Here is a 64,974-nt window from a genome sequence, read left to right as displayed (position 1 = left end):
CTCTAGGTGCTCGTCTAGCAGATGGCCATAATTAACACACGTTGTCAGTCAGTAAATGAGGAGTTGAAGGCGTGACACACTGGTCTACATATAGACGTTTTACCTCGTCAAAATTGTGTAGTAAATTTTGCTCAAAAAATTAAACTTTTTAGGCACTTTACAATTTTTGAATAAAAAACCATATCTAAATATTGCTGATATATGTTTTAGCCCTTAGATGTTCATTATTTTATTTGTGGCACCTTGAATGGGTTATTCGTCCCAGTGTAAGTGGTTGAATAAAATAGTTCAGTATCTACCAGACGAAACGAAAGTTCTTCATGTAGACATGTGAAACTTTTGGTACAAAATACACACATGACAATAATAATTATTGTCTTGATTATGCTCTGGAGCATGTTTTACTTATCCAAAGTTTGCCATTTAGCCAAATTGCCAGACATTTGTCTTGTCTCGTTCTTGTTCTTATTCTTGGCCTTGTCTTTGTCTCGTCGCTCTTGTAGTTGATATATTTATCTCCATCATTCGACTCCACCAGTCGTTTTACCTTTACCTTTATGGTCTTTTGGGGTTCTGCTTCTTCGCTCAGCTCATGAGCTCATAAAGCATTGCTTAAAGGCTTTTCATTTAACTTAATTAACTTATAACAATTTTTGGTGGTTTATTAGCTTAATTTATAACCTCAAGTATATAAATTTTCCTCGCTTGGCATTTTTAATTAAAGTTCAAGAGGACAACATCAATTTCTCATCTAAATTTTCTTTGATTTATACACTCACTCATAAGTACATATACATATGAGGGGTCCCAATGTAAATCTCAAGGCTCAATCAATTTAGCTATAAGCTTACATATCTTTGGCCATTCGTTTCTAATGCAACTAATTTATTTAAAATGCTCTCATTCATGTCATGCCGAATTCTTGTCCATTCATCAAAAGTCAAAATGGAGGAAAATTTTCGGACAAAGACATGGGTACGGTCCTTTGCACAAATCCTTTGTGTTCAAGCAAACTGACCCCAAACAAGGATTTCAGATTTCGGATTTCTCTTTCTTCGTTCATGCAATTAATATTGAAAAGCTCCAAGGATAAGGGCAAACGACATGCAATCTGAATGATATACGAATGAGTCCGATGAAAGGAAGCGTGTGACAAATGTGCGTAGCTCTTCAAAAAGATTTACAAAAAAAGATCTAAATGAAGTGTGTAATTAATTGAACTTTCGGTCAAACAACCAACAGAGCAAGCAGTCACCAAGACAGACAGAGTTGATGGATTAAATGTTACAGAATATAGATATACTTTGCTCAGAAGAGGTCAAATGCTTTTGAAATTTGAAGTCAATTTTGCTTGAAGAGCAACCAAAGGCGAAATTATTTCCCTTACTTTACAATTATAACTGATTAATACTACTAATATACAATAGTCCAAAAAAGGGTGTTCTTTTTAAAGATATAGAACTTTCGATAGGGATAACTCTGAAACTGTCATTCTAGGCAGCTGTCTTTGACTTTTTTGTTCAGCGTATTTTAACAAATCACCAAGAACAACCTTTACAAATAGTGTAAATATACTTTCAAAATTCGCGTTTTGTTCACCAAACTTATAAAACTTGTTTATTAACTTTTTTCCTTGGTATTGAATTTGATTCCTGGAAATTTAAAATCCACCACCAGTGCAGGTCTTACCAACTTAAAGACATGGAGCACCAATCATCATCACCCCTCACACACACACACACACACACACATACATAGACACCTACCACCCTCAACTCACTAAGAGGACAACAAAGCATAAATCTACTTCACCCAGCAAGCATCTGAACTTTGAGTAACTTAACAACCAAACACGAATGGAAAAAACCAGCAGGCAACATTTTTGGGATAAGATTTATGAAACAGTCAAGTATTTTCTATTTAAGTTAATAACAATCATAATATGTAATGTAACTGGAACTATGAAAATTGATGCACCAACAGAGAGTGTAAGCGAGAGAGAGAGAGAGAGAGAGAGAGAGAAAGAGACCGACTTTCTCTTGATGATAGATGATGTGCATATAAGCACAAATAAACACCAAAAACAAGCTATTGTCTACAATATGTGTTCTTTTTTTTTCTATTCCCCATTCTGCTTTTGATGCCATTTTCCTTCTATCTCATAAATACACATGTAGAGGATATTAGATGTGTATGTGTGTGTGTGTGTATGAAAAGTCTTTGCATATTTGAGCAGACTTCTTGCTGTTATTTTGTATTTCTTGCATTTCGGTGACATTCACTTAAAAATTCCATTACTGTAAGCTCAAATTACAAATACAAGACATAAGAAATGCTTATAGCATCCTGTATGGGGGTGGAAAAAAATCTTATTTCAGGCAGCATTAAACACAAAAATTGCATTTGACAATTGTATAGATAGATATATTGAGACATATACATATCAGCGGGTTGTCTTACCATAAACTTTTCTTCATTAAACACTCAAAAGTACTCGACCAGCTGTCATGAAAACATTTCTATAACCCGAAGGCATACTTATTGACTCTCGCACCATGGTCAAAGCAAAAGATCCTGGCTAACAATAAAGGGTGAAGAAAGTATTCTTTTTCAACACATTTATGTTTTTTCGAGTATATTTTTTTAATTTTTAGACAGGACCGAATTCATCATGTCACGCAGGACTAGGGAAAACACAATAAAAGAACATGGGTTAAAAATTTCGTTCCATTTATTAATTTAATTTATTTACATTAATTAATATATAATTTTTTTTTTTTTTTATAATCGTTGCCTTACTTAAAAAGGTTTAATGTATTTTGACCACAAATCATTGACATACTGTACCATATTAACGTTTGGTTGCAGTTTTTTAATATTTGGTAAATGGGCGTGGGTGATAATCAAGCGTCTTATTTCACCCATCAAGTGGGCATCATTCTTGAAAAGAAACTTACAAGAGGGTATAGTGTTTTTCAAAGAAATTATTTTCCATTTTTGTTGGTCATCTAGGTTATCTTTGTACGACTGCATATCTTTCGCCCCATCCAACGTGGTAGTCACATTTTCTTTTTTAGTAAATTGTGTGTTATTTCCACGCCATTGGTTATCAATTTTCATTTCAATAGTTTTTAAAATTTCATATTGCGAAACGGCAGAATTTCTTTTTTTAATTAACTTTACAGAAACATCGAATCTTCCACCAAGAACAAAGTGATTTGTGACATACCAACCAAAATTATTTAATACTTCGATTATTTCCATTGCACGCTCCACATTGGTTAGATTATTCTTGTTGGCAGCCTCATAGAGTTTATCGCGGAAGTCCGAATTTAGTTCGATTTGGTTTTCATCGATAAGCAATTCTGATTTTACATTCATAAGCGACACAACACCGTATCCCATTATTATATCATTAAGGTACTTTTCACTTTGCTTAGGTATGATAATTGAAGAAATTACAGCTAAGAAATTTTTAAACTCAAATGTATTGGATGCATTGGTGCTGGCTATTTTCCGCTGAGTCAAGTAAATCATGTTTGCAGGAAATAATTGCTTGGGTTGAAAATTTTTGTCGAGTGTAATGGGCGATAAGGCACCCAACTTAAAGAAGCTGGTTTGTTTGTCGTAAATAAGGCCTTTCATAAATCTCTTTGTCAGATTCTGCAGCGAAATTGAGTATTTGCCTACATATAAAACATATTGAACTTGAGTTGAGTTTCCATTTCTCGATGCATCAATTACTTCACACAAAGGAGTGTCCAAAGAAACATTAGAAAAAGGTTCGCCTTCCTCATTTTGACTTGTTACTTTCACCCAAGCGGCTTGCGAGCTAAATGCCGAATATTGTTGTGTTCCTTGAAGATCGGCCAAAAATTGACGAACAGTTTTCGTTTCCAAATCTGCGACACTACGATAATCCGCCATTTTCAAGCCATAACTTAAATCGTAAATGTAAAGTATAAATTTTTCTAAATTTATAAGTGAACAATTTCGCAGAGGCTCAGCAGTCACGTTATCTAAAAAAAACAATGTATTACAATAGTAAATGTAAAAGTCGCCCGATTGTAAGTTTATAAAAGTACCCACTTTTCAAAAAGGTTGAAAGCCCCAGCACAAGAAGAATATAGGAATTTAAACACTTCATTTTGTTGTTGAATTTAAAAACACATACGACAAGCTCGCCGGACTGAAATATACTAAAATGCTTGAATCGACTGCTGATCTACTCAAATCATTTCTCACATTCCCTATAGCAAAGTGAGAGACGAATTCTCGTTAGGCGTGATTTCTGAGAATTTTGTCTTTATCTGTTTGTTTGCTATATACATACATGTAGACTCAATCGCTTCTTAACCTCTGATTATCGCACAGTGAACAATCTTAAAAAAACTGAGTAAATCGAATTTACATCAAATGCAAGGGAACAATGAATTCCAATTCAAATATTACTTTGTTTAGTTAAGTGACCAGCCGTGATTGGTTCACACCTGTAAATAAAAATATTTTATGTACCTAATTATATTTATGTTGGTTTTTAAATACATATAAACATATGTAGGTTTTTTTGAGGTAAAATTGCCATTCATAAGTTCGAACAGGAAGGGAGTTTTCTTGGTTGTTTTTTTATCTCTCTTTTGACCCTTATTGCAAAAAGTTGAAGTTACTTTCCGATACGAGAGTTGGTTAAAAAGTTGTTGGCCCCAAAAGTTAATCGTTGGCGTAAGATTAAGCATAGAATTACTGTGGACACGACCTCAATTACAATTTTAGAACGTTTCATTTTTACAAAATGGAGGCAGTTCAAAAATGAAAATTAGTTTAAAGATTTAAAAAAAAAATATATAAATATATATAAAATATATATATAATATAATTAAATAAATAATTAAGAAACGTATAGTTAATTAATGACACCGTAGAATAAGAAAATTTAAATTAAAAATGGATAACCATGACGTTATCCAAAAATATTTCTAAATACATTTAAAATGTTAAGACAACAAATAACATTCACATTTTCTGATTCTTAAAAATTTGTTTCTAATTTCAAAAATAGTGACAACATTGAAACACTGAAAATTTTTCACATATTTTTTGACGCATTGAGGATGAAAATTACATATTTCTCCCGGAAATCTAGACCACTGTGCATTACTAAAAAAGAGATTTAAATGTAAATAATTAATTTATTGCAATTTTTTATTTTGCTCAGATCAGATGTAATTGGAAAAGCTTGAAATGAAATTTACATACGCGTTAATAATCTATTTTTTCTTAAATTCCATTGCTAAATTCCTTGGCAGTATTCAGGCGGCAGTATTGATTTGCTTCGAAATAAATGGCAAAAGTGCAAATTACACCTTTGATTCGGATTACGTTTCATATAAAGAAGCCCGATCAACATTAAACCTTTCATCCAGTGACTCTTTTTTCGACGAAGGAATAGTTATTGATCACAAAAAGGAACGCCGAAAACTTGTTGACACCGAGGAATGTAATAAAGTGTTTGGCGAAAATCAAAATGCCACAATCGCCATTCAGATAAGTGACGTCCAGGAAATTACCATCTCTCTAAGGAACGATGCCAAGCTGGATGTGGTGCGTGCTGAATTGATGAAATCGTTGCCTGAATATTATGGAAACAAAAAATGTGCGGACTTATATTTTATCGACAAAGAAGGTTCCGAAGTGTCAAGAGTTCACGAAGTGAAAACGCAGTTTCGGAATATTTTGTCACCCAATGCGAAGAATATTGTAAATAACAGATTCATTCAAAATCGAACAAATGTGGAACTTGAATGGCTCTTAGAAAGTTGGCCAGTTCAAGTTAATATGCGTGCGTCTCTAAGTGATTTGCGTTATTGGATCACCAATATAGGTCATTGTCCGAACTTGAAGGGCCCATTAAATCTTCCCGATAAACCATTATTCAACACTAAGAACAAAGCAGACAGGACCAATTGGCTTGCCAGAGATAAATATGCAGAGCTCCAAAATGTACCAATATCGAAAGACATGGGGACCTATCTGACGGCTTTGACTGCACCGTACCGGAAAGAGGAAGAGCTGACAATCGAGTCATATGTGTATACTACAGAGTTCTTGAGCAAAAGAATGTACTATGTTGACGTTTTGGAAATAAATAAAACTTCGTTCGCTGGAACGAAAACTGAAAAATTTTCTGATGATGGCTTGAAAATCACAGTACGACTTGCGAATGCAACTTCCTTCAGTCAAAAGCTTTTGCTATTGAAAGATGTTCGATCGACAAATAGATTAGCCATAGCTTGGGATAGTGTTGTCATTTCAACAAATAACACTCAAGCAAAAATTGAATTGGAATACTTAAATCATCGAGCTGATTATTTGTATCATTGTCAATTGTTTGAGCACCGTGTAAAATACAAGCCTTACCTCCTAATGGAATTTAATCAAGAAAATAAAAGTAAATGTATTTTCGACACTGTGGGAAGTCTAACAAGCGCTAGTAAATTGATCTTTAATAAGGAGACTCTAATCGAAAACGGCGAGGATCTTACAGAATATCGATATGAAATAAGTGTAGCTATGACTCCATTTTCTAATGGATCATATACATGTTGGACTGAGCGTGGTCGTCGTCGCAGGAGCGCTAAGCCGAGCAATATTGATATACATCATGACCAAGTAACAATGGCTAACATTGGAAAAGGAAAATACATCGGCGACATATCGGAAGGTCGTACATGTAGTTGGAAAAGAACTACGTTTTCTAACGATAATAAGAAATCTTTTAAATTTCATGTATTCATTTTCAAGTCACAACAAATAGCCGAAAAAATAATCGCAAATATTCCAGCTATGTAAGAAAATGATTTACTTAAGAAAGCACATGATTAAAAAATTAATTATTATTATAACTAGCCAGCTCGAGGTCAAGATTTTGGAGAATAAATATAAACCAGAGGGCCGGGGCTAACTTCGACCGCGTCAAAGTTTGTATACCCTTGCAATTTTTTTGGTAACTCTTTCCTTACCTAAAGCCATCAAAGTGGAAAAACGTTCAAGCTAAAAAGGCTAACATTTGCGAAAGAACGGCCTACAATCTTAGTATAGGAAATAACGAAGATATTGATCAAAGTCACTGTTTTCGACCGATCGTTCCTATGGGAACTACATGATATAGTCACACGATCTTGATCAAATTGGGCACAGACAGGTGTAATCATCTAACCAATACTAAATTTCATGACAATAGCTCAGAAAATAACGAAGTTATTGAGAATAGTCACTGTTCGTGACTTTGCAGTTTGTATGGGAGCTATATGATATAGTAGTCCGATCCGGCTGAATCCGAGATATACAACCACTGCAGTATATACAAGCCTACATGCTCTGTAGCTCCAACGGTCTAGGAGAAGTTTGCGTTGATCCAGACGGACAAACGGACGGACGTTTATGGCTTTTTGAAATCGTCTCGTCGTGCTGATCAAGAATATATATACACATATATATATATATCGCAAGGATTGATACAAAAATTGGTGGAAAGTATACCCAGGTGCTTAAAAGTGTGATTACAGCCAAAGGCCTTTGGACCACAAATTAAAAAAAATTCCTTAATCTATAAGTTTTGTTATACGAGCAAAAGTGGATACATGCTCATTTTTAAGTTTTTTATGGATAATTCGAGCTAAGGAGGGGATAATGAATAAAATTCTTTGTTTTTCGTTTTATATATTATTAGTGGATTTTTGTTAAAAATTTGGAATCGATTAATGCATTTTTGTGGGTTTACAAGTCACACAAAGTCACAGAATCAAAACTTGTATCCACATGTGCTCGCCACTGTAGGTAATTGTCCGAACTTGAAGGGCCCACTTAATCTTCCCGAATATGCAGAGCTCCAAAATGTACCAATATCGAAAGACATGGGGACCTATCTGACGGCTTTGACTGCACCGTACCGGAAAGAGAAGGAGCTGGCCATCGAGTCATATGTGTATACTACAGAGTTCTTGAGCAAAAGAATGTAAATAAAGTTGGATTAACTTGGGATAGCATTGTTATAACAACAAATAATACCGAAGCAGTTGTTGAAGTGGAATACTTAAATCATCAGGTTGACCATGTGTATCATTGTGAGATATTTGAACACCGTGCCAAATTCAAGCCTCACTCCTTGATGGACTTAATAGCTACCGATACAAACAAATGCACCTTTGATACTGTGCGAAGTCTGCGAAGCGCTAGTAACTTGATCTTTAACAAGGAAGCTCTAATCGAAAAAGGCGAAGATCTCACACAATATCGATATGAAATCAGTGTAACCATGACTCCCTATCGTAACGGCACATATTCATGTTTCATTAGGCGTGGTCGTCAGCGCAGGAGCGCGGGCAATGTTGATATAAATCATCAGGAAATAACAATGGGTAACATCGGAAAAGGAAAATACAGAGGCGACATAAGGGAAGGTGGTTTTTGTAGTAGGAGCAAAAATCGTTTTTCTAATGAAAACAGAAAAACATTTCGGTTTCAACAAGATGTTGCTTATCTCGAACTTATTGTGGTAAATTTAATACTGTATTATAATAATTTTGGCATATAGCTAAAAATATTTGAAAACAAATTTAAAGAATCAAAAAATAGTGAAATTAAATAATGAATTATTGTAATACTTAAAAATGTTATCATCACTTGGTAATTTACTTATTTTATTTTTAATAAATTTAATGCAACAACTTCAAAAAGAAATCATTTATCATTTTCAGAATAAATTTTTGGCCTTGACAAATTGCCTCAGGTAAATCGAAGTTCGAGTTTTTCATTTCACAAAAACGTTAATAAATTTCAATTAAGAAACGACTATTAAATTAACTATAAAAGTTTTCATCTTGCGACACTCTAAAGAACATCCGATTTGAGTCCATGATTCATAATTCAAATCAGAAATTATATATATGAATTTATCTGGCATTCACATTATCTGAAATAATTCAATAAAATAATATAAATAAAAGTCGTCGATAATCATGTTGCAAAAAGTACTCACTTTAAAAAACCTGGCCCTATACATAGATTGTTGATGGCCGCTTGACTAAAATATACTAAAATGTTTCAATCAAATGCTGATCCATTAAACCCATTTCCCATTTCCCTTATCGCTATTTGAGAGAGCGAAGAAAATTCTGAGAATTCTCTCTTAATCTGTTTGTTTCACAATTACGCGTTAACAACGTGAGGTTTAATCGCTTATGTACCCGAGAGCGTCAGACATAAATATAAAGCAATGTTACTTATTTTAGTCACTAAAAGTTTGTCTTGGTTTGGTTCAGATGCAATTGCAAAAATTCGCAATGAAATTTGAATTTTCGTTGATACCTATTTTTTTTTTAAATACCAATTTTGCTTTTGGCGGTGCTCAGGTGGAGTTATCGATTTGTTTTGAAATAAATGGCAAAAGTGCAAATTACACCTTTGATTCGGATTACGTTTCATATAAAGAAGCCCGATCAAAATTAAACCTTTCATCCAGTGACTCTTTTTTGGACGATGGAATAGTTATTCCTCGAAAAAATGAACGCAGAAAACTAGTAAACACCGAGGAATGTAATAAAGTGTTTGGCGAAAATCAAAATGCCACAATCGCCATTCAGATAAGAGACGACCAGGAAACCACCATCTCTCTAAGGAACGATGCCAAGCTGGATGTGGTGCGTGCTGAATTGATGAAATCGTTGCCTGAATATTATGGAAACAAAAAGTGTGCGGACTTATATTTTATCGACAAAGAAGGTTCCGAAGTGTCAAGAATTCACGAAGTGAAAACGCAGTTTCGGAATATTTTGTCACCGAATGCGAAGATTATTGTAAATAACAGATTCATTCAAAATCGAACGAATGTGGAAGTTGAATGGCTCTTAGAAAGTTGGCCAGTTCAAGTTAATATGCGTGCGTCTCTAAGTGATTTGCGTTATTGGATCACCAATATAGGTAATTGTCCGAACTTGAAGGGCCCATTAAATCTTCCCAATAATCCATTATTCAACACTAAGAACAAAGCAGACAGGACCAATTGGCTTGCCAGAGATGAAGATGCAGAGCTTGAAAAAACACCAAACTTCAAAAATATGGAAACGTATTCGACGGCTTTGACTGCACCGTACCGGAAAGAGAAGGAGCTGGCTATCGAGTCATACGTGTATAATACAGAGTCCTTGAGCAAAAGAATGTACTACGTTGACGTTTTGGAAGTGGAGAAAACTTCGTTCTCTGGATCGAAAACTGATAAGTTTTCTGATGATGGCTTAAAAATCACAGTACGACTTGCGAATGCAACTTCCTTCAGTCAAAAGCTTTTGCTATTGAAAGATGTTCGATCGACAAATAGATTAGCCATAGCTTGGGATAGCGTTGTCATTTCAACAAATAACACTCAAGCAGTTATACAAGTGGAATTTTTGGATCATCAGGATGGTTATATGTATTATTGCGAATTATTTGAACACCGTGAGAAATACAGGACTCACTCCTTGATAGTATTTATAGTTACTGGTAGAAACAAATGCACCTTTGACACTGTGGGAAGTCTGACAAGCGCTAGTAATTTGATTTTTAACAAGGAGACTCTAATCGAGAACGGCGAAGATCTCACAAAATATCGATATGAAATAGGTGTAAATATGACTCCCTATCGGGAAGGCACTTATACATGTTGGAATGAGCGTAGTCGTCATCGCAGGAGCCCTAAAACGGGCAATGTTGATATACATCATGACCAAATAACAATGGGTAACATTGGAAAAGGGAAATACTTAGGCGACATTTGGGAAGGTGGAGCTTGTACTACGATCAATAACGAATTTTCTGATGTTAACAAAAAAACATTTCATTTTAATGTATTTATTTTCAAGTCTCAAGAAATAGCCGAAAAAATAATCGGAAATATTCCAGCTATGTAAGAAAACATTTAACTACAGATTTTATTTGTTTAGTTAAATATGTAACAAAATGTGAATTACACAAAATAAAATACCAAAAAAAAATAATAATTTATGCCACTTAATTACACAATACTCAAACATTAAATAAAAGGATTTACGTTGTTGTTATTGATTTATCTTGTGTATCTTTTTACAATCAATATGGTTCATATGTATTTGGTAATTCTAAACTATAATGTTTAGTTCAAGACCTGGAATATTTAAAAAACTTTAAAACATCTTGTGGTCCCCCTCCAAATTTGACTCATTTTCTAAAAGCTTGAAGCAATGTCGACAATTGCCTAGAAACTTTGTAATCAAATTAAATTGTGTTGTGTGTATTTAGTCAACTAACAAACAAGTTCAACTTAATTTCAACCCAAATTGCAATCGAAAATGTTTTTTTTTACTCCCCTTTAGGCACTTTGTGGTATTTTCAAATCAAAAGTGCCAGCCAGACCAGATAGACTTTTGATATACTGCAACAAAAATAGAAAAATGAATAGAAAAGTTCTTCAAAGAGCTTGAGTCCTTGTAGTGTGCCTTGAGGCGGCTCTCACTTATTCTCATTAAATTTTTAATCACCAGAAGTAAGCCAAAGTTCACTTCGTATTTTAGCCATAACCAAAATCCCATAACTGTCAATACCAATTAGTTGAGGTGGCTCAGAAAGCACTTGCAATTGGTAAATACACTAAACAAAAAAAAATACTTAGGTTCTAGTATGAAAAAGAAAAGAGTAAGAACAAAAAAAGGAGAATATTTATATGCTGCTGAAAATACATTACTTTTAATTTACGAAAAGATAAAAGTATTCCAGGTAATAATTCAGGCAAAAAGAAAAATGTTCAATGTTAGTATAAATGTGATGGATTTTTTAAATGTGAAATTTTCAATTACGAAATATCCGGAAAACTAAGTCGATTTACATCTAAACACAATCGATAAGCGGCCTGAAAATCTTTTCCTGCATGGATTTTAACAACAACAACTAAAAACTATGGGTTAAGTCCTATGACTTGTACAGTTTTTACATTTCACCATATCAAAGAAAAAACTTTAGTTTTCCATGCGAACTTTTAAAGGTTCCACAAATTTTTCCAAGTGCATGAACTTATAAATATTTAGCATTTATGTGGTACAAATTTTGTGGGTCAAACTCAAGACAAGTCAATTATATGCCAAATTGTGTGCCTCAAAAATCAATTTAATAATAATTATGGTCCATGTGTCACCAGGGAGACTCAATCATTTGTGTAAGGTGCATGTTTAATTTTCTATACTCGAAATTGAAAATGTGTTTATCTGGGATAGAATAGATGTATCCTTGAAGAGTTTTGAACATAAATAAAGGATCAGGTAGTTTTATTTTAAACATCGACTCGTCTAAATTCTTTTCCAGCTAAAATAAACTGGGCTAGTTAGCATTTTGGCCATAAAATTAGGCAAAAAACCTAACATAAGTAATTGGATTTGTTTACAACAAAGGAAACCTCAGCCAAAAATGAAAAAAAGGAGAACAAAAACTTTTAATAAATCCGCAAATTACTTTATAAGCAACTCGTTTTTCTCTTGTTCTTGTTGTAGTTGTTGTGTCCCTGTGCCAGATGATGACAATGGGAGGCGCGATAAGGATTTGTGGGGACTATAAACCAAAGGACAAGATGTAAACTGGCCTGTTTGGCATTAAAGTTAATTCTGGCAGATGGCAGATGTCCAGACAGGAGTTCTGTTCAAGTCAGAGCATAAAAATTGCCGCTTTGGCAGTTTTTATTTAGCTTTTGTTAGTTAATTTGTACACCATTGTGTTTGCATGGTGTGTCCAGGACCTTGCCAATGTCCCTGTAAGCTTAACAACTACATGGCAACTAACTATGCGAATGTATATATGGATGTGTATAAAAAGCGTTCGCCTTTTGCACTTTTTAATGTAATTCAATTTCAATGAAATTTAATCGTCCATACAACAAACTCCAGTCACCATTCCTCTTTCTTTCAGCTCTATTTTCCATTCACTATCGTTCATCCTTGGTCCATGCTGCTCTTAACATTATTTGCGTCATTTTGTGGTGGTTAATTTTGCAGTGCAATGCCGCTTTTACTATTCAATTATGTTGCCGCTTGTCGCCTCATAGCAATTTTTTATACACTCTCTCCACAAACTCCTTGCAACCTTCGCCACAAACTCCACCCACATCGCTCCAGTGTGTTTCCTTCTCTTGTTTATGGTGGACAAGAGTCGGCATCCTGTTCCTGCTGTTGCCGCTGCCTTTTGTCCTCTTATGAGGCACATCAACGCGCTAATGTCATACTGGTTGTATGTATGTGAGTGTGTGTGTGTGTGTGTGTGTGTGTGTGGGTTGTAGTTGTTCTTCCCTTTTTTCATTGTTATGAAAAATTAAATAGGCATAAATCATGCTAATGGCGCATTCAAAATTTATTATGCTTTAAAGCATCGCAACAAAAACGAGACAAAACGAGCATTTATTTATGTATTTGCAATTATATGAGCTTGCATTTTGATCGGTTCAGGGTGGATTATTTAAATGACAACCAGTGAAACAAACTACACACGCAATATACGAATATATATCCATAGTAAAAAGAAGGGTGCCCAGTTAGGTCCCCTCAATTGAGACCAGAGTTTGGTGTTTGATGTTGACGAGCGGGTGGAATTTGATTTCAATTAGATGATTAAGGCAACTCATTTCATTAGAAGAAATGATGTCACACAATTGATGCTGTTTTTTTTGGGGTTGTGTAAACTTTTTTCTAAGATTGTTTGACATTCTGCCTTTTGTACGAATTCTTTTTGTACTCCATTAAATTAGCAGTCGTTGAGCTAAAAGGATTTTACTATCAAGTCAACTAACCTAAGATCTATTGTTCTTATCAAATATTTGATTTGAAAAGCTTTCATCATATTAAATCTTCTAATATATCGCTTAATATTCATGAATTTTTTCAAATGCTCATTAAAAACTAAATTTCGCAAAGAGTATACATCTGAACACTCACTAGTGGTTCTTAAAAATATATTGAGACCACCTTTGTAAGTTTTTTAGATCAACACAGAAAACCATCGAAGATTTATTTTCTTAGATTAAGCAGAAAAACAAAAAATACATTTTGAAGAATCCTTCATCTCAATATCTTGGATAACAGAGTTCTAGCAATGTGTTTAGACAAATGAGAATGACAATTAAGAACACAACGTTTTAAAATTAATAGAAAGCTTTTGTTCTAAAGAAAAATTGAAAAGAAATTGTTAGTAACTATACTCTCATTATTTGGAAACATATATTTCCCAGCAATCATTTTTGTTCCTAGTTTTTTCCCTTTGAATATGTTTTAAGTGGATACAAATGTCGGCACATTTATGTATCTACTTTACGCATAGTTCTCGGTTTTAAAATCTAAAATTTCATTTCGCAGCTCAGCTGGGAGCAAGGCGCTTAGTCCGCGTTGGTTATAATATTTAATCCGAAAAATTGGGGGCGCCCAAGGCGACCCACATAATGCAAATTGCTCTTATAATTTGCACAGCAGCGACGTCATTCATCAGCCTTACAACGCAAAAAAGGGAAGGCTGCAGAGGCAGTCGAGCTGGCAGGCGGTTAGTTTAGACAAATTTCCAGGGATTAGTAGCAGCAGCAGCGCCAGCAGGAGCAGCAACGTTGCCCGTTGCCAGTTGGCTGTTGCCGCTGATGTTGCAACATTCTGCAGCAGCTCAACGCTTTAGCGCTTCGTTCCATTTATTATGACTGCGTTTTATCTCGTTTTTCTCTAGGTTCTTTTTTTCTTCTCTTTTTTAGGTTATTTTCATTGCCAAATATATATTTCAAGTGGGTTCAACTGTGTCGAGCATTTTATTTGGTTTTAGGATTTTCTCTCAGCCATTTGCAGGAGTTTGTTGCAAATTTTTCATACGCACACCCAAAAGTTGACGCCTGCTGTGCACTAAAAAAAACTATCTCTATATATGTATGCTTTTTGTGCAGATACATTGCAGTTCTAGATACATACGTACATATATAAAGTTACAAACATTGGCACTGAATGCGAAAAAAAACCCCTCTAGAGTGAACTATGGCATATTTGTCGGGTATTTTTGTGATGTTTAGGATAATTGATTAATTTAAACAGACAGAAAAAGGAAAAATATTTAAAATTTGGGTTTTTACATTTTCTATAATCTATTAGATACAATCCTGTCTAAGATGGAAAATAATCAGAAAATCCAATAGAGTTTCTGATATTAGTAAGTACAGAATTTATGAGGGGCTTAGAAGTGAAAAATTAAATATCAAAAACAATTATAATGAATAAATTATTCAAAAATATTGGATTCTTAAATATATTGTATTGTTTTAAAACTTCTGCACCTTCTATATAGTAACATTGATAGTAAAATGAAATCAATTTTATCTATTACACAAATGTTTAGTAATACATGACTTTAGTTCATACACCAATAATTTTAAAGAAAGTAAGCTATGTTTATAAAAAAAATATTTATAAATAAGAAAATATTATTATAAATCGTTAAAGCCATAGGCAAGTTCTTAATGGAATTGATGATAAGAAAAATGTTTGCAATGGAAATTTGTTTTGTAATTTTGAACATATTTTATTTTAAGTCAATTAAATTAAATTACATTTAGTAGACTGAATAATTTTCTAATCTAAAACCTCAAACAGTCAATCGCTTAGATATTATCTATTAGATTAGAATACAAAATAAAACGAATTAATTGAATTGACACCCAAATCATTTAAGTGAAAACTGACCTCCAATTCGTAATATTGCCGATACATAGTTTTGGGCAAACTAAAATAACAAAACTAGATTGGTATCTTTAGTGGTCTAAAGTTTCATTTTGTCATAAACTATTATCTATTAGTTGCTCTTATTTGTTGATTACTTGTCATCGATGTTAAATATCTACATACATATATAGGCATTGATTCGTTCACTAATTCTTTTTCTGAAACCATATAGAACTGTGGATTAATCTAACAGTTTCTAATGCATCTCTATCATATTCTAGGTGCTCTATTTAGTCTACTAACTGCTGAAGTAAAATATTCAGTTCTTTTCGTTACCATTTCTCTTGCATGCTGCAGGATCTTTTTGTTTCTCACGTTGGTAGGTGGATGGTGCACCTAGCATTGTGTTGTTTACATGTTCATTCGCGGGATTTTTCACTTGAAATTGGAAAGTCGATGTCGACATTTGTATATTTTTTAGTCTGTGTGCATGTGGGTGTGTGTGTGTGTAGCATACAAAAGAGTTAAGTCCTCACCAAAGTTTCCTTTAGTCTGCGTGGGATGCTTTTACCTACCCACCCTTTAGCTATCCATTCATTTTTTGGGCTCTTGGCCAGTCTTCCTCCCATTCGCCATTGTTGCATTAAATGAAGTTTGCGATTTGAGTTTTTTTTTTCTTTTGCTCTGGTATTTTATCCTGCTTTGCGGTTGTCCTGTATTAAGCTTGTTATGGCTTTAATTTAGAGGCATCCTTTGCGAAATCGCATCAACGCAGCTGGAGATCGTTAAATAATTCATGTCAGACTAAAGGAAAATCGGAGGGGAATCAGACACACACCCAAACACATCTATATACAGATACATCTATACATATATAGACAAAACGAAATGAAACGAAAACGAATGAAAGTCAAATTAAGCAGTTGAAAACGTTTAGCCTGGATATTTGCGAGTGTGGGCGACGGAGAGGGGGGCTATGGCAAGATAGACGCAGCTGGGCGTCCAGGATGCCGGGACACACGCCTGATTTACGCTGCAATAATTTTCATCTCATTTTCATTACTTGCTTGGAGAGGCAAAAAGGTGAGAAACACAGAAAGTAGCAGCTTGAACCTGCTTGCCACTTGAGTTTGGCTATTTATCATTCCCCTGGAATGGAGTATGGAGTATAAGCCAACTTTGGGGTTCCTTTTTGGTTATATGTAGGCCTTACCTAGTCTGTAGTCCCGGGTTACTATCTGCTCCATGTTCACTTCTCTTCACCCTCTTATATACGCAGCTGTGAAGTTTCCATGGTGGATCCACATAACTTTTTTTGTTTTTTTGCTTTTCATCTTGAAATGCCCTCCCCCCAGAAAGTTGTGAACAAAAAGGATCAACAAGGCACTCAACACCCAACAAAAACAGCAGCAACAACAACCACATCATTGGGAGTAAAAATGCCTGTGACACTTCACAGTGGCAACAGATTTACATCAATTATTGAACTGGTTCAGAGGTAACAGGTGGATTGAAGGTACAAAATTAAGGGCGAGGCCAGCCAATATTAACCAATGACAACCACATTTTACTACATGTGTTTATTGGGCAGGAGTGGACTTGCATTGGAGGGATAGATAAATAAGAGTTCAAACAAAAAAAAAGAATTTTTATAAATTTCGAAATTTACAAGCTACCAATAAACGAGATCAAAATTAAAGAATTTTAATCTCATCTTTGTATTATTATCAATAGTTTGAGGTGTCTTTTTAAGAGCGTTCTAAAGGAATTTAAAAAGTTTGTCTGCAATGATATTTCAATTAAATCGAGTGCAGTTTATGTAAAAAACATGAAAGCTCATCTCAGGATTCTTGCGTGTATACGACTATATCGTCGATATTTGTTTAAAAGAATAATCTGACGGAAAAAAAACATAAAATATACAGAATTTTCTTTCTCTGTTCTTGGCCTAATTAACTTTATATTTTCTTTTAAAAAAAATTAAGTTTTTCCTTTCACAAATCCTCTGACTACATCCGCCTCATTAGGGACAAAGTCATTTTACGTTTTTATACCATTTAATGCCATTTGCAAATGCAAAAGCGGATTTACCAAAGCCTCTGCTCCATCCATTTATTCATCTCTCAAGCCTTTTTGGCCGCAAAACTAAAAAGGCAACTCAATTAGTTGCACGCATCCATTAGATATTCCAAGCACAGTTCGAGAGGAAACGATTGCAAAGCCATAAAATAGCCAAAGGCCGCATTCAAAAAAGGACCAACAATTGCCAAGGATATATAATCTGCTCGTATTTGAGAGGTCAAACCACAAACAAAATGCTAACCAAAGAAGATGTCACGCAATGGCCATGGCCCAAAGGGATTTTGGGACCAGAAAAACAACAGAAAATATTATATATGACATTTGGTTATGAATACTAATGTAAGGCAAAAGAGGAGTAGCCAGGCGACAAACGTATAATATCGAACTTTAAAAAGAACAAGAGTTTTAGACTCGTTTGACTACTTAAGGTAAGGGGGAAATTCTTGTTTTGACAACTCTCAAATCAGTTAAATGAATAAAGAAAAATTGGTTTTGCTGACGATGTGAACATTTGTATACTCTGATATAAAAAGAAAGAAGTTATATTGATTTCAAGTTATAGTTACTCACAAACTTATTGAAAATCTATCCACTTTGCCGCTTTATTCCAGTGTTTGCATTTGCTGCTACATAGCAGCAATTTCAATAAAAATATTGCTCTGCTCCCGCTACTGCTCTGATTTCGAACGGCTACGTAGCATAGCAGAGAGCACAAACGGAAAACGATTGCTCATCTGCTCTGCTCCGTAGCATACATCGTCGGAGCACAGAGCAATAGCAAGAGCAAAAAATTTTCGATACGCTATTTGTAGTTGTAGCAATAGCACAAGCATTAAAAGCGAGATGAGAGCGGAGCAAACAAAATAAATTTTTGTGCTACTGCTACGGAGCATTTCCTTTTCTGTTGCTCTCGTAGCAATTTCGTAGTCGCTCTCGTAGCAACTTCGTAGTCACTCTCATAGTAGATCTGTGCTAGAGGTGGGCATGGGCCGAATTGTTACATCCAACCCGACCCATGGGCTAAAAATTTCACCCGCACCCGAAAGCTAAAAAAAATTTGGACATTCAGAAGAAACTGTAATTCCACAATTCGGGTTGGATGTAACAATTCGGCCCATGCCCACCTCTAGCACAGATCTACTATGAGAGCGACTACGAAGTTGCTACGAGAGCGACTACGAAATTGCTACGAGAGCAACAGAAAAGGAAATGCTCCGTAGCAGTAGCACAAAAATTTATTTTGTTTGCTCCGCTCTCATCTCGCTTTTAATGCTTGTGCTATTGCTACAACTACAAATAGCGTATCGAGAATTTTTTGCTCTTGCTATTGCTCTGTGCTCCGACGATGTATGCTACGGAGCAGAGCAGATGAGCAATCGTTTTCCGTTTGTGCTCTCTGCTATGCTACGTAGCCGTTCGAAATCAGAGCAGTAGCGGGAGCAAAAAAAAAAACTCCGACGTAGCATAGCATTTTCAATCCCTGCTTTATTCGAGTATTTACTAATGTTATTGAAAAGTCGTGGTCTACCTCGTCAAGGTCAGGGTAGAAAAAATGAAATTATTTTCAAGATTTTATCATACTTCATCGAACTAAAGAGGAAAAAATTGTCCGCCATAATCAATTTGCAAACAACAGAGCAGACAGAGCTCTTTAGCCCAGTCAACTGAAACTAATATGTCTCCATCAGATACTGGCTATAGCCAGAAAAAGTTTATTTAGTATAACCAAATAAATAAGAATAAATGTACTGAGACAACTGGGTTGGGGCAGATGGAAATTCTATTATTACTATTATTCAATTGTTCTTTTTGTAGTTTTGCTGCTTTCGGCATAGATTACGCAGGACATCTGGCAGTGTCCTTCCCGATAAACTCATCACTTGAAAGGGCTGCAGTTTGCTCACCATATTATAGACCCGCTGATGTTGATAGTTGATCGAGGGAGTGCCATGATAGATTTTATCATCCACATAGACAATGTCGATTCCCTCATCGATGATGCGAAGATGATAATGATGAGAGTGTGGAAAGAAATTAAGCTCATTGCCCAACTCTTTGGTAATCAGAACATTCTTATCACTGACAGTAAGCTTGAGCAGAAAAACGACCACATCAGACTCACTGTGCAGCGATTGACCAGCTGGTAAAGCTGTTATCTCCAATACACAACGTTCGCAGCAAATAAGCTCCGGTTCGTACGGTTGAAGAGCATGAAAGGTGAGCAATGTGGAGTTTGGCTAAGGTTGGAAAAAATACTCCATGGATTGCAGAATAAATTTCAATTTTCACACAACTCACATTAAAACGCCGGCGATAACTATCCAATACATCCTCCGTGCTATAGATCGTGCCATGCCAACGTGGTGGTATATAGACCTCGAAGTCCGATGAGGTCAACAACATAGTTCCGTGCTGGCCAAAGATTGACATTATGCTTGAAATACTTTTAGTTTTCATCAATTCTTACCAAATCATAGGGATATTCTCTTAAATTATCGGCTGTCACCTCTTTAGGTACACCAAAAGCGTCTAGAAACATCGCAAAAGTATTTCCGTATATTATTTCGCTATTAATACCAAACAATTTTGCTTAAACTCACTTTAAATGTCATATAAAATATTGAATTTAACTCAAAGCCTACTATTGCTACGAAGATATGTAATTAACAACTTATCGATATTTTTTATATTTATATTGGAGTCTGGCCACACCAAAAGAGCTTTGTAATCGCCGCCCAATATATTTTATTGACAAACTTCTTAATATTTTCATTTTTACTCATAATTGTGCGATTAACTAATAATCCAGCGTGAATCCAAACAAACCTAGATAGTTGGAGAAACCCTCAAAGCAATACCAATTTCTGTACCGTTTTTAATTGGCTAATGAGGGAGTATAAATAGTTTTTCAATAGCTGTTTTCGATTGTGTCCTAAAAGAACAGTATTAAAAACAAATACTTTTCTAACCGCAAAATGGAAGTATTTATAAAAAGGAATCTTTTAAACCATAAATATATTCATTTTTAACCTACTTCCATCGCTATTCTTTAAACTTTTGACACGGCCCAACTTAAGACTATTTGACAATCGAGCGGAACTAAAATGATTTATTCAAGCGTTATCTCTTTGCATTCTTTGAAACTATCACCAGTTGTCACAGTCCGCTAAAACATGCCGACCCAGAACCCCATTTTGAGTCTGCAAACGGGTTTAAGTCTTACCACTAAATAAGCCTAAGCATTGTCAGAACTGGACATAGTAAGGCCGCTTAATAGACATGTCCATGGGTGGGTCATCCCGACGACAGGACTTATAATTTATTACTCTCAATGTGTGTGTGAGGAAGTGGAACGAAAACTAGGATGGGATGGGAGGAATAGTTAGGCTATGTGTGCGTATCTTTGGATTGCACATGGAGTTGCTTTTGTGGCTGTCAGTGTCGTCTGTAATTGTTTTCCTAATGGAAAGCCAAAACCCGAAAGCATAACCGCCGCACTTAAGTTGTCAGGCAAGTGTGGTGTGCAGGCTCTCTTTGAACGCAATTTATGAGATTTTACCTCTAAGACCCTCTTTCCAAAAATAACCCAAGTGACTTGAATAACTAACTGGCAATTGGGGTAATTAGGAGTTTTGCCAACAACTTCAAAACTCAAATTTGGTTAAGAATTTTCATGCGACTAGTTGCAATTCGCCATGCTTATTATAAGGTTAAGCCCAGTGGCATTTTTTTTTTTGTTTTTGGGATAGAATCTTATGTTTTGCTCTGAAATGTGCAAACATAAATTATACAAAGTGTTTTGGTTCCATTTTCTTTGCTCACGTAACGATTTGGCGTCACATGTGTGTCTAAGTGATTTTCAATAAGTTGGAATATATATATATATATATATATACATTTTTTTTTTCATCTTCACGGCTTTAGTTGACGTGGGTTTGGGTTAAAGTTTTTGGGGCACGATTTTTTACACAGCTACAGATGTCTATATATACATACATATATAGAAAACTGGCATAATTTATGGAGCTTGGAGCAGACATGTGTGTGTGTGTGCGTGTGTGTGTGTGTATGTGGGTGTGCGGGGAGTTTTCACAGGCTTCGATAATGACGAGTGATTTCTCATGGCATAGAGAAACTCTGTTGAGGGTTTCCTCATTTTGCCAAAGCACCAGCCATTTGCAGCAGCTGCGACCTTTGACATCCCAGAACCGCCAACACCAACACCAATGTCGACGCCGCCGATTCAACCACGTTCCAAGTCACTGCATGGCACGTAAAAACAAACTTGATTTTCGGCCATCAAAAACGCCATCAGTCTTACAGTCGTTTCCCTTCTCTCCTAAAGTCCCTACGCGGAGTTTCTTACAAATGTTTCGCTTTGACTTGACTTGAGCATATACAAGACGTGCTTCAATATTTCTGTGAAATTATTTTTTAATCATAGTGTCAAAACGAAGAAGAAAAAGAAATCACAACTTTTTGGCATTGCTTGCATTTTGGTTTCTACTTTGCCATAAGAAATTACTAGAAAAACCAAGATCTTCGTCTTAATTAACTTAATTTCACCACAAAACTTTTCTAATTTCGAAAAAAGGAGCCTTAAAAACTACGATTCGCCATCGATGGACATTTGTTGGCTTTCGCTTTTGTAGTTGGTTTTTTTTCTGCTCCTCAAAAGTTCCACAAAATGGCAAGCAAATCACAAAGCCAGACAAGTCAAGGCAGGAAAAAAGGAAAAGACAGGGAGATGGAAAAAATTGCAATTGTGACAATGCTGACAATCTGCAGGCGACAGGCAGAAAGCAGAAACAGGCATCTCTAGACAGGCAGACGGCAATTTCTCCTCCCTCCCATCCACATCTACTCATTCCCTTGTTCACTCTCGTTCCTTGGCCACGTCAAGCAAAACGGCGACACTTACAATCAGTATGAAATTTACGCGATTTTCATTGCGGCAAATGGTTCGTTTTTGGTATTAACATTTCTTAAATGTGGGCGAAGTATGATGTGGGGGAGGGAGGGAAATTTAGCAGCCGACAACTTGTGCCAATTCTCATATCTCTATACACTTTAAATCTAAAAGATATATGTATTTCTCTTAGACATCTTGAAATAACTAATATTATATACAAAATTAATAGTTTATCATAACTAATATTGGAAATATTTAATTTGGAAAAAAATTGTTTTTAGAGATGGGAAAAAATTGTTTTTTTTAGAAAGCAAGTGAAAAACTCTTAAGTGAGCCATCTAGGTCAATAAGTTTTTCCCAACAACAGTGTCTAATTCAGTCTAGAATAACAGGAATTAGTTTTCTTACATTTTTCCGAATTTAAGTTTGAAGAAAACAAAGAAAAGAAAAACATCGAGTGCTTTCTAGATAGAAAATTTAAGGAATTTGGGTTAAACTTAAAATACTAAAAGTATATTTAGATTTTCATAATTTTTTATAAATTAAATTAAAGTTATGTCTCTAGTCTTTGCCGATATATGTATGTATTCTAGATTGATTTAATTTGGACAGGGTATTGGCATGTTCGTTTTGGTAGAAATTTCGTATAACTTTCATCTCATTTTTCCATTTTCTTTGGTTTCTTTTTCTTTTCTTCGTTTTTTTACACGCCATAACCAACAAACAGGCAAACAGCTCGCGGCTGCCACGAGCCAAAAGTGGCATCAGCTGCACTTGGCTAGGATATATCCTGCTTGCCACCGCCTTTGCTCTCCTCTTGTGTGTGTTTATGGGTGTATGGGAGTCTCTCCCTTGTCCTATCTGGGCACGCACATCACTCCCAACTCCTATGCTGACTCTCTTGGATAATGCAATAAGCGTTGCCAAACGACGCCGTCGACGTCTTCGTCTTCTTGTAACTTTGAGCCTTACAACAAACAACACGGCGCTAAGTCGACGACCACGATAATATAGAGAAGGGGGGCAGAAGGAAAAAGAGAGGCAAGAATATGTGGTGGGAGTCCTGCCTAGCGTAACCCATGTGTGCCAGACAGGTTATGCGCTATAAAAAATTTAAGAAATTGCCAGCCAAAAAACGACAATACTTACGAGCATTTCACAAATCAAAAATACTTTTTTCATGATTCCAACCCCGGCTCCTCTCTCTCTCTCCCCCAACCTTTCTCTATTCCTTTGTGTTCGATATTCCCCCAATACAGGACTTGTTGTCTGCAACTGATGCTCAACTTGGGCAAGACGAAAAAACAATGTGCTAAATAAATTATTTGTACCAAGATGAAGGAAAAAGTTGCATACGATGGAATCTATAAGTGTTTAAGTTGCGGAAAAGTATTTATGATATTTTCGTTTTACGATGCTATAAGCTGAAGACAATTCAAAACTATAGCAAAGTTGTCTGCGAGTATATAGAAAAAGACTTTTGGGGGACATTAAAAATCAGCAACAATAAGCTTTTGGTTCTTGGAACAACAACAATTTTCGACTTTTGAAGGACAGGAGAGAAGAAAATAGTTACAGAATTTCAACATAATATTTAGATTAAGAAACTGGTTAACAATTGAACTATTTTTATCACATATTGGACTAAAATCTCTGTCGGATACAGTTGAAAAGAACTGGTGGAGAGTTTTTCCTTCCCAAAAATGTAGTAAAAAAAATTGCAGAAGCAAGCGGAAAGATCTGTTGCAATCAAATGTGTATTAATTACAATTACAAACATTTTATTGAATGTTGCCCCAAAAATCCCCTCTCTTAAATCATCACACAGGTTCTCTCAGTTTAGTACAGTATAATACTCATGCTAAATGGCAAAAATAGTTATATTTTTAAAAAACTTTCTTCAGTTAAGATCAGTTTTTGCATTGTACAAGATGTCAAGCAAATAAATAAAATAATACAGCAAAAGAAAAGGAACCAAAACACTAGGATAGTCAAAACAGGATCAAGAATATGATATCACTTAAAGTTATTTTCAGTAAAACATTAAATATTAGATAAAAGATCGGAAAAAGCATTAAGGAAATATTATAAACATTTGGCAACAATCTAAACAAATTCATTCACATCTGAAGAATTCCTTTTTTTTGGAAAACCAATTTGAATTTAATAGCTTCTCGTCAGTTAACTGGTAATCTTTGCAGTTGGGGAGAGTTACTCCATTGTCCGAATCTCGTCTCGTTTAATCTGCCAGGGAATTTGAAAAACTCTACTTAATTGCAGCTGTGCTCTGAGTATTCAGTTTTTCCCTTTGATAAATGCTGGAAAACCGTTTTCCTCAAAGCGTAATATCCTTGCAACATGCAAAAAGGGCAGCAGCAGCAGCAGCAGTAGAAGTGGCAGCAACAACAAAAGGGAGGAGAAGCAAAAATTGCGTCATGTTTTCCTATTCCCACGCATTCTTTTGCCAGAGCTAAAGGTCATGAATGCATCTCCGCCCAGTTGATGTTTGTTATTTAGTTAGATGGAGCTCTGAATCTGCTCCATTTGGTTGCAATATTGTTGTCATTAATTCAATTTTGGTCAGCAATTGGTAGTTTTTAAAGGTAGCCACTTAATTAAATGGCCGGCACACGCATATCCTGTGGCCAGGACACTGATTTCATTTAAAACCCATATATGTAAATATTTTTTTTATTGTGTTGTTGTTAAAATAAATCAAATTACATTGAACAAAATGTGCCCATAAAGCGGCATAACCGCAAAATATTCATGCACTTAAAAGGGTCATATGATTGAATTGTGTGTGCATGTGTGTATGTGTGTGTGAATACCCTAGATATATATATAGGTGCAGGCATAAGTGTGTGTGTATTTTCATGGGATTGAATGTTTTTACCGAACAGGCCATGGCAGGCTTTCGTCCATCGGCTTATGGTTTATACTCCTTTTGATCAAATTATCCCTCTCTGGCATGGTCTGGACTTGGCTTGGGGCTGGTGGGGGGAGACACAAATTGCACCTGTTTTTAAACTCAGATGTCCGGCAAATGTGTACATATTTTAAATTTAATTACTACACGCTGCCAGCTACAATGTTTAAAACAAAAACAACAGCAACAAATTCAAGCAACCATCTATCCAACCATCCATCCATCCATCTGACCAACGGCCAACGCAATCCTTTCATTTGTCGCCCTGCAAGTGGCCAACGTCATAAATTCTCTTTCAAAAATAGTTGGCCATTTCACATTTCTCGCTAGCCGCATATGCATGAATAAACGGTTTCTACCTTTAATGACGAGGGCCAAATTAGAAGTTGCAAACACTTTCTAAATGATGCAATGACCTTTTAACGGTGTAACCCTGAGGCGCACAAAGCAAATGAATTCTAAAATTTTAAATAAATTTTCTAAAATGCTATTTACCGCTTAATTTTCTTATAAAACACAATCAATCATTCCAAATACAAAAACACTTCTTTCTTAGCAATTTCCATACAATTTTTTAGAGAAAATCTTAAGTATTAGGAAATGTTTAAAATGTCTGAATAAAAAATCTAGACACACACATTAACTATATTTTTATATATCCTGCCAAGCATCCAACCCAAGAAAATCCTTAGCATGTCATAGCATAGTCTTCTATACTTGTTGCTTTTATCCTTCACTTTTTATTTCTTGTTAAATCTTACTTAATATTTTGAGTATTTAAGTATTTTTTATAATCTTTGGATCAAAGAACTATATTGTATTTTTCAGTCACCATTCTTAGTCTCATCAAACATCCCTCGTGACTGTTTAAACATATCTTCTGTATAAGTATTTGTTTACCTATTTTACCTTTAAATGTTTGCCCAAGGGAAAATTGTTGCACATTTAACTCAATTTGTGGTTGACATTTAATTAATTTAATCATATGTAAACGGATTTTTTATTGCAAATTAACCGCATAACATCTGGATCTGACTACAGACAGAAAATACATGCAAAGAGATTTTATGAAATTGCCATTTTGAGGCATACCACAGATGGCGCCACTAAAAACAACCCCACAGAAGGCAATAGATGGCAGCAGCAAATGGATTCCACTGATGGATAAAAGCTTTTTGCCACCCACGTGGAATGCAAGTAAAATACATTTTTGTATATCTAATATATATATATGATAAAGACAAAGGATTTTAAAATATAAATAAACTTAGTCATAAAGAGTATTTCAAGTGGTTAGTTACTTAAAACTCTTTTAGCAACTTTTAACTTTTTTTTTCATTTGTATTATCATAAATTATTTTAAAAAATGTTCAGCCATTCCCTATGAATTATAGTCATGAAGTATTTAGCTATTTAGGAAGTAAGGTTGTAAGAAAATTTTCTATAATTACTGTTGGTAAAATTGTATTTGAAACTTTTTGTGGACTTAAACTTTAAAAACTTCTATAGCCACAAGCAATACATAACATAATTTTCAATCATTATTGCTATATAATATTTCTAAAGATTAGCAATAATATATTTTAAATAATCTCTACTATGTATTTGTAAACTGTAGTAATAATATAACTTAAATAATAAACAAATACTTACTACTAATCGGTTATTGCTCCATGTGGTGATATGTATAATTTATAAATCTTGTGACTCCCACCAAATTGCTGTTGCTAAAAGTGCAAGTTAATGCTGATTGAGTAAACAAAAGACCATTTAGCTAACCGTGCATTAAAACTTTTGAGTAAGGTCAAGTTAAAACCAGAGGCTTACTTTAACAATGGTGAAATCTACATACCCTAACTACCGTGATTTGCAAATGATTTGAACGATTCTCTTTCCACAAAAGATAATTTTACTATCGTACATATGTTAAATATATGTGTCATTGATTTCATAATTGTGTAAATACTTAATAACCAAACATTTACCTTACAATAGCAATAACAATTATCTATTTGTAAATTTGAACATTAGGTGTCTAGTTATAGGGTAAATAAAAACCAAAAGACTCTAAACTTTATGTGGGTCACTCACACATTGAACTCAAAATTTTGCCAAGCGAACTCACTGACTAAGGTTATATTTCAACCTATCATGAATGGAAAACTATGGCCAGAACAAAGCAATGAAAGCAAAAACGCTTCACGGAAGACCTTATCAATAACTGCACACATTTGTAATCAATGTAATTAAAATTTCTTTGCACATTTGGCATGTGAGTCTGTCTGGTAAAAGCGACGCGTTCAGCTAGTGTAACGAGAAAATTACGAATTCACCTTATCCAGAGATCGGCTAACTTTATACATATGTGTGTATATATATGCATAGGAACATTTCACTTTTCATTTTCCACATTCGGCGTCGACTCAGTTGGAAAAAGCTTTTGACTTAAAAGCTTGTGCCTCAGATGCAACATCTATAAATGATGCACTGCAGCGGGAATTGAGTTTCAGTTCTAATTGAACCACATCGAGAAAACGAACTTCAGTCAGCATGAATCATCATTATCAGCTGGTGTAAGCATTTGTTTATTTATTTTGAGATCTTAACTTTTACTAGTTTTGGGATTACAGATACAAAGTGATATTTCTAATCTGGTTATGTGGAAATTGTAAGGCTCAGTTGCCATTTCCTGGTCAATGTCCAGAGGTTAAAATAATGGATACATTCGATTTGAATGCGGTAAGAAATTAAAATTATATCAATTGCAATTGATTGCATGAAATTGGACTCTTGAATTGATAAACAAAAATTGTCAACAAATTGTTGAAGTACAATATTTATACAGATTGTGACCTTGGCGAAGTGAAGTGCCTTTTGTTTACCAAAGATCTTATATAAGAATTCAAATTACTTTTATTAAACTGAAAAGATGTTAAGTATTTCTTAGATTGAAGTAAGCAAACATTATTTGTAGATTTTTTTGTTTTAAAAATTAGTTAAACAGGTTTCCCATTGATGGTACGTGATGGCAAGGTGATAGGAGAATAGATGATTTTGGCCTCAGTCATGGTAAATTAAGCAATTCTTTTAGAAGCAAAATTTTTGCCACTTAATTTTGTAGTTAATCGTAGCATCTGTCGATGGTGGTATATTAACATTGCTAAGATTAGATTTCAGTTTTATATTAGTCATTCATAATATCAATCTTAAGAGTTGCCTGATCTACTATGTAAATATTAAGCAATACTTTTGTAACTTTTTGAGAACAATTTCTAAAATTATTGTTTCAGTATTTGGGAATTTGGTACGAGTATTCGAAATATCCATTTGTCTTTGAAATAGGCAAAAAATGTATTTATGCCAACTATGGAATTATTGATAATAGCACAGTTTCTGTAGTCAATGCGGCCATCAATCGTTTGTGAGTATCTACTGTACTATGAATAGTTTTCTTCTATGACTAAATACTAATGATTAATTTAGCACTGGCAACCCGAGCAATGTTACAGGAACGGCGAAAGTTATAGCACCAGCTCAATTGGCTGTCACTTTCTCTGCCAATCGTAAGTTTCCATTTTGGTTAAATTATTGTCCCCTCTTTGATTGTTCTTTAATTCACAACAGAACAAGCAACTAAACCCAATTATCTGGTATTGGGCACCGATTACACATCATATGCCGTTGTCTATAGCTGCAGCAGTGCAACGCCATTGGCTAATCTAAGTAAGTTGAAATGAGGAAATCGAAAAATTTGCCCATTCTTATTCATCAGACAACTCAGGCATAGAACTGAACTGAGTTTAGGGACTGAGTCTTTGGCTAATTTGTCATGCAAACGACAAATCAATTATTCCATTTGGCATAATTAATGCCAGACCATAATTAATTGCAGTTTCAACTCAGACTCAGTCTCGTCGCGTCTCGCCTTTGGGGGCGTCATTTGAACATGCTAATTACAAGCTTGTGACCTTTGGAGATTTCTCAATTTGCAGGAATTGTTTGGATATTGACACGTCAACCGCAACCCAAACAGGATGCCATCGATGCGGCTTTCAAAATTTTAGATGATAATAAGCTATCAAGATCATTGCTTATCGATACCATACAAAACGATAATTGTCCTCAATTGGATGAAAATGGCACTGCTATTAATCTACAATCGGATAATGTCGATCCAATAGACGAATTTGCTACAACTGTTCTGCCCGATGCCATAGCCAAGGCATGAGAATGGCTAAGACGCTTCTATGAGCGTCTGTTTGATACATTTGTCAATTTTGTAAGTAATTAAATTAAATATACAAGAGCATGTCCAAAAAATATAATGGAGCACATTTTTGAAACCTCTTAATTAATACTTAATCAATAAACGAAATCATTGTTTTATTACAAGTAAATGCAAAAAATTGTTTTAGCTAAATTTTACCTCATTTGTTTTTAAAAATTAAGATTTTATAGAAAGTTATAGATAACCAAAAAGAGTCGGACCTCAAAATACAGGATGGCCATACAATGGGCTGACTTGGACCTATACTTACAGCACGCAGTATTTGAAATAAACATCTATATCTTTATATCTCGAATGCAAAACGAATCCATTTATGTTTTTATTGTCTGTGGCAACTGCATGTGGATATTTATATAACGTGGATGGCGTGGATATGAGTACGTTAAAGTGTTATGAGACTAAACGTTTCGAAACATTCAAAAACCAAACAAAGAAAATGTATATGAGAGTGAACCAATCGATATCCAATCACAGGAGTGGTTGGAATGGGTTACAACAAACTTATTACTGGCAGGCTGGACAGATGGGCTTATCATCGACCACGGTGAAAGTCTGACTAGTAATGGGATTCTCGCATCGATTGCAACAGAAGCAATCGCGATGCCACTTCATATTCATGGCCACCAAAGCGCTATCTGTGATTGGCTTCTCGCACTTGGCGCACTTGGCAGCAAACGCATCCTCGTAGTCCTGCTTGCAATACACCTTGCCCTGACGTTCGAAGAATGTCTGATCGACCAAAGGTTTCTTGCAGGCTCCATCGCAGCAAAAGCACTTATCATGCCAATTCTCACCCAGGGCACAGATAGTGCGTTCCATTATGGGCTCCTTGCAGCCGGCACAAATGTGAGTATACCGTTCCACAAAGCACTTGGCACAAACTGGCTCACCATTGTGAATATTGAAAGTGGCATCCTGGATCTGGGACTCACAGTGAAGGCACAGAAAGTGCTCTGGATGCCAAGTCTTACCCAAAGCTGTGATCATTCTCTGTGTGATGACCTCGTTACATTTGTAGCACACAATTTGTTCGCTCATCTTGATTGCTTTTAGCTGTAATTAGACTTTGTGGATTAGTCAGGTTCTTAATTTTAATCGTACCAATTATATTTACAGTATGTGAAGAAACAGAATGGAGAGCTGCAGAAAAAGACAAAATCGGAATTTTTAGACAAATTTTTACGATTTTTCTTATTAACTAAACATGTAAAATTTCTGAATTAAAATCGAAGACAGACAATTCGAGAAGAAAGAAATTGATGATTGAAAATTATAGGCTGCAAATTTCAAAGCCTTCTTTATGAAAAATTTTAAATATACACAAATCTATTCCTTTTTTCAAAATGTTGCCTCTTGAAAGAAGATAATTCATGGGATCCATGATCTAAAATTAGAAATTTAAACCATTTATTAAACAAATGTTGCAGTGTAATTAACCATAAAGTAGAAAAATCGACATGAAAAATTACATTAGACAATTTGAACCATTGAACAGCCATGAATAAATAATTATACCATAACTATTTTTACATTCTTGATCTTTAACTATAGATGACTGAGATTTCAATGAAGAATTTATTCCCCCTAATACTATAGAAGAATGAACAGGTCGATGAGCGTCAAAAGAATAGTTAACCATTCGATGATTGGCGGCAGATTCTTCATTCTAATTCTTTTATTTGGTCAACCATCATGGGCCCTCTTGGCCTTTGAAGGCTCTTGTCCAAGCAATATGACAGCTGTAGCTGATTTGGATATGGATCGTTTACTTGGCAGATGGTATACACACTCAATGTATCCTAATCTATCACTAAAGGTACCGAAATGTCAGTCAGTTGACTTTGTAAAAGTGGATGATATAATTGCTGTTAAATCGACTCAGCTAGGCACTAAGTAAGTCAAATGATATTTATCATTAAATTATACTAAACATGCTTAATATGTAGAACTGGAACTCTGAAGATACGCGTAGACGAGATTAAGAACGTTGAACCAGCCTTAGGAAAATATGATTTGGTTGGCGGTGATAAAAAGGGTGAGTAAAGTGTTGTTATGAATTTTTCCAAATTTATGCTTCGATGTCTTTTTTCTAAAGCCTTTCCGGATGGCATCACAATCTACGTACTGGATACAGATTATGAAAACTTTATCATACGATATTTGTGCTTCGATTCGAATAACATTATAAATTTTCGTGAGTTTTTTGATAGCATTTTTCAATTTTGATTGATTATAAATGATATAATTTCAGAATGGGCTGTTATACAAACTCGACATCGTTTGCCTTCGTCAGAGACAGTATTCAAAGCTCAAGCTTTGGCCAGAGACTCGGGTATTTTAATAAGTAAAATGATTAAAATACGACAAGATGCTTGTCCTCCAGATTCATAAAAAATGTTCCATTTCGAAAATGAAAATGAATTTGACTTTAAATTAAATATATTAGACAAGAACGACTTTTATTTTTCTCTTTTTCCTCCCTGACTAAGCTAAACTAAAACCAGAGGGCCGGGGCTAACTTTGACCGCGTCAAAGTTTGTATACCCTTGGAAGTTTTTTGTGTAAAAGGTCTAATATTTGCGAAAGAACGGCTTAGGAAATAACGAAGATCAAATTCACTGTTCACCACCGATTGTTCCTATGGAAGCTATATGATATAGTCGCCCGATCTTAATCAAATTTGGCACAGTCATTAATACTTATGCTAAACTGAGAAATATAAATTTTTAAGACAATTGCTTCAAAAGTAACGAAGTTATTGACAAAAGTCACTGTTTTCAACCGATCGTTCCTATGGGAGCTATATGATATAGTCACCCGATCAAACTGATCAAACTTGGCACAGTCGTTAACAAGCGTGATAAACTCTCTAATATTAAATTTCACGACAATAGCTAAAAAAATAACGAAGTTATTGAGAAAAGTCACTGTTCGTGACTTTGCCATTTGTATGGGAGCTATATGATTTAGTGGTCCGATCCGGCTGAATCCGAGATATACAGGAGGAGGAGTTTGCGTTGATCCAGACGGACGGACAGACGGACGGACGGACGGACGGACATGGCTATATGAACTCGTCTCGTCATGCTGATCAAGAATATATATACTTTATATGGTCGGAAATGCTTCCTTCTATGCGTTGCACACTTCTGACCAAAATTAATAAACCCTTTTTGCAAGGGTATAAAGATCCAATCAAGTGAAAGAATAGTGATTTAGATTTTGTGCAAAGAACTGGAAGAAAGCTTCTATAAGATCTTAATTATACATAAAGAACTAACATGTTCATTCGATTCAACGATTTTATGTTTCTAAATTTTAAGACCTTTTGAATAGTTTGCAACTGTCACATTTTCTTAGTTTCAAAAAATTGCACCCTGATTATTATGCAACTAATCTAAATTTTAGATTGTACTTAACAAATCAATTTGTTTTGGCAAATTAAAATTTTATCGTCTTAGATACTGACTATACTCATTATGCTGTTCGGTATTCTTGTTTCGATACAGTTGGCTATATGTAGAAAGTGTTTAGGTTGTGACGTGGGACAGCTCCAAAAAAGTTCGCGAGTCGAACATATGTATACCCCGAGCCCTCTAACCAAACAATAAAACGCCTGTTTTGTATTGTATTGCGATATATTCAGTTGCACAATTTGTGGGCATATCGATCGGTTAGATCGGTTGGCTGAAATATTTGTGTTTTTTTTCCTTTTCACGTCTTTCCTGCTTGCCTAATTTTCTGTGACTAGCGCGCCGTCATAGCGGGTCGCCGCTCTGTCACCAGTGCGAGCAAAGACAAAATAAATTCTAACTGTTCTTCTTCGAATGAGAGAGAATAAAAACCAGGGGCGCGTTGGGTAAGCCTTTCTACTGGCGCGGGGCGGCAATTAAGCCTGCACCGCAACACCATATGTATATCATTTGGTAAAGTATTTTAAAAATTTTTTATTAATATTATTAAAGTAGGATATATGTAATTATAAACTATCAACCTAACTATATTTTACAAGCACTGGCAACTAAGGCCTTCGGCTTATTGTTAGACGAGAACTACATCCATACACATACATACATACATATATACCTACATACAATTTTTAACATTAATTAATGTTCCAAATGATTTAAAAAGTGGCATCAGTATCGCATGTGCATTCAAGCACTCTTTTTAAAATTAATTAATTTACATCCTTTATAAAGAACAGAGAATTGGGGTTTTCTAATTTAAAAAAAACTTAAGGTTTTCCGAAAAGAAACGATATAATCTCATTAAGAACAGGTAAAACTGCTCACATTTATTTATTTTACTTCAATTAACTTTGTTGCTTAATTTCAGCTATCGTTTTGATAGCTAATTGCCATTCATAACCCTTAAAAAGTATTCCTTATTAACCCTTCGATTAATTTTGCCACCCAGAGCTCGAATTAAATTTTCTACAATCAGCACCTTGCCATCCATATGCTTATAGTTTTCTTCCACATGTTCCTTTACATAGTCCACCACATCTTGGGCTTGAAGCTTGCTACCTTTTTTCTTTACTACAACAGCAGCAGGTATATCAGCATTGGCATCCATACACAAGCCAAAGACACAGACTTCAACTACATCAGATATTTGCTCAATGACATTTTGAATTTCATTGGGAAAATACGTCGATAAGTTGTATCTTAGCATATCCTCTTTTCGATCAATTATATATAGAAATCCATCGTTATCGACATATCCCATGTCGCCGGTGTGGTACCATCTTTCCGAATCATATACTCTTTGCGTTTCTTCAGGATTTCCGTAATAACCGCCCCAATACTGACCACTATACATAAGTACTTCGCCGACTTCGTTGGGTCCCAAGATTTTGCCCTGTTCGTCGAGTATCTTTAGTTTGTAGCCACATTGTAAACATCCAACGGAAGTGGGTTTTATATCCAAATGGAAGTTTGTGGTGACCATAAATCCAAACTCACTAAGTCCATATGTAAGCGCCACTGATTTGGCCTTCAAACGATTGCGAAATCGTTCAACGACCGGCACTGGACAGCGATCCCCCCCAATGATGCAGTAGTCTACACTCGCAAAGTTGGTTTTGTGAAATTTCTCGGTCTTTTCCAGACCAATGACCATGATTGGACTCAGTCGCCACCAGGTTACCTTATATTTCTCAATCCTATGAAGTTCCCTGCTGGGATCAAACTCATCGTCTGCTATGATGCGGGTGGTCGAATAAACTCCAGAAGACACGATAGTGTGTAGTCCTCCAATCCATTCCAAAGTGGTATATGCATATTGGACATCAGCGGTTGTAAGATTACTATTTAAAATATCAAAATGTTTCCTTGGAAACACGTTTCTTTATTCTACTTACTCGCTTGAAGTGAAAATTTTCCGGCTGTTGGATATAGTTACAGCTTTGGGAAAACCAGTTGTACCTGACGTACAAAGTATTGCTAATGTTTGATCAATTCCCTTCTCAAGACGAGCGGGCTTAAAGCCTTTCTCTATTGGAGTGTCTAGAACTTGTTCAATGTCCAACGAATTAATTTTATGATTGGTCAATGTAATAATTTTGACTTTGAAATTTGCTGTAGCAGCACAAATTTTATCGTACACATCTCCATCGCAGAATATCAGAGATGGTTTTGTTTGTCCAAAAGCCTTTTTAATTGTCTCCTCCTTAAATTCTTTGATCACAGAATGGTATGGAATTCCGTTAAAGAAACAAGCATAAGCAACGGCGCATATATGTGTTGAATTTCTTCCAACAATACCGACAATATCCGATTGCTGTAGCCTTAACTTCCGCATATAGCTGGCCACTCGCATTGAGTTCATTTGAAGGTTCTCACGCGTTAAAATTGTCTTTTCCGTATCAGAAATCTAATACAAGATACAGCTATTTCATGATTCGTTAGTGTATTTTTCTGTTGCTCACCTGAGCTATAAGTTGGGGATGTCTTCGCATCTCATGAAAGATTATTTCCCCGATGGACAGATCCGGGGCAAAATAGTCAGTCTGAGGAGACGAATTACTCCAAATTTTGCTCTTAGCATCATAGGCAATGGATCGAAAATGCATGTTTAACGATATCTACCGAAAAATTAGTTTAGATAAGATAGAGATGGGATGTTTACTATCTTGAATTGAAAAAGAAATTCAATAAATTCATTGTATTTCTGCTACAAAATTGGAGAGGTGAAAGCAATTTAGGTTAAAACATTTTTAAAGTGTGGGGCAAAATTTAATTATTTACTAACTACTAAAGCTAAAATTTGTCACTGCTAAAGTCACGTCTTAATCTTTTGTCTGCTTGCTTACTACTAAAGACGGAAATGGAAAAAACCATATAAATTTTTATAAGACATGTTATGCTAATCGGAAAGAAGTTTTTGTGAATTTGTATTAAAATTTAGCGTTTGATTTCATTTAATAAGCAAACTTCTGCATACTTTCGAATGGATTTGCATATCTCGCAAACTTAACAAGTCAGTGGGATTTTACTGAAACTCATTCATTAGAGAAAGGCCAAAAAATTAATGATTACGTATATTAAAATTAAGCAGAGGGCCGGGGCTAACTTTGACCGCGTCAAAGTTTGTATACAAGTTTGCAAGTTTTTTGTTACTCTTTCCTCACCTGAAGCCGTAAAAGTGGAAAAACGTTTTAACGCAAGAACGGCCTACCTACCACCTTAGCTCTGCAAATAACAAAGTTATTGACCAAAGTCACTGTTTTCGACCGATCGTTCCTAAGGGAGCTATATCATATAGTCACCCGATCTTGATCAAATTTGGCATAGACTTTTATATGTGTAATGAACCCACCCATATTAAATTTCACGACAACAGTTTAAAAAATAACGAAGTTATTGAGAAAAGTCACCGTTCGTGACATAATATATTATATAGTGGTCCGATCTGGGTGATATATACAACCTGTGCACTATATACAAGCCCACATGCAAAATTTCAGCTCTGTAGCTCTTACGGACTCAGACGGACAGACAGACGGACATGGCTATTTGAACTCGTCTCGTCATGCTGATCAAGAATATATATACTGGTCGGAGATGCTTCCTTCTATGGGTTGCACAATTCTGACCCTTTTTGCAAGGGTATATTTTTTTTTCATAATACGCTTTATTTCCTTATTATTAAATTTAGCTCAAAGCTAGCTATTTACATTACAGAGTTTAAACTATTGTCTATGCAGCTGAGATATTTTGTATTTTTTTTTTTTTTTTTTTTTTGATTTTGAATGGTAAAGTAAATTTTTGCAAGGGTATAAAGATCCAATCAAGGGAAAGAATAGTGTCTTAGATTTTGTGCAAAGAACTGGAAGAAAGCTTCTATAAGATTTTAATTATACATAAAGAACTAACATGTTCATTCGATTCAACGATTTTATGTTTCTAAATTTTGAGACCTTTTGAATAGTTTGCAACTGTCACATTTTCTTTAGTTTCATAAAATTTCACCCTGATTATTATGCAACTAATCTAAATTTTAGATTGTACTTAACAAATCAATTTGTTTTGGTAAATTAAAATTTTATTTTAAAAATAAATTGAATGTAACTAGTCAGTAAAGTGAGAAAAATGCAGCATTTAAGACTGTATGTCGGGAAAACGCTTTAAATTAATATTTATATTAAATTTTGTAACCAATTTCTAGTTTTCTTGTTTGGGCATGTCTTTGGGGAGCTGCTATCGATGCTAATCTTCCCAAGGAGCAAGGCTGTGAGCAGCCAAATAATTATATGCATAAATTTGACATCAATAAATATCTAGGAACCTGGTATACCCAATCAAGAACTCCATTTTTTGGTGAGCGTATAGCCAGATGCACACGCCAATCGGTTAGTAGGACTAAGAGTAAAGGTAATTGGACATATGTTTCAAAACTATGGGAAATACGACACGAGTGAGTACCTAAATATAGTGAAACCGATGGGCAATCTTAAAAAGAATTTCCACTACAGGAGTACGAAGCCAAGTTTAAGAAATATTCCATTGACTGACTTAAGAAACGGAACCTATGAAATGCAAACGAAAGGTAATCTAAAATTCCTGCCAATATCTTTTTCTTTAAATCAAAGTAATTGTATTTTGCCTATGCAGTCGATGAAAAAGGTTCAAGGGCATTCGTCTTAGATACTGACTATACTCATTATGCTGTTCGTTATAATTGTTTCGATATAGTTGGCTATATATCATTTGGTAAAGTATTTTAAAAATATTTCAATTATTGGCATTATTTAATTACGTTTTTGTTTCCGCTTCATTAAGATTCGTGGGTGATCGAGACACGTCAGCCCAATCCACCAAAAAAATATATAAAAAAAGCTATAAGTGTATTAAAAGCGGCTAACTTGCGCTATGAGGATATGATGACTGTTGATCAAAAAAATTGTAGTAGCATTCAGAAACCGAAACATAAACCAAAACCGATACCAAAAGTTCAACCGAAGCTTAGAACACGGCACTAAGTTATATTCTGAAGATTTTCTATATAAAAAAGAAAACAGCAAATAAAAAACCCAAATAACAAATAAAAATGTTGACCAACAAGAAAGACAAACAGAAACATAAATCAGAAACCGCACACGAAACGGATGCGCATAGATAACTCTAACTGTACTTGCCTCCCATACACACAGAAACACGAGCGCACACACACACATACACACAGAAAAAGGACAATTGTAAAATTAAACAGCGAAAAGGCAGGAGAATTGTCCTTCCTCAAAAGCAAACAACGTCCAATGGGGAAATTTTATGCTACACCGATTTTAGAAATTTCTACATATTTATATATTGTATGTTGATACAATATAAGGTCTGTACTTGAAACAAACTTTTCATTTAGTTCCTGTGTATTATTTTTTCTGAATATGTTGCTTAAAAACACATAAATTATATGTTTTACTGACTGTAACTTGTGGCTGAAGAGACAACAACTAACTTAAACATCTATTTAAGTTTTAGGATTCTAAGAATAAGTTTTTCGGCACAGTCCTAATGCTTTAGTGTCAGTTTGAGTTCAGTTTTAGCTTGCAGCATGTGGGTGGCAATTCTATCCCCCCATTCTTTCGGGATCCCCTGGTTCTTCGGCTTCTTCTCTGGCCCTTTGCTGCCCCCAAATACAACAACTACTCGCTATGCATACAAAATTTATTTTGTAAACAAAGTAATGCCATTACAAACAAATTGGACTTTATGCCAATGCTTGTTGTACTTTGTTGCGGAATCGTGTGCACTTTTTTTTTGTTCTACTTGGGTTTTCATTTTTGGCTTCTAACTCGTACCGCTGGGAAATGGGCTTCACAGAGAGTGTGCGAAAGGAATACAGGAAAAGCGAGTCTTGAGATGATTGAAGGAATATGTGACTGACATTTGAGCCCCCATTTTTTGCCCATTCGAACTATTCATTCAATGCAAAAACAAAATGTCGACCCGGAATTGCCGTCAGCTATTGGTTATGTGGTATTTATTTAATTTTGTATTCCGATTCCCGGCGGCGACTAAAAAAAGGTTCTGTTTTTGCAGGAGGCGTGCAAAGAGTGGGAGTCTTTTTCCTAAGCCAACAAACTGGATTCCTAAATCCAAAAAAAGAGAATGGCATCTGCTTCAAAGGCCTCCAGTTAAAGGTTTAGTAAATGGAAGTTAAGAATGAAAACCGATCCTCCCAATGGCCTTGACTTCACAATGTCTAATACTGATTAGACAGAGTATTTGTCGCACAAAGTGATCTATTAGCCTGTTGAGATTTGAAAAGTTTATTACAAAGTTTTGTCGAGTATTTTTTAGACACTAGGCATTTGCAGAAAATATTATATTTTAAAAATATAATAGTCTTTCACAAATAAATAATAACATGAATTATTAGTTCCATGATATTAAGACTTTCTGGAATAATTTTATAATTATTGTTGGGTAATATTTTCATCGATATTCTAAATAGTTTCTGGCTCCATTGAGGTTTTGATTAGGATAAAAAAAGTTTTTAACACAGTTTTTTTACATTTTTTTCTTACTAACTTTAAAAAATTAGTTTTTATATTTTACAAAATTTAAATAAAAAGTTTTGCGAACTTGGCCGTAAGCCAAGTGGGTAAAAAACAGTTTCTAGTTTTTGTTACCAGATCTTTCTAGGACAAAATACCATCGTGTACTGAATATGTTTTCCATTTTATGAAGAAAAAAAATGAGCTCAATATTTTTATTTGTTTGGTTTTCCAATTTATTCGTGAAAATGTGCTATAACATCGAACATCTATCTGAACATTTTATTACCTTCCATTGCCAAACATGAATGCTCACAATCTGCTCTCGGTCTCAATTGCTGCAGTCAAAACCATTGACCGTAACGCATTAATGTGTCTCTGCTCGGCTCTCTCTCTATGAGGATTTCGCTTGGCAAAGTCATCTGAACTTTTTACGTGCTTTCGTGGATTTTTTGGCTTGCATATTTTATGACCAAGTCGAACTTTAATTGGAACAATACCAATAAATGCCAAATGCAGAGAAAGACTGAGAGAACGAGCCAGAAAAGTTTGATGTGCATTGACCGGGATTTCCACGGGGGCAGTCAGGCGGCAATAGAACTGAACTCAATTCCCAATGGGCCGTAGCCGTTGGAAATCAACTCAAGGGACCTAAAACAGAGCAGTTGCCTCTGCTGCTATTGCCGCCGCTGCCGTTGCCGACCACAAGGATAACAACGGCTTTTAGCTGCCGCTGCAAGAGTTGCGGTTTTGTGGGCCGTAGACAACCAGACCTGTTAACAATTCAATGAACGCAATTACTGGTTGAATGGTATGAGAATTGTGGACTGAATGTGGGCAACTGATGCAGAGGCACACGTTGCCAGGACAGCGGCGATTAGAGACGCGTGCAAATTAAACGTTTACAACATATTGTCCTGTGGCCAAAAAACCAAAGGCCCTGAAATTGGTTAGCTGCATAATTTATGCGCACAATTCATCCTCGTTTGCTGACTGCATTCAAATGGCTGTCCAATGTCCGTGTTTTCTCTCATTTTGTTGCTCCCTTTACTATTGTGTGTGTGTGTCTGGTAACAGCTGACGCAGTTTTCCCGATTAATTAAAGGCATTTTATTGACCAAAAAAAGAGAAAAGGCGCTATACAATGACAGAGTGTGAGGTTTGCATTAGTGGTTACGGTTAGATTTTTCTTTCTATAGAACAGAATTACCTGATTAGACTAATTCACATGCTCTCAGTCATGTTGCCACCTGCTCTAACTTTCAGCCAGGGATCAACTGTCGCCACAATTCGTCCATTCAGCTTTGTTTCCCCATCCAGTCTCCAACCATCACGTTGAGAAAAGTTTTTGGCGACGTGTCGGCGCACCGTCTTGCCCTCACTCGGTTTGTCTTGGCTTGTTGGCAACTGCTTAATCAATTACGCAACTTTGTAACAACAGGCGTCCTAACCAAAATCCAGAGCGTGCATGGCATGCATTAGACGTACAGTGGTCCCCAAGAAAAAATTTGAAGAAAAATCGAAAAGAAAATAAAGAAAAACTTCCTCAAATCCAAGCATCACAAAAGACGACAACTCCTACAGCTGCAACAGCTGCTGTTGCTGCTGCTTTTACTACTCTCTGAGTCATCTGCACATTGAGAAGTCCTAAAAGTTGCCAAACTATTTTAAATGGCACGTCACAAAGTCAGAAATAGTTTAATTAAAATTTGTTGGCGTCAATTAGACTTGGGCCGCAAATGTCATGAACTCTATTTCAGCACTCATACGTTGAATTAAACTTAGAAAATTTAAAACAACAACAATAGAACTTTTAAAAGCACTTTTTAAAAGGTGGCCTATTGGCCTCTGTTATGTATCATGGAAAATATTTTCTTTTGACAATAGATGAAATTGAGCTCTAAATATGGAAAAGGTTGAGAACAGTAAAAAAAAAAAACTTCATATTTTTCCATAGAATCGAAAAAAATTAAAAATGCAATGCCAAATGTCTAAGAATAAATTACAAAGTGATGAAGTTTTTGTAATTATGTGTATATACTCAATTAAATTAGGATGGACTGGCGACTGGTATGCAAGTGGTGCTCATATCCGATGTGTGTATACTCATATACACTTAATTACCAGGCACTTGATAGCCCCAATATCCAGAAATAATTCTCTATCGAAAACTAATGTATCTACAAGTGAACACTTGGCATAAAACATCCAATAAACTCAAGCAATCTTAAGCACTGAAAAAATTATTAGTAAGAATCTTTATAAGGAACAACTCCTTAATGATTTAGTGGCTAATATTTTAAATGTGATCTTGTTTCTATTTTTATTAACATTTTTTTAAATGTAAACTAATTATTAACTACTTACAAGTACCAAGAATGAAACTTTAATCTGTTTTAATGTAAATTAACACACATTTATTAAGGTACAACTCAGCGATATATTAGTTTCCCGATTCATATATCAAAGAACTACATATGTAGAAAACTAGAAACGATGTATAAATTTATAATCCTATACAATATATAAATACAGATGTTCAACAAGCAGTAAAGTGTCTCAATCTCCACATTTTACCATCCTAAAAGTAAGCTGGGTAGTTCGATAAGCTTTACCATGGTGAGAAGAGTCAACGAGGTCAACTTCAAAAACTAAATAAAAGCGAAGTCTAGAGAGGTAAACATAACATAGCGGTCCGTCTTAAGTCTAAATGGCAAGTCAGATGGGTAAAATCTTTTCAGACGTCTGACTGTTGTCCAGCAGATTGAGGGCCAGAACATTATCATGGGTTCCTAGCCAAGGATACCTCGGAATCTCGCAGTTAACTGACGGGATGTTAAGGATGTTATGAGAAGGTACTTCAATCTTTTTCTGGAATCGCTGCAGGAAATCCAGATACAAAAAATAACCTTATGTGGATGTAGTCCTCAGTCTCTCAATGTTAGGTCTAAATTTCTTTCTTAAATCTCTCCATGTTTTTGTTGTAGAACGGTGGAACCGGATTTGTTAGACCTTTAGAGACCAAATAATGTATACAAAATTACAAAATTTTATTACTTTACTTTCACCTCAATATGGACCGGCCAACTAAACAACAAATTATCTTTGTGTATTTAATTTTATTGTTGAAATTTTGTACAATACTTTTTAAAATCAAACAAAGCACATTTAGTTAAATCTATCAAAATTTCGAGTAAAAAATTAAAAAATAAATTGTTTCGAAAAAAAAAATATTAAAACATTTTAAAAATGGCAGAATCGGAACTGGTTGCCAAAACATCTTCGCGACAATGTTGCTTTCAGCCTGTAACCCATTGTATTTTCGAATTGGATGGGCTGCTAATCGATAGCGATCGTTTGTATACACAGACAGTACAAAAGATACTCGATCCCTTTGGCCATATCTATGGATTTGACCAGAAAGTACGATGTATGGGTAAACATATGTCAGAGATAGCGGATATGATAATAGCCAGCTATGACTTACCCTACAGTCGGGCGCAATTTCAGCGACTGCTGCGCATACACAGTCGAGATCAGATGCATAAGGTCAACTTGAGGCCAGGGGTCGAACGTTTGTTACGTCATTTGCAGGCCACCCACGTGCCCATGGCAATCGGGAGTAGCTCAACGAGAGAGTTTTACGAGTTGATTGCTCGTCCGCATAAGGAACTTTTTCAGTGCTTTCATCACGCAGTCTTTGGCAGCTCAGATTCGGAGGTGAAGCTTAGTAAACCTGCTCCAGATATATTCCTATTGGCCGCCTCACGTTTCGAAGATAAACCACGGCCGGAACGTTGTTTGGTCTTTGAACATTCGCTGTTGGGCATGCAGGCTGGACTGGCGGCTGGTATGCAAGTGGTGCTCATACCCGATCCTCTGCTATCAACACAACTGAGTGCTCCTGCCACGCTAAGATTACGCTCTATGGAGGCTTTCAGGCCGCAGTATTTTGGTTTGAGGCCACTCGAAATGAAATAATTAGTTGATTGCAAATTGTTTTACGAATGACTTGTTTTTGAATTAATTTTGGATATAAATACAGTGGACTTTAGGTTCCCTTAGACCCTTCTTAGTCTCTATTGTCATTATTTGCTTAATAAATTTTTAGTCAGTTCAATTGTAACAAATAAATTTGATTTTAAACATTTTTGGCCATGTGTAAAAGAAATTGTAGTAGTTGCCGCAAACCGCCGCCAGGATGTGCCCGCTGCTGTGCCCCATCTGTGGTGAATTGCATTTTCGATCTAGAAAGCGCAGTGTTTGGTGAGATATGAAATTGAATATTTCCTTTGCATAACTCTTGAAAATAAGAATTTTCGTCAACTGGCTGACCTAGACACACGTCACATTTATCAACGCGCCTGCATCGAATTGGTTGCCAGCTATAATCGCACAATACCGGAAGCTCTTCTGATGCGAATAGCAGCCATGGAAACCCAGGAGATGGCCGAATTGATTTGCCACAAATGTAAAATCCCATTGTCGTGGGAAATGTTTCTATTATTGGTCAATGAACGCGCCGCCGAAATGATAGCAAATCCTCCACTAATGAACGGTGTGGAGAAACTACTGCGGCATCTTGATAAATGTTGCATACGCATGGCCCTCGTGACCTCGTGTCCAAGTGAGCTCTTTTTGAAAAAGATACGTGGCCAGGAGGAGCTCTTCGAGCTCTTTTGTACCATATTGTGTGCAGATGATCCCGATTTGGTCAATTCGTTGCCCAAACCAGAACCAGACATCCTCTTGAAGGCCATGCATCATCTGGGCGAGGCCACTAGAGATTCCACTTTAGTCTTCGATGGCAGTCTTAAGGGTCTGCAGGCAGCTAACGATGCTCGCTTGCCTGTGATCATGCCAGCCGAAAGGGATTTGCCTTGTTGCTGGTCTGAGTTGGCTACAAAGCGTCTAGAGACGCTCGAAGAATTTCAACCCGAGGAGTTTGGCATACCACCCTACAAATGCGATGAGCCACCACCAAGTCCTGTAAAGAAAACCAAGCAACGCAAAAGTAAGCAGACAAAGGGTCCAAGACGAAACTCGGTGAAGTCAGTAAAAGATGAAGCCTCAGAAGCCAACGAAGAACAAGCAGGGGAAGAAGAGCAAGAATAAATCCGAGTAACTGAAATTCTCTTCTTCTTATTTGAACTGTGATTTCATATCTATAGCAAAAATCGTCTGCAGATCTGCTTACTTTGTATCCCTATATTTCGTTTCATTAAAATTTTCGGTATTGTACTTTAAATTTAATGTATTGAATATTTAATAACGAAACTTTTTCAACATTTTTAAGGTTAACCTAGATATAGTAAATGTTTTTTCCAATTGAAATATAGAAATGCAAACACTCCAAATAGTTGCATATCAATTTACTACAACAAATCCAGAGGCAGCATATTCATTCATATTAAAATAACAATTTGAATGGCTTTGTGGTTAATCTACATAAAAGCTTTTACCATTCACACCCAATGAATCATTCAAAGCATTCACATACATTGAGTGTCTGTCTGTGTGTGTGTGTGATATTTGAGATGAGCTAGAACTTATTTTTGTTTAGATGAAACAAAAATGTTTAGCTATTTGTTGATTTCCAATTAAATTTGTTCATATTGACGGAGCTATTTGAGATAGAAAATTGATAATAATAGAAGAGAGCAAAAAAAAAAACGAAATAATCAAAATGATAATTCTAATTGAAAAATCATTGAAAATGTCAAGGAAATTGAATTGAAATCAAAATGCAAATGGAAAATGCAGATTAAAAAGCATTATAAATAATGCATGCACATACACGGCTAACACCAAAAAACAATTTAAATTCTTTATAAATATCGAGGTATGTATGTGAATAGGGGAATTTTTGGCTATGTCATCAAATGCATTTCAATTAAAGATGATTAAGCGTTTATGGGTTCTTTTGTCTATTGTGGATATTTCTCTAAACAGGATGAGCTAGACAATAAATCGTAAGTAAATTTCAACATTTTCCTGTCATCAACATCATCATCTCGACGTTTTGACTTCTTCTATTTCCACTTCTTCATTTTCAATTGTTTGACAATTTAATTATTCAACACATTACGCATACGACGTGTGTACTTTGATAGATATATGTATGGTATACAAGTGTGTGTGTGTGTGTGTGTCTGTTCGAGTAGTTGCATACAGATGCCAACTTGCAACTTTCTGCCAAACTCTGGAGCAACTTATAATTACTTAATGTTCACCAGCCGACAACCAACCAGTCAGCCAGCCAGTCAGTCTGCTAACTTGCTGCTGCTTCAAATTGTGTGTCTATCCCGTCATAAAAGTAAAGTGAATAAACCTTTTAACTCTTTAGACTTTGACTATGAGAGTGCTGAGCATTTGCTTCGCATTTTTTTTTCTCTCGTTTCATTTTATAATCATTATTTTTTCACTCCTTATTCCCCGCAAGCTTCCGTTTTACCTAATGAACGAACGCCACAGGAAGCACTCAAGGGCAAAAAGCTCAGAATGAAAACCAAAGCAAAACAAAGAAAAAGAATGATGAAAAGAACAAAAAAAAAAAAAAGAAAAATGAAAGTGCAAAATATAATCACAAACTCTCTAGAAGTATGATGTTCAAACAAATTCTGTAGGGTTTTTAATTTCTTAATTTAATTAAGCAAGCCGAATGCCGTAGGAGTTTAGATAGTAAGAGATTTTTTATCCATGAAGAGGAAAGGAAGAGAAGAGAAAAAAGATAGTTTAAAAAAAAAGATAGACATATATTTAATATATTCTAGGTTAAAACAAATGTTAGCCGAATTCGAATTTCGAACAACAATCATAAGCGGGCAGACCAAAATCCTCTGGATCGAAGTCAGCCATGGAGTCCAACACTTGGGTGGCTCCTTTTCTTAGTTTATATGGCACTCGGGGATCGGGTATCATGACTACTTGCATGCCTGCAGCTACACCCGCCTGAAGGCCATTTGGTGAGTCTTCGAATACCAAACAATTCTCGGGTCGAGGCGGTGGATTAAAGCGTGAAGCGGCTAGAAAGAATATATCCGGTTTAGGTTTACCCCGACCACGCATCAGTTCCGGATCATCACCACAAACAACATGATGGAAGACAGGCATTAGTCGACAATGCGGCTTAGCTTTGATGTCAAAGGTGGCCTTCGATGAACTTGTGGCTATAGCCATATTAATCCTATACTCATGCAAATGGAGTAGAAGATCTCTGACTCCAGGCATTAGTTTAACATTCTGGGCACTTGTCTTTATAATGACCGCCAACAGTTTCATAAAGTCCTTTTTTGATATGGGCAAGTCAAGTTGCTTAATCAAAGATTTGGCAATCTCTGTACCCGGTTTGCCCATATATTTTAATTTCATTTCATAGGTATAGGTATACCCAAACTTTTCCAGAATATTATTCATGGCACTTGCAAAAATATTCTCGCTATCTGTTAAGAATGAGTAGAATAGATGATTGTGATAAGAGAGTGCCAGAGTGACAGATAACGCTTACCCATTAAGGTTCCATCATTATCGAAGATGACATGAGTGACTGGACTGAAGCGTGGTTTAGCCGCCATTACTAATAAATGAGATTCTAGCTGCCCATCTGTTGAATTTTTCAAAGTTTTATTTTTGGTTTTTTATAACATTAAAAATTTGAAATTAACAAAGACGAGTAATAATTACACTGACAATTTAAAGTTACAAAAAACTCAAACGCAAACTTAGTTTGATGAAACGAATTGTTGCCTGAAATTTAACATGTGTCGACGTTTGCGAAAAGTCCTTTTCAAAGTCCTTATACAGCATTCCACTAAATTAATGTTAAAACGCAGGCATGATGATGGCGACAGCGGGCAAAGTGTAGAGGGTCGGGAGAGGATTTTGCCTTGTTATAAAGCATTAATCAAGCATACCTGCTGGGCAGTAAAGCCTACAGGCTTTGGCTTTGGCCTTTTGCTTGTTTGCGGTGGCGACAACGACCCCCACACACACACACAGACACACACAAAAAGGATAAGGATGGGGACAAGGGACATACATGAAATTGCCGCTCATTATGATGTCCACATATATGTATATATGTACATATGTGAGTATGTCTGTATGTGTGTATGACTGCCTCCCTTTTGCAATTTTCCAGCTAAATGGCGTACATTAATTAACGGTTTTGTATACGACAGACTCAGACTCATAGCTACTACCAACCTCATTCCCTCTCTTTCTTTTTTCCCACCTCTATTCATTCATTTTGTCCGGGCAAAAAGATTAATGGTCCGCTATTAATGTATAATGACAAATGTTAGTGCGGCCCTATCACAACATCTGAGCATGAGATCTTACTCAACCGCTTGGATTTTGCTCATGTGTTTTTGTCCCCAAAATGATTGAAATAAATATTTAATTAAAGTGCCAAAGTGTAACAAGAAAAATCAGCAAGAATACAAAGAAAAAAAAACCGTATTTCTCTAAATTTTCATAAAAAATTCAATGGCACGTTCCGACAACATTCAGCGACAACGATATGCAATAAAGTGCGGGCAGCACAAAATGTGTCACAAAATGTTACAAATAGAACAGAATGGGAATGGGAACTGGGTTACAATTGACTTGACAACGAAACAGTTTATACTCTCAATTTGAATTCAAAGGAGAAAGAAGTATATGAAATACATATATGAGTGAGAGTTACGAGAGACAAGAAAACTAATTAGATTGAAGCTAGTATTATCTTCTCCCATAAGATATTTAAATTTAATGGTAACAACTGTTGTATGCAGGTGTAAAAATTATAAAACTAAAGGTGGAACTTTACATATAGTTTTTAAACTCTAAGTTAAGTTAAGTTTAGATGCTAATCAGATACCTTGGGTCTACATTTTTACTTTCAATTCTTAACATTTTTGTCACACTGTGTAGCTGTATAGCATAATCAAATGACTACATACAAATACTTGACTTATAGATTTTAGAAGCTAAAGTAGAAAATTTTAAACAAACCAACAAGACCGTCATAACTTATTCTAAAGTTTTTGACAAAACTCTTGACTTTATTTATTTTCAATAAAGTTAGATTAACTCTCAATCGTATGTCCATATTTTGCCTTAGAGTCACCAATGTAATGAGGAATTCCATATACCCTACCCCCAAAAAAAAAAGAAAGCAAAGCGCAACAAAGGCCACACTGCACGTCAGCATCAAAGTGACAACAACAGACATTAGAGACGCACACGAACGAACATTCACACACATAGACACACATACACACACACAAACAAACACAGGGTCGAGGTAGCCGAGATAGAGATAAGACTAGAAGTGTGTGAAAGAGACACAAAATGAGTGAATGAGTGAGAGAGATGGGTAGACCAGGCCAGACTTGGCAGCCTGTTGTTGTGGCAAACAAGTAAATAAATGACAAACTAAAGCCAAATTAAGTAAATAAAATTGTTGCCGCTGTCAGGCGCATAAAGTGACGCCTGACACGGACATGGACATGGACATGGACACGGACAGAGGCTGACAGGATATGTTGTGCCCGGCTCAGGCTCAGGCTCGAGTTCGGGCTCGGGCATAGTATTTAGGTTTTAGGTTCAGGTTCCGAGTCATTCGCAACACTTGGGTCGCCCTCTGCTGTCAGTTTGTGTTTTGTGACAAGCAGCAAAATGTCAACAAGTTGACTGCAAGCAACAACAACAGAAGTTACAAAAGATACATTTGAAATCTACGACTAAATATACATTACGGGGTCATTCAAAGGTCAAAGGTTGCTGCAGCCGATCTGAAGTATCCACAAATCTTTAATTGGTAATACAATCTGTCAGTGCTTCAACTTTATTTTTGATAATAATTAAACTCAAATACATAATAATAAGAAAGGACTTGCTGGAATTTTAGTGTTTACTCTTAAAAGTATGCTATGCTTTTGTAAAATACTTTTTACTCTCAGCTTTTGCAGGACTTAAAAGAAAAAAATATACGCATTTACCTTTAGATTTTGCAATGGAAAAGCTATTAATTTTCATTTGCAAAAAGTGTATCTCCAATCTATTACAACCTTGTTGTTTTTCTCTTTCTTTAATGCTTTAATTGTCTTTAGTCTGGCAATTGAAAAGTACAATAACCTTCCAATCTGCCCCCCCAGAATAAAACACAAAATGAGCAAATAAAAGCCAGCCTATGTAATGAATGTACCCCATACACACATACCCATACCAACCATGCATATAGGCCTTCTCACAACTGGCAGACAAACGCTGACATGTGTCAAAACGAAAGGCGCACAATTTATCAAACGGCAACAATAACAAAAGAAAAGAAGAAAACAAACCGAAAAAAAAACACAAAAAACCCACACGAAAATCCAAACTACTAAGAGAAAGGAAACGAATGGGTGGGGGGTCGAGAGCAAGAGAGGAAGATTTAAAACGACAAATGTCCACCAAACCGAGACCAAAACCAAAATCGAGTCCAAGCCAAGACAGGAGCTTAGTTGAAAATGTAAAGAAAAATGCAAAAAGGAAGAAGGAAAAAAACCCATGACGACAATGAAAATGGTCAGGGAGCCGCTAGAGAGCTAGAGACAAGTTCCAAATGAAAAATCGACGCCAGCATAAGAGACTCTCTTGGAGTTCGTTCTGCGTGGGCTTTTGCCCCGGTTGCTCATTCATCACGCCCCGAAAAAGACGAGGCAAGTTTCCGTCCGCCAGCGATGCATGCAGCATCCTGTGAGTCTATGTGTATGTGTGTATGTGTGGCTCCAACGGAAGCTCTCAAAAAGAATCCTCCTTCTGTAGAGAAATTTTCATTTATTTATATTTTATTTTTTCTTTTACCCTGCTACTATTATTATTGTTTATGTGTGCGATTATCTGTAGGGAAATTTTTAGTCAAGCCCACACAATTTATTTTCTGAGTGCCTTTGTGATATACGATGAAATCTTTCTAGCACGAATACAAAAAAAGTTAACACTAGCGTAGTTATTTTGATTATGACAATGCGAATTGAAAGTTCCTACACAAGAATACCATAAAAAAAGGCTTCGTTTTCACTTTAGACGAATAAACCAATAAAATTTTCAAGTATTAATTTTAAACTCCTGACAGTTGCCTTAATCACTTTTAATTATTATCAATCATGTAGCAATTATGTACAGATTAAACACTTGAGATTAACAAAGACAAGATTATAACAAAGGATAAAAAAAATCAATGTTATTTTAAAACATTCTATGCACTTGTCTCAATCTACTTGTCAGAATATCTAAGCCTATTTTAAGTTTTAATGACTTGTGTGAATTAAATTTGCTAATGGACAAAATAAATCAAACAAATAGTAAAATCCAATCTTTCTGCTGACGTCAACAACAACATAAAAACAGATATATCCAAATTAGCTATATTTGTCAATAACTACACGAGAATTAAACAAACGTCTTACATCTTATATCGAATAGGTGAGAAAAAAATAAATAAATTAAGAATTTATTTTTATTAAAACTTTTAATATTAGACGGCTCAAAGTCATTGAAATTCTAAAGACCTAATGTCTGATGACCTCTGGTAGTATATAAATAGACAAACTGCTCACATTAATTTTTTCTTTATAAGATTGCCCCTTAAACTGAAAATTGAGACAACTATTTCATTCCGTTTTAATCAGTTTCAACTCAGTATCGCTATTGCTCACTATGGCTATCGTTATCAATTTCGCAAGGCAAAAAGTAATTAGTAGAAAATTTGTTAACCCCAATGGGTTAATAACAAAGTCGTATAACACAATCAGACTTAATGCCTCCGATTTTAGATTGTAATCAACTCAAGGCCAAACTACTGTAGATTTTTCTTTATTAGTGATTAAAAAAACAAAAATTTCTTTTATTTAATTGCTCAGCAAATTTGTAAATTTTCTATATTTTTTTCCCCAACTGTCTACTGGTTTTTATTATTGTTTGGCGTAAGAGAAGTTGCTCTTTCCTTTTTTGTTTATGTTTCATTAAGTTTTCTGTTTTCATTGTTTTATATATTTTTTTCTTTTTGTCGTTTTTGTCATTGTCAGTTTGGTCTAGTGTTGACTTTGCCATGGTCATAACAAGTGACCCGCTTTGTTGCTGAATTTCTCTTGCCCTCAGAGTTACAAATGAACAACGGAGGACAAAAAAAAACAAACAAATAAAATAAAAATAATAACAATAATTGCCACAAGTGGGGGCAAAAATGCCACCCACACACACAATGGTAGACAAAGTTGTATGGATACAGACATATGTTCATGTGTTTTTCCTGCGGTTGGTTTGGTTTGGTTTTTCTAGCCTTTCGCCTCAGCTGCAAATGCAAACAAAGTGAAATGCAATTACATTTGTATCTATTGCATTTGCAATTGTTACCATTATTCTTTTTGTACGCAGTGGTTGTGCTTATGTGTGTGTGTGTGTGTGTGTGTGTGTGTGTGTGTGTGGGTTAAGTTATATAGTGTAATTTGATATTGAGGTCAGAGCTGCTGACAATAAATTATAAAACTTGTTTCTAGTTTAAATTGCAAATAAGGGTCAAGTTTTTTTTTTTTTTTAGTAACTGACTACGATTAATGAGATAGATATTTTCACATTAGCTTCAGGATATCTATCTGTTTTACAATAGTTTTCATTTGGTATGTTCTTCTTTTCTTTCATCAAGAGACAATAATAAAGAAAACGTTGAAAATAGTTGCAAACTACAGAAAAATTATTCTAAAAGTTAAGTCGTTCCTTACATTATCAGGCTTGGATCTATGTTGCATCTTTTTCTTAGCGATTGTAACATAGTTTAGTATTAGTTTCTATAATAATTTACTTAATTATTATGGCCAACTTTGAAAATTCTACGGCGAATTTATCATACAGCTAATATAGAAGAAGTGAAATCATTTTGTTCAGAAAAACGAAATTTTTCTTTGGCATTTTTTCAGTCTATTTTATTAACTTAAGCACATAATAGTCCCTTTGGAATTAACTACAAGTTTCTCATCCATTTTCCTTTACTATCTAAATATTTCAAACAATGTTCAAAATAAATTCTATGCAAATACGTTATCTTAGCTGCACAGATTTAAAATAAGCCCAAACTCTGTATGAAGGAAAATTAGCTAGCTTTAAGCTAAACGTAATAATTTGGATATAAAGCATATATTGAATTGAATTAGCCTTTTGGAAGAGTATATAAACATTGGCAAACAATTTTTAGTTCTACTTACTACATACATATGTATATATATTTTATATGTATATACAATTAGCTAACAATTACGTCTATCAAGAAATGCTCTCCATAATATCATTCGATTATATTTATAATTTTGATGACCTATCAATTGCGTTGCCGTTATCTGTATAAAATACTGCTTAGTATAGTTCAGAGAGAGAGAGAGAGAGAGAGAGAGAGAGAGAAAGAGAAAGAGACAGAGAGAGAGTCAATTCCTTGTTCGCTTATCACTAACAATATAAACAGAATCCGAAACACATAGAAATACTAGCAACTTTTTTTTATGTTTGACAGCTTCTCATTTCAGTTGTATTTGAAACAAACTTTTAAATAGACAAAAATGTAAGCGACAAAAAAATTACTTTCGATCGATATTGGTAAAGCGATATCAATTAAAATATATAAAAATTAACATTGAATTCAAATTTAATTTTAGTCTAATTGGTTATCTTTTTAAAGCTAGCTGAAGTCGGCCATTTGAAATGAAAATTCTGAATACATATCTATTACCATGACGATTCGACCCAAGTTGGATTAATTTTAATTGTGAAAAACGCAAGACTAAGACGTTAATTTAAAAATCTTCAGTTCTTAAATGTATTAACAATTAACGTTTTTTTGAACTTTCAGAATTTGTCATGACATAAATGCATAATGCTTTATAATCATCCCGACTTTTTTTGGCGTTGTAAATTGGCTAGACCATTTAATCCATTTATCTCTCATTATAAATAAATTAAAATAAACAACATATGTACATATATAAAGATTGAACAATATAAAATTAGTTAATTGCACAAACTTTGATCTACAACTGCACATTGTGCGGAATGAGTGAGTTGGATGTGACCTAAAGATAGAACTTATATATAGTAGATAAGGCTACATTATTCGCATAAGTAACAAATCTATCAAACAGAAATTAATAAAGAAAATGTAATTAGCATAGTTAACATCAATTCAAACTAACAATTTGAGTTACTTGAAAAATCTAGTCTAAAAAATTACAAGAAAATCTATTTGCAACGAGAACTTCAAATATCTGGCGCCATCTACACTCGCTGGAGAGAAACGCGTTCTCCTCGACTCATGAACACAATTGCGCAGACTCAACACAAAATTGTGGCCCTTGTTCGTATTCAGCGCTCAGTGCCCGGTTAGGAAGTCCATTCAAATGGCTAAAACAGCTGGCTATCATGAGAAGTGAAATGACTTCAATTCACATCTTCAAAACTTCAGAAGGCAGTATAGAACACAAATCCACATTCCCATTTCATTGTAGGGTCAGAAGGGCATAACAATCCAAATAAATTGTATAATGTTATTTCTTGTTACCTTTATATATATGAAGAAGCAGGGGCTTTGTTTTTTTTTAATGTTTGAACATAAAAAATATTATCATAAATTGACAAACATAAAAAATATTAATAAAGCCTGCCCGAGAGAGCGTAAAACTGATTGCAGAGAAGTCCTAAAGTGCGTGGGCACTTAAATTTTTATTGGCTCCATATAAACAAAAGATCCAAACGAAAAACCCCCCCAAAAAAAAATGAAAAAAAAGATGGAAAAGGATTCCTGTATTTAAGCCAGCAATGCAATATGCATGAGAATCAGTCTGAGCTGAACTGAACTGAACTGACCTGTACCTGTGGTACATGGTGTGACCCCTTCCTCACCCTTTCATCATTCGTGTATGGGCAGGATGCGGATGCAGAAAATCGCGTCAGCTGTCTCCCAACAATGTGAAGGCCAAAAGTCGTCGAACTGTAAAAGCGGCTCAGAGTAAAGGAAAAATTTGCATATGTTGGAACCAGAGAGGATGCCAAAAGTTCGGTGGAATGGGCATCGTAAAAATCAACCTGGGGGGGATGGGAAAGATGTACATATACAAAAATAATAAATATTTTTCATTCTTTGCAACTTTATTAATATTATTGTTATTATTGCGTGTGCGTCCTGGCATAATTACCTGCAATGTCCTGGCCAAAAGGTCCGAAAATTGTGAAAATCGACGAGATAATAAAAATACATAAATGCCACAGTCCGGAAGCAGTTTCAGCAGCAGAAGCGACATCAGCATCGACAACAAGGACAGCAACAATATTTTAATTAAGTTAATTAAGCCATTTTTATATGTCCATCACCAGGTGATTCCCCTTAGTATCCACTTCTTCTCCTACCTTCTCCCCTTGCCATCTTGACCAACATCCGCACAATGTTTGCCTTATGATGAACTCAAACGAAAATTATCGATCAGGGGGGGAAACGCATGACAAACAAATGAGTTGAAGGAATTACTCGGACCAATTTTTCTTAAAGGCCTCAACCATTTAAATGGAAACTATTTATAATGGAATCGAACCAACTACTTTGCACATTTCGAGACGAAAGAATAGATCTTCTTAAAGAAAAGATAAATAACTAACTTATAATTGAGGCTAATTGAAAGACTTAATGAGACTTAGCTCTGCTATTTCAACTTCGACGTGTAAAATGGCCAGTTTCAGTCTGTAGACTGTAATGAACTTGTCTAACAAATATCTGTGGGAAAAGAAAATTATTCCAACCAATGCCAATTAAAGACATTTCAATTAGGCAGATTTTCTTAAGTAAATTTTACCAAGTAATTTCCAATTAATTTAAACAAACTTTTTTAACTGGTGGCAGGCAGTTTTAATTCAAATCGAAAGTAAATCAATCAATTAATTATGTGTTGATGTAATCTTTTCAAATTTAGCTCAAGAATTGTGTTACATTGATGTGGTTTTTTTTTGGTTTTTTTTTTTTTTTCTGGGTGATGTGCGACCATTTTGATCTATATCTATATCTGTATCTATATCTATATCTGCATCTATTTATTTATATATGTGTGGTTTGTGTGTGCTTTTTTTTTTTTTTTTTTGGGTGATGTGCGACTACTATTTTGATCTCTATCTATACAACTGTATCTGTATCTATATCTATATCTGCATCTATCTATCTATATATATATATATATATATGTGTGGCTCTTTTTTTCAAATTACAAAACAACTTTAAATGCCATTTCAAATCAAGAGTTGTGTGTGTGTGTGTTTTTCTCTGTGTGGGTGTGTGTGTTTTGAGTTTTGTCTCTTTTCAACGGGCTGCCGGGGAATGCGAATGTGTCTTAACCGCTCTTGAAAAGCAAAATGGCCACCTGTCCCAGATAGAAATAGATAAAGTGACGAGTCTCGTGCGTCACATATGAACCAAAGTTACGTCCGACAATACAATGCCAGGTGGGATTGTATTTCTTGTCGAACTCCTTTTTGATATATGCCGCAATGTCCTTTTCTATGTTGTATTTCTCCAATGCTTGGGTGGCACAGTCGACAGCATCCTGCTGCATCTCTTCACTCATATCCGCATTCTTAATAACCGCCTTGCGATCCGACATCGTAACGCTTCAATAAAGTATTGTGTCCGTGTTTCTACAAATCGCTGCATTGTATTGAATATTGTTAAATTTAATTAAATGTCTTAACTCTTACCTTGTATGGTATGTGAATTATCTTTTTTTGGTAGAGGTTGTGTAGTATTGGGTCTTGTCTACAGAGTTTTTGTATGAGTTTAATGCAAACAAAAAATTTTAAGTTATGAATACCAGACTATATTATATAAATTTATATTGATTGGTAAATCGGGCTTACTTGTTTCCTTTAGTAATTTCGAACCTTTTCTCTTCTTTTCTTTGTTGGGAATGACTTCCACTTTTTAGCAATGACAGCTGTAAAAGCAGTGCTACCCACTTAGCTTGACAATGCCAAGATGGCAACGCTGGCAGGGCTTGTCATATCTCTCTGGTCACACTGTAAAAAGCTAAGCTATATTTCTCTCCATCCCTAGCAAGAAATCTATCTTTAAAATTAGCAAAAGGCGTTGCCATACTCGATTTACAAATGAGATTGATATTTATTACATGACAGCAAATTACATTAAGTAACCGGAAAACTTAACCAAAAAGGTTTGACTACGGGCACGCCATAAAATCACATGAAAACGTATCGCCCAGCAATTGCATGACAAGAACTTCCCCTGCTTTTGCTCTGCCGGAATTTGCACTTAATATGAAAATTCATTAATTTCCTCCTACTTTATACTCTAGCTAAAAGAAAAGTTTTTGTATTGAAATGAACTAGAAGTTGGATGGGAATTAATAAAAATTTTGTATTTTACCATAGCGCTTCAAACAAATGTTTGTTTAAGTTCCTTAAAAAATCAATTCGTTTGATTTAAAATAAACTTAAGTATAACAAATCGGTTTAGCTTATCTATCGAAGGTGCAACTATCAGAAAATCCGAAAGTAACTCCTTTTCAATAAACTTGTAATAAAATGAGTCAAAAAAAACCTTTTAATGAATTTGTAATCATTTTAAAGCATTTCTAACTTTATGGAAATTATCTTAACAAATAACAAGTAATAGGAATAGGTTAAATGTAATAATTTTATAGGATTACCTAGCAATCAATCATAAATCATCTTTTCGACATACCGAAAATCACGGATCTTAAACTAATTTATTACAACATTTTCTTAAGCTCATACCAAAATAAAGAAAATGGTTTTTTATTTGTAAAATGCTTTGGGAATATTGACAAAATTATTTTATACAAATTTCTTTCTTTAATTTTCTTCAAATTAGATAAAGATTTATCTCTCCAGAAGTACATAGTGCTCATTCTTTTCTAGTTATATTATTAACTTCTGTAATATACGTTATTAAACCAATCCAATAATACAATCAATTATTATAATATAATGATCTAAATTATGACAAATATTTTTCCACATCGTTTTTAGTAAAAATTCTTATGTGACAACAAAAATGTTTTGTTTTTTAACCAAAAATTGAAATTTGAAAAGAAACCCTCGAAAAACACGAGACACAACTGAAGAGACAAGTGAAACAGGAAAGTATAATTAACTATTAATCTGGTGAATTTTTTAACAAAATCAAAGAGCATTTGCATGTTTACTTTAGCACTACGGAGCTAAGCCTGACTCTTCATTTTGCTCTCCTTTGTTTGGATCCAATGCGAAGCGCGTTACATTTATCACAAATGCAAAATGCAAAAGGTTGTTAAATTCGATTAGACATGCAATGTTGCCTTAACTCAACTCAACTGCCGGAAGGAAATTGAATTTTAATAACAGTACCAAAACCCCTTCCACCCCAATTTTCGCTCTTCCCCAACTAACGCTAATCAAGTAATGCAAATGCAACCAACCGAACAACATTGCGAACAAATTTTGCTTGTTTTTTCTGAATGAAACGCTAATTTAACGGCCACACGCCATTGTTATTAGTGAGGACAATGCTTGAAAGAGAATCATGTCCGGGCAGAGTTTTTTTTTATTATTATTTTTTTTTTATAATTATCATTATGCTGATTCATTATACCATGCCATAATACGTATTAGCTGTGTGTGTCACAGGATGTATTGCGCAAGATTTAAGCTTTAATTTTATTTTTTTCTTTTCACATTGTCACTGCTAACACAGTTCCCTTATATACATAGAATTTGAGAAACCATATAAAAGTTGACTTGGCAAATTCGTACAAAAGATAAAGATGCGGCTGAGAATGTGAGAGAGAGAATGATGATGGCGAAGGACACGAGGACTCAGTGAAGGAGGAACAAAGGAAATGAAATAAAAGCGCATTAGTTGACACTTTTTGTTTGCTTTCAAAGGGAAAGATGCCGAATATCGTGGCAATGGAAGATTATTATCATCATTTGTATGAAGTAACCAAACGGTTTGTCAAAGGTTTCCCAAATATTAAAACGAATGATTCCTTACATGTCCTCCAACTAAAATTTAATCTGTCTGATAAGATTTAAAAAAAATCGAATTAGGATTAATTTGCAACAGAAGAATGGATAAATAGTCCGAAAATCCGATAAATATTTCTTGATTTAGTGAATTTACTTTATTTATAGGTGCTCATGCTGTCAAAAATTTGTGAACATATTTTCAGTTTATGTAAGTTTTTGAAATTGTTGCTAAAATTCTATCCTCATGCTGCTTGGCAATTGTTTTTCCATTAAATTGAAAAGACATACAAAGTGCAAATGTTATGCATTTCGAGTGCGAAGAAGTGAATTCAAGTTTCGAGTTTGTGTCATAGAATTGTTTGTCCTGGCCATTGCATACTTTTAGGCGTACATACATATATGGTATGAGCTGAAGAAACTTTCTCTGCATTTTCGAGAGGAAATTTTTCGGTGTGCAAAAAAAAAGAGAAAACAAAACTTTCGACATTTGCATCTGTCACCCAATAAGTGTGTGTGAGTGTGTGTGATGCAGTTGTTGAGCATATACAGAGAGAAGAAAGGGGAAGAAAAGTTTTCAGCTTAAATTCCAACACGCAATTGGCATGTGACGAAGTCAAAATGTTTTCACAGAGCACCGGAATCGAATTCCATTTTTTCTCGTTTTTTTGATATATCAATTTGAAAAGTTTGACTTAGTTTCCAGCAGCTTTTCGATTAAAGTTTTCCTTCTCTCTTTGCATATAGGCAGATTAAAAACTTTCCATTCACCTAACATTCTCTCATTCTCCAGACTCGGGGGAAACAGAGAAAACACATTTCTTGGCAACATTCCTGGAGGATCTGTGGAATTGGTTTTGTGGGTTAGCTGCCAAATGGAACACAATGGAACACATTAGCTAAAGCCGCTTGAACTGGTTCAGCATGACAAATGTGCAAGTAATGTAATCAACTCTGGCATTAAACTAAAGTACTTTTTCCTCCATCATCATCATCATCGTCATCATTGTCGTCATCATCATTATCAGCAACATTGCCATGATAAAAGTCAAATAATATTCAACAATTTTTAATTAACCAAATATGAGCATGAATATGCACACACATTCAGCCAGTATCCAAAAACCAGAAACAGCATATGAATTCAGAACACAGAACCTACATAGAACAGCAAAATGCAAATAGAGCAGGCAAAATTAATTTGCCCAGTGCAAATATGCAAAATGTGAAATTTCCTCTCTTTGTGTGTGTGTGTGTGTGTGTGTATGCGGTGTCATAAATTTTGCGAGCAATGGAATCCCCACCAAAAAAAATAAACCCCAAAAAAACCCAAGCAAATAATACCAAAATTTTCGCTGACGTTTACGAGTTGAGTCGAGTGGAGTAGCGTAGAGAGTAGACCAGGCAAAGTCAAGCTCGAAAGCAAATATTCTATAAATACACATACACATGCCCACATACTTACACTCATACAAGTAAACACTCTAGTTCACACACACACAAGGTCTCAAAATTGCATTGCAAAGTCATAGCCAAGCAGTCTCCATCTTCATTCCAAGAAATTTCACCTGGCTAGGCAACTCTAGACAAAGATACCCACACACAAACACTTGCTCTCTCTCTCTTTCTGTCTCTTTTTCTCATAAGCAACTATACTTTGTTGTAATATGACTGCAGCTTCGTTGGTTGACATCAAGTTGCCCGACTTTAGCTCCCATATGACTGCCAAATACTGCCACTTGCTGTCATCAGTGGCACAGAGTTAGTTACCCAGCGAGAGTTGCACCCACCTGCAACTACATGGTAAGGTAGATTTGGTTCTACTCTCTGGCAAACAAGTGCAATTTGAAACAAGACCTATGAAAATAGAGCCACCCAGAACACAAAATTTGTTGCCCGTTTTTTGGTCTTTCTTTTTTTTGCTTAACTTTGGGTTTATGTTTTCAGTGGTCTTCCATCGCCTTTTCCGACGCAGTTTAAACTAATCCTAGTTAAAGGAAAATAACTAAATTTAGAAAACATATAAGTATCTAAATATTGTTATAAGTTAGTTTGCAGTTGGTTTAATTAAAATCTTGATGAAATTATTAATATATTGTTACCAATAAGATTAAATAAGTCTCAATTACTAAGCCAATGAAATATAGGGAAATGAGTAAAGAAGAATTGCTTCTTTAAATCGAATCTAAAAATGCACACGTTATAAAATATTATGAAAATTTTCTTTCACTTGTAAAGTTGTTAAAATCAGTTCGGAATATGGATCAGAATCTACACGTCTTTTACAGACATTTTGTTCCTTAATCCTTAAATATATGTAAAGAATTTTAAAGAAAACTAACACAAAAATTAAGATACATTGTGGAATCTAATAAAAATTCCACTTTTTAGGAACAAATGTATCAAACAAAAAATAGATTGTGGAATCTAATAAAAATTCCACTTTTTAGGAACAAAATGTATCAAAATTCTTTAAAAATATATATATTTTTAACTTCTTAAATGGCAATTACTCAATTTATGTTATTAGAATATTAGATAATTCTGGAAGCAGTAATTGCAAATAATATAAGTTGAAATTTTATATATTTTGAAGAATACATTTTGCATTTGTCTGAGCTGTTCGTTTTACCAAAAAATTTCTATAGCATGTTGCTCTTAATAAAAATGTTTGTTGGGTTTTCTGTTAAGGACCTGTTTGAATTTGCAGTAGGAGTCTCTTTGTGTGTGTGAGTGTGTGTATTTATGGTCCAAGCTCATTATGCATAAATTGTCGCTACGAAATTTGTGCAGTGCTGAATTATGAGAAAGTTAATGGCATTATAATGCCAAAAACGTTGTATTTCTGTCTGTTGGTCTGTCTAACGACAGGAGACGAAGCCTTTTGCAGTATTAGCCATGGGCAAATATCTGTCATTTGGCTTTTGCAAGGATGTTATATGAATCTATGGTTAAGTTTAAAGCCAAAAATAAAAAAACCAAAATGTTCAGGTTGTTTGGCAAGATGTCTTCTCGACTTGTTGCCCCAAAGCAAATGACCCTCGTTTTGTATAAACGAATGAGCTGGAATGGTCCCGGTGAATGGGAGAAGAATGGATAGAGAACATGGCTTATACACACACATACACACACACAGAGAGAACTTTGGCCGAGCGCCTTTAATGCCTTTGCTTGCAGTTTTTATCGCGGTGTTCTCTAAAGTCATGGGACATGGCTTTGATGCTACATACACACACACACACACACACACACAACCGCAATAACAACAGGCTTCTCCTATCGTCTCCGTCGAACGTCTCCTGTTCACATGGCGCATGCCGCCACCACAAACTTGCGGCAAGAAGCCCTGTTCTCACTTCCGGCTTCCGGCTTGCCTTGCTAGTTGGTTACTGTTAACTTGTTTTGATTTTTTAATGGCTCGCATGTTGGCGATGACGACAACGACTACAACCTCAGCGACGAGGCTAACAGCAACAACAACAACAAGAACGACCTCATGCTTTTATAATTCTTAACTTAAAGCTACAAATCGAGACTCCAGTTCAATGCGTGCATAAAGTCCTGTTTAAACATGTCATAAAGGATTTAGTTTTGTGCAACTGAAAAGACTTTTTCGTTTCAAAATATCGTCTTACTCTAAATCTCTAAACAGTATTCGAATATATTTATTTATTTCTATTTTTAAAATTTAAAACTCAAGCTCAAGTATCAATAACTGAATTTACGGCATGTATATATAGGTAATTCTCAAAGGATACTGGATATTGTTGATATACATATATATAAGCCGTATCAATAGCATTAACAAAAGATGTTCACAATAATGTTGGTAGCAAAAAAATGTCACAGACATCTTTTATTTCATGCTTATTTTATTTGGCCATTCATAAAATGATTTATTTCATTCATACATATATAAAGACAACAAACAATAAACAACAACAACAACAACAAAATGGCAACAAAGAGAAAGAAAACATTTTGTTAATGCCATTTAGGAGAAAAAATTCGTGCGTGTTGCCTACTTTTTGGCGTTTATACTCTTGATGGGGCATGCATATTACTCGTACGTATAAGCCAACCACACACACACACACAACAAAAAATATTTAAATTTTTAATATTATTTCAGCGTAATTTGGCAGTTCGTTAGGCTTGTTAGGGACAGACACAAAGTAGAAGCGAGTGGGCGAAAGCCAAAAAAAAAAATGGAAGGCAAAAACGAGAGTGAAACACGCGTAGACAGGCAGTCTCATAAATATGAATAACAACAAGAGCTAAAAAACGAGCAAGTGCCACATTTGCGGTCGATGTGTGTGTATCTGTGTGTGCTTGAGTGGGCGATGCTGGCTCGTTATGACTCACATGACACATCGTTATGCTTTGTTAATGGACTCCTCCTGCCACCTCTCGCTCTGTGTAAGATGAGGCACCTAGCTGGCAAAAGAAACTGCCTTAACTGTAAAGCACATCAAATTATATTTAATTATTTAAATCATGTTAATTTGCATGCATTTAAAAAATGCCAAAAATCTTATATTACACTTGACAACACATGAGCATAAAATTCGAGATGTCTTTTAAAACGATTCACAGCTCTTTTTTTGCGTTAAATACTGGTTTCATTAATACGATAAAAAATGGTGAATAATGGCAAACGAAATCGAAGTCAATGATCCCCTAAAGTGTGTAATTCGATGCATATGCATAATTCTCCTGTAGATAAAAAATTCTATATTACTTATATACAAGTAGAATTTCTTAGCTCCATCACATTGAAAGTTATTGATACATTTTTAAAAACAAACTGTTGAAATTGAATATCTTACATAGCAATTTTCGCATCACATTGCATACTTCAAGGGTTAATTTTTGCCCCTTTATGACTGGTTTCACATGACGTGTTCTATAAACAAATAAGTCCTTTTAGTATTATCCATTTGATAAACATTTTTCTTATTTTAAATAATAACAATTCTTTCAATTTAAGATTACGCCTTGCTAGGGCTTAAAAATTGGTGGTTAGTCTCTTTGTTGTTGTTTAACTTGAAAGCTTTTGATTGGTAACTAAAACTTTGTAGTCCAATGTTGCAGGGAAAACAACGTTAGGCAAGCACAATATAATTTTTTTCCCCCTTATTTATTTTAAAGGTTCAAATGGTTTCTGGCCATGCTTCGCCTTGCTATGGCAAGAACGTACAAACACATTCGACTAAACAAATACAAGAGAATATTTTGGAGCATGGACTAGCTCTGAGTCCACCCATCCACCCAAAATGTCGAAAATGTAACTTTAAACTGCCAGCGGGTGAGGCAACAGCAACAGCAAAAGCAAAAGCAAAATCACCAGCAACAAGAACAACATCAAACACGTTGCTTCCAGCGTCAACTCGGAAAACTGCATGCGTGTGTTTACTCTGCGTTAATGAAGTTGTGCGATGTCAGTGGGTGGGGCGAAAAGGGAGATGGGGTGAGGCGGTGAGGTGGTGAACAGGTGGGTGGAAATTCGCCTACGCATGCAGACAGCTTAGCGCCGGAAAGGTAAATGGCAACGGTGACTGTTACATTGCACATGGAAGCGCAAATGAAATGAAATTGTAAGCAGTTAGATAGAGATAGTAGCATAGATAATACCATATTCTCCTTCCCTGTCACTCGCACTCCCTTTCCCTCACTCTCCTCAGTCCTTTGGCAGACATCAGTGTCAGTCAGTCAGTCAGCTAGTCGGAGTTCGGAGTCGAGTCAGTGTTGTATCTTCTATGCAATTAGTACTTTTTGTTGATTATGTTGCAAATGTGTAGCTGTATGTGTGTATCCACGTGTGAGTGTGTGTGTGTATGTGTTAAGGATTTTGTCTGGCTTTCGTTTTGCAACTTTTACAAAGCGCTTAACGCTTTTTTCCCCTTTCAACTTGCCTAATTAATCAGAAAAATTTGGAATAAAATGAACAAATGTAACCTAAGAAAATGAAAAGGATATAACGAAATT

General features: G+C 35.2%; 11 protein-coding genes across 12 annotated transcripts; 5 read left to right on the top strand and 6 right to left on the bottom strand.

Moving 5' to 3' along the window:
• Positions 1-2,754: 2,754 nt before the first annotated feature.
• On the bottom strand, positions 2,755-4,165 carry LOC111518594. Its single transcript, XM_023175888.2, has 2 exons — positions 4,090-4,165; positions 2,755-4,019 (listed from the first exon to the last, which is right to left on the bottom strand). The coding sequence occupies exons 1-2, from the start codon at positions 4,145-4,147 to the stop codon at positions 2,800-2,802; spliced, it is 1,278 nt and encodes a 425-aa protein (XP_023031656.2). The 5' UTR covers positions 4,148-4,165; the 3' UTR covers positions 2,755-2,799.
• Positions 4,166-19,497: 15,332 nt separating this feature from the next.
• LOC6642327 lies at positions 19,498-20,468 on the bottom strand. Its single transcript, XM_002064891.3, has 3 exons — positions 20,287-20,468; positions 20,118-20,231; positions 19,498-20,056 (listed from the first exon to the last, which is right to left on the bottom strand). Exons 1-3 carry the CDS (start codon positions 20,356-20,358, stop codon positions 19,616-19,618), a joined length of 627 nt encoding a protein of 208 aa, XP_002064927.1. The 5' UTR covers positions 20,359-20,468; the 3' UTR covers positions 19,498-19,615.
• Positions 20,469-28,164: 7,696 nt separating this feature from the next.
• On the top strand, positions 28,165-30,057 carry LOC6642326 (apolipoprotein D). The gene is made up of 6 exons (XM_002064890.4): positions 28,165-28,233; positions 28,291-28,399; positions 28,951-29,081; positions 29,144-29,223; positions 29,285-29,383; positions 29,653-30,057. Exons 1-6 carry the CDS (start codon positions 28,211-28,213, stop codon positions 29,886-29,888), a joined length of 678 nt encoding a protein of 225 aa, XP_002064926.3. The 5' UTR covers positions 28,165-28,210; the 3' UTR covers positions 29,889-30,057.
• A 181-nt stretch (positions 30,058-30,238) lies between these two features.
• Positions 30,239-31,212, bottom strand: LOC6642325 (transforming growth factor beta-1-induced transcript 1 protein-like). Its single transcript, XM_047010740.1, has 2 exons — positions 31,063-31,212; positions 30,239-31,001 (listed from the first exon to the last, which is right to left on the bottom strand). The coding sequence occupies exon 2, from the start codon at positions 30,984-30,986 to the stop codon at positions 30,453-30,455; it is 534 nt and encodes a 177-aa protein (XP_046866696.1). The 5' UTR covers positions 30,987-31,001; positions 31,063-31,212; the 3' UTR covers positions 30,239-30,452.
• A 304-nt stretch (positions 31,213-31,516) lies between these two features.
• LOC6642324 lies at positions 31,517-32,401 on the top strand. The gene is made up of 4 exons (XM_002064888.4): positions 31,517-31,841; positions 31,895-31,983; positions 32,044-32,142; positions 32,200-32,401. The coding sequence occupies exons 1-4, from the start codon at positions 31,549-31,551 to the stop codon at positions 32,337-32,339; spliced, it is 621 nt and encodes a 206-aa protein (XP_002064924.3). The 5' UTR covers positions 31,517-31,548; the 3' UTR covers positions 32,340-32,401.
• A 1,879-nt stretch (positions 32,402-34,280) lies between these two features.
• LOC6642323 (4-coumarate--CoA ligase 1) lies at positions 34,281-36,024 on the bottom strand. The gene is made up of 4 exons (XM_047010445.1): positions 35,881-36,024; positions 35,717-35,825; positions 35,314-35,629; positions 34,281-35,259 (listed from the first exon to the last, which is right to left on the bottom strand). Exons 1-4 carry the CDS (start codon positions 36,022-36,024, stop codon positions 34,302-34,304), a joined length of 1,527 nt encoding a protein of 508 aa, XP_046866401.1. The 3' UTR covers positions 34,281-34,301.
• A 1,487-nt stretch (positions 36,025-37,511) lies between these two features.
• On the top strand, positions 37,512-38,801 carry LOC124460294 (apolipoprotein D-like). The gene is made up of 5 exons (XM_047010825.1): positions 37,512-37,560; positions 37,620-37,868; positions 37,927-38,000; positions 38,066-38,164; positions 38,234-38,801. The coding sequence occupies exons 1-5, from the start codon at positions 37,544-37,546 to the stop codon at positions 38,431-38,433; spliced, it is 639 nt and encodes a 212-aa protein (XP_046866781.1). The 5' UTR covers positions 37,512-37,543; the 3' UTR covers positions 38,434-38,801.
• Positions 38,802-43,096: 4,295 nt separating this feature from the next.
• On the top strand, positions 43,097-44,026 carry LOC6642322 (probable pseudouridine-5'-phosphatase). Its single transcript, XM_002064886.3, has one exon. It carries the CDS (start codon positions 43,201-43,203, stop codon positions 43,930-43,932), a length of 732 nt encoding a protein of 243 aa, XP_002064922.1. The 5' UTR covers positions 43,097-43,200; the 3' UTR covers positions 43,933-44,026.
• A 33-nt stretch (positions 44,027-44,059) lies between these two features.
• On the top strand, positions 44,060-45,199 carry LOC6642321 (probable pseudouridine-5'-phosphatase). The gene is made up of 2 exons (XM_002064885.3): positions 44,060-44,217; positions 44,291-45,199. The coding sequence occupies exons 1-2, from the start codon at positions 44,109-44,111 to the stop codon at positions 45,064-45,066; spliced, it is 885 nt and encodes a 294-aa protein (XP_002064921.1). The 5' UTR covers positions 44,060-44,108; the 3' UTR covers positions 45,067-45,199.
• Positions 45,200-46,685: 1,486 nt separating this feature from the next.
• On the bottom strand, positions 46,686-47,633 carry LOC6642333 (pseudouridine-5'-phosphatase). Its single transcript, XM_002064884.3, has 2 exons — positions 47,459-47,633; positions 46,686-47,393 (listed from the first exon to the last, which is right to left on the bottom strand). Exons 1-2 carry the CDS (start codon positions 47,523-47,525, stop codon positions 46,738-46,740), a joined length of 723 nt encoding a protein of 240 aa, XP_002064920.1. The 5' UTR covers positions 47,526-47,633; the 3' UTR covers positions 46,686-46,737.
• Positions 47,634-56,161: 8,528 nt separating this feature from the next.
• Positions 56,162-56,941, bottom strand: LOC6642332 (dynein light chain 1, cytoplasmic). 2 transcript variants are annotated; one of them, XM_047010577.1, is made up of 3 exons: positions 56,860-56,941; positions 56,701-56,758; positions 56,162-56,640 (listed from the first exon to the last, which is right to left on the bottom strand). In XM_047010577.1, the coding sequence occupies exon 3, from the start codon at positions 56,604-56,606 to the stop codon at positions 56,337-56,339; it is 270 nt and encodes an 89-aa protein (XP_046866533.1). In that variant the 5' UTR covers positions 56,607-56,640; positions 56,701-56,758; positions 56,860-56,941; the 3' UTR covers positions 56,162-56,336. The 2 variants fall into 2 exon arrangements, with proteins under 2 accessions (XP_046866533.1, XP_023031654.1); XM_023175886.2 differs by lacking the exon at positions 56,860-56,941 and having other exon boundaries at positions 56,701-56,828.
• Positions 56,942-64,974: the final 8,033 nt, after the last annotated feature.

This window comes from Drosophila willistoni (genome assembly GCF_018902025.1).
Source record: "Drosophila willistoni isolate 14030-0811.24 chromosome 2R unlocalized genomic scaffold, UCI_dwil_1.1 Seg167, whole genome shotgun sequence".
Classification (NCBI taxonomy): domain Eukaryota; kingdom Metazoa; phylum Arthropoda; class Insecta; order Diptera; family Drosophilidae; genus Drosophila; species Drosophila willistoni.
This window is presented reverse-complemented; position numbering and strand designations above follow the sequence as displayed.

Excerpts from the sequence above, each read along its gene's own strand:
- LOC111518594 (XM_023175888.2), bottom strand. The coding sequence starts at position 4,147 with ATGAAGTGTTTAAATTCCTATATTCTTCTTGTGCTGGGGCTTTCAACC. Across the intron at positions 4,020-4,089 it reads GCTTTCAACCTTTTTGAAAA|ATAACGTGACTGCTGAGCCT; the intron begins GTGGGTACTTTT and ends TGTTTTTTTTAG.
- LOC6642327 (XM_002064891.3), bottom strand. The coding sequence starts at position 20,358 with ATGTTTCTAGACGCTTTTGGTGTACCTAAAGAGGTGACAGCCGATAAT. Across the intron at positions 20,232-20,286 it reads GAGAATATCCCTATGATTTG|CACGGAACTATGTTGTTGAC; the intron begins GTAAGAATTGAT and ends ATCTTTGGCCAG. Across the intron at positions 20,057-20,117 it reads GTTATCGCCGGCGTTTTAAT|CCAAACTCCACATTGCTCAC; the intron begins GTGAGTTGTGTG and ends TTCCAACCTTAG.
- LOC6642326 (XM_002064890.4), top strand. The coding sequence starts at position 28,211 with ATGAATCATCATTATCAGCTGGT. Across the intron at positions 29,082-29,143 it reads AATGCGGCCATCAATCGTTT|CACTGGCAACCCGAGCAATG; the intron begins GTGAGTATCTAC and ends TGATTAATTTAG. Across the intron at positions 29,384-29,652 it reads AACGCCATTGGCTAATCTAA|GAATTGTTTGGATATTGACA; the intron begins GTAAGTTGAAAT and ends CTCAATTTGCAG.
- LOC6642325 (XM_047010740.1), bottom strand. The coding sequence starts at position 30,986 with ATGAGCGAACAAATTGTGTGCTACAAATGTAACGAGGTCATCACACAG.
- LOC6642324 (XM_002064888.4), top strand. The coding sequence starts at position 31,549 with ATGAACAGGTCGATGAGCGTCAAAAGAATAGTTAACCATTCGATGATT. Across the intron at positions 31,842-31,894 it reads TCGACTCAGCTAGGCACTAA|AACTGGAACTCTGAAGATAC; the intron begins GTAAGTCAAATG and ends CTTAATATGTAG. Across the intron at positions 31,984-32,043 it reads GGTTGGCGGTGATAAAAAGG|CCTTTCCGGATGGCATCACA; the intron begins GTGAGTAAAGTG and ends TTTTTTCTAAAG.
- LOC6642323 (XM_047010445.1), bottom strand. The coding sequence starts at position 36,024 with ATGCATTTTCGATCCATTGCCTATGATGCTAAGAGCAAAATTTGGAGT. Across the intron at positions 35,826-35,880 it reads ATCCCCAACTTATAGCTCAG|ATTTCTGATACGGAAAAGAC; the intron begins GTGAGCAACAGA and ends ATCTTGTATTAG. Across the intron at positions 35,260-35,313 it reads AAAATTTTCACTTCAAGCGA|TAATCTTACAACCGCTGATG; the intron begins GTAAGTAGAATA and ends TATTTTAAATAG.
- LOC124460294 (XM_047010825.1), top strand. Across the intron at positions 37,869-37,926 it reads CTATGGGAAATACGACACGA|GAGTACGAAGCCAAGTTTAA; the intron begins GTGAGTACCTAA and ends TTTCCACTACAG. Across the intron at positions 38,165-38,233 it reads AGTTGGCTATATATCATTTG|ATTCGTGGGTGATCGAGACA; the intron begins GTAAAGTATTTT and ends CGCTTCATTAAG.
- LOC6642322 (XM_002064886.3), top strand. The coding sequence starts at position 43,201 with ATGGCAGAATCGGAACTGGTTGCCAAAACATCTTCGCGACAATGTTGC.
- LOC6642321 (XM_002064885.3), top strand. The coding sequence starts at position 44,109 with ATGTGTAAAAGAAATTGTAGTAGTTGCCGCAAACCGCCGCCAGGATGT. Across the intron at positions 44,218-44,290 it reads TCTAGAAAGCGCAGTGTTTG|ACACACGTCACATTTATCAA; the intron begins GTGAGATATGAA and ends TGGCTGACCTAG.
- LOC6642333 (XM_002064884.3), bottom strand. The coding sequence starts at position 47,525 with ATGGCGGCTAAACCACGCTTCAGTCCAGTCACTCATGTCATCTTCGAT. Across the intron at positions 47,394-47,458 it reads TAATGATGGAACCTTAATGG|ATAGCGAGAATATTTTTGCA; the intron begins GTAAGCGTTATC and ends CATTCTTAACAG.
- LOC6642332 (XM_047010577.1), bottom strand. The coding sequence starts at position 56,606 with ATGTCGGATCGCAAGGCGGTTATTAAGAATGCGGATATGAGTGAAGAG.